Source organism: Mytilus trossulus, chromosome 7, assembly GCF_036588685.1.
Source record: "Mytilus trossulus isolate FHL-02 chromosome 7, PNRI_Mtr1.1.1.hap1, whole genome shotgun sequence".
Classification (NCBI taxonomy): domain Eukaryota; kingdom Metazoa; phylum Mollusca; class Bivalvia; order Mytilida; family Mytilidae; genus Mytilus; species Mytilus trossulus.
The window spans coordinates 15,982,641-16,054,729 of record NC_086379.1 but is presented as its reverse complement, the minus strand read 5'-3'; the positions used below and the strand labels follow the sequence as shown (position 1 = coordinate 16,054,729).

Here is a 72,089-nt window from a genome sequence, read left to right as displayed (position 1 = left end):
TATGTCTAAGAGACAAAAACACGACCAAAGAGCTGATAACAGACGAAGGCCTCCAATGGGTCTTCAACCCAGCGAGTTTATAGTAGCGACCAGTCTTTAATTTTGTATTTGTCAACACTTTTAGAAATTTTTGTAATCAATGCTCTTCATCCTCGTACCTTTTTTGTCTTTTTGATTTTTTTGGGATGCGAGCGCACCTGATGAGTCTTGTTTAGACGAAACGCGTGTCTGGCGTAAATACAAAATTGAATCCTGGTATCTATGATGAGTTTATCAATGACACATTTCTTTATTTCAGGTTAAAGTAACTGTTGATGCATCAATCGTATTTAACGTCAAACTATTGAAGTATGATACTGACTGGCCAAGTTGTGGATTTTTCGATGGTGTCTGTGACCCAAATTTTCAAATCTGCATGAACGGGTAGGTAAATAAAGATGCATACTGTTGATACGAACCAATTTTATTCATTTGAGATGATGTTTTAAATGTGCCTATACACTTAAATCCATCAATTAGAAACACAACTTCCAAATACTGATGGATTCAGTCGAGAATAATGCCAGGCAATTGGCTAAACTCGAAAAAAGAAGACATAGCTTCTCTTTCAGAATGGATTAAGATTGTGAGATTGTTGATACAAACATGACTGAAGAAACTGAATGGGTCTATTAACACATATGCTACACCAATCTTAAAGACTCCAAAGTCCTACGTCAATTGAAAATATATTGTTTTTCCCGCAGATAAAGACACAAACAACCTCGTCTTTATGTGTAAATATTATTTACATAAACTGCTTGATAAATGAATCAGGTACTGACAATTCTCTTGGAAACCCCTACGACACTCACCAAAGAGGAAACCCTGGATTATCATAGATCTGTTCTATGTTCCTTTGGAATTTCAATCCAAGATGAAGGGCTTGATATTCCATTACTGTATTGGATACATAAACAACATAAAAGAGGGACGAAAGATACCAGGGAGACAAGTAAACTCATTGATAGAAAATAGACAAAACCATGGCTAAAAAATAAAAAGACAAACAGACAAATAATAGTACACAAGACACAACATAGAAAACTAAAGACTAAGCAATATGAACCTCTCCAAAAACTGGGGTTGATCTCAGGAACTCCGGAAGGGTAAGCAAATCCTGCTCCATATTTGACATCCGTCGTTTTGCTAATGTTATTATTAACCAGGTTGAATGTCCCTCTTGTACCGTTCGCCCATCTTCATAGTATATAGTGATATTGAAGATTTATAAAAATTAAGTGAACTGTTTATAAATTTGTTTACTATACCGTTCATTGGAAGGTTTCTTATCAAGATTGAACGCTTGGAGAAGATTTAAATTTGAATTCTCTTTGCCTTTTCTAGAGGTGGAGTGAATCAGATGTGGATACTAAAAAAATTCCAAAGACCTTTTAGACTACATACAATCTTACCCTCTTTCATCTTGCAATAGTATTAAAACATTTGACTTTCTACATTTTACACAAGTATTCCACATTCCAAACAAAAAGAAAAACTGAAAGAGTTGGTATTGATTTGTTTCATTAAAAAATAATGGCCAACGTAGATACAAGTATCTTGTCTTAGGGAGGAAAAATCCTACTTTGAAAAGGATCAGTCTGATTCAAACAAAAAATTCTCTGAAATTTACATTATCAAAATGCTTGATTTCTTTATTAACAACATATCTGTTACGTTCGGAGGACATGTTTGTGAACAGACTGTCGGCATTCCAATGGAAACCAATTGCGGCCCTCTTCTTATCGACTTGTTTCTTTGTTATAAAGAGGCTAACTTTATACAGGAACTTCTTAGGACGAAAGATAAGAAGTTAGCATTATCCGTTAACTCTACTTTCCGCTATATCGATGACATTCTTTCACTGAATAATTCAAAAAATGGTGACTATGTTGAACTCAACGATCCCATCGAACTAGAGATAAAGGATACAACAGATACAGTTAAGTCGAACTCATATCTTGACTTACATCTAGAAATTGACAATGAGGGTCGGTTGAAAACAAAACTTTACGACAAAAGGGATGATTTCAGCTTTTCAATTGTGAACTTTCCATTTCTAAGTAGCGACATTCCAGCAGCACCTGTATACGGGGTATATATCTCCCAATTGATACGATATTCCTGTGCCTGCATTTCCTCTCATGATTTTCTTGATGGAGGGTTTCTGCTCACAATGAAGCTATTAAACCAAGAGTTCTAATTGTTGAAGTTGACATCATCCCTTCTTAAATTTTACGGACGCCATCATGAGTTGGTTGACCGTTATGAAATAACCGTTTCACAAATGATATCGGATACGTTCCTTTCGTCGTAACTACAATCCCCTTCCCTTTCAGGAATGTGACGTACAGAATGAGACTATTTACCGGATTTGTTATAAAATAAGCAACACGACGGGTGCCATATGTGGAGCAGGATCTGCTTACCCTTGTGGATCACCTGTGATCACCCCTTGTTTTGGTGGGGTTTGTGTTGCTTATTCTTTAGTTTTCTATGCTGTGTCATGTGAACTGTTGTTTGTTTTTAATTTTGATTTATTTTTGGTTCTTTCTTAAAAATATGAAATTTCTGACATTTCATATTGAAAACAACATCACATGAGATTTGAATATGTTGAAAAGAACCTTCTTGATTAAATGGAGCGCACTCTTTGGAAACACTTGATGGCAAACCACGTTTCTGAAAGATGTAGCTAAAATACCTCTAAAATCCAGTATTAGTATTTAGAGGTCAAAGTCACACGAAGATCCGGCTGATTTGCAATAATTCATCTAAAAGTGACGTACGTTCCTATCATTTATATTCAAAGATTTTAGCGAGTTTTCTATAAGTGGTGCATGAATTTGGAAACATACTCGATTAGATATTTCACGAATGCAACGTATTTTGCTTGATTAGTTTTAGTACTTGCTTTAATAAAATTAAAGTTGTCACGCAATAGTTACATACACATTTTTTACCATATTGATCAGTCGAAACGTAGAAAGAAAAAGAAAGGATTTGAAACGAACGGAAGTGATAAATTGGAGGCTAACATCAACCGCGAAACATATCAACAGATTTCACTTAATGATTATTCAAAATAGAGAAAAGTATGATATATAATCATTCGGAGCAAAAGACTTAATGTAATACAAACTTACACTATGCATGACAGATAGACCCGATCACTTAACGTGAGTGTGCATTTCTTATTTTTTTTTAAACTCCCTATTGCTATTCATGTCATAAACATAATATATCTACTTATATTGAAAATGGGATTGTTATACCGACAATATTTATGTGTCATTTTTCAGGGAAAAAAATAATTGAGACGAATTGACGTACCAAATTACACACACATAGATCATTGTTCTTTCTCCTATAATATCATTTTGACTATTCACATGCTCATTTTGTAACTATATGAACAATAAATTTATGTTTAGGTATGGACTTTCATTATTGCCAAATTCCTCGGCATAACTGTATTGTAAATTATGTGTCTCTTTTCTTTCAGAAATTGTCAGTCGACTAAAACTTTCGGAAATACGAATCATATTGACTTCTCGAATTCGAAACCTATATCAATTAATGTGGCAGATTCTTCCCAAGTAAGTGTAGTTTCAACAATGTGACTGAATCGCAATTATGAAAGCAATTATCTAATGCTATTAAAATTTAAAAACTCATTTGCAAATTGTTTTACTGTTACTCTGAGAAAATTATTGTTAAACAACTATGATGAAAATGTTTTAGCCCCCTCCCCCCCCCCCCCCCAAAAAAAAATTCTTCTTTTCAGTTCAGTTTATTTGACGTAGCTTTTTTTTTTATCTGATCAATAGTTGTGTGAAATGTAAACATAATCTACTGATACAAACTAGTTTTATGAAAGAAGCCGACTATAACTCGCACATTTAATATTCAACAATTTCAATACCAAAAGATAAGGTAAGAAAACTCTGCCACGAGTTAACGACCAGAAATTGACTAATACCACACGCACAGGGCGAACTCTACTGCAACCACACATCATGCGAAACAAACCCTGCAAATTGTTCAAAGTGAATATCCGAAATAGATAAATAGTCCATGCTTTTTTTTTAATGAAATGTAACAATCAATCAATTTGATTGTCAATATTTCATTATTTTTTTTTACCCAAATTGCTGGCGGGAGTATAACAATGTTGTCATGCCGGCATTAAAAGTTTACTACAGTTAGATGTCTATCTGTTTCTGTGTGATGAGTAGGTTTCTATCGAAAGTGGGACAATTGTATCACGTTATCTTCATGCTAAAAATCCTTTTGCGGCAACTTTCCTAGGAGTTCATAGGGTGCCTGTTTACAAGGAAATAGCACTAATCATATCTTTTAGACATATATAACATGATCAATTTGTCAGTTGTAATAGTTACCAAACAAGCTTTCAGAAACTGCGTTTACTCTTCGATCTGTACAATTTGTCTTTTGTTTTGATATTACCTGTGTTTTTGAATTTCCAATTATTGTATACAGTTTGTTCTTATGTCATGCTGTTACATAGCTGTTCAAGGTTACTGGAGAAATGAGCGGTAACAAATATGTTTATTCTGTCTATACCATATGCTTGTACTAAGTCAAGAGTAGCGATCGTTGAATATTTTCACTTACTGTTTTCATAAATCAGGCTCTTTGCAGTTGGTTCTTGATTTGTTTTCACATTACGTTATCATACTTTTATTCAACTGAATGTACTATCCTATTATTTCTAGACTATCCACTAATTTTTTCAGCATACAATTAACTTTGATTTGACAGTTTTCGATGTGACTGGTAAAGGGGAGTTTGCGTTCCATAACAAGTTAATAAATTGGCACAGACAGATCAAGATTACAGATTTTTCCAACTTTCATCAAAATGTGAATTTAACAAAAGAACACAATACAGTGTAAGTAAAACACATCAAAATTAAGGTTTTATGAGTAAAGTTGGAACACTTACTGTTCCTATGAAAGAATTCAATAAAACAAAAGCGACAAATGAATTCACATGCTTTCACTTTTACGTACTTTATTATAATACATAGTTTGAACTGAATGTTTTAAAAGATAATGGAATCAATTAAAGTTTTTAAACATTTCAACAATTTAATATTCATGGTAAAGCTTAGTCCTCAATTTATTAATCGAGTTTTCAAATTGACTTTTTTGTTCTTCTGTTCTGAATATATAAAGTTGACAAAATTGATGATTTTAAAACTATCACCTATTTTAAATTGTCTGTAAAAGGATTCGAAACGGCATATTCATTGGGGTAAAACTGATGACCGTAACTGCATTCACGGTCATCCCAAGATGTCGGATGAAAAATTAGGTCAGAATTTGTATTGTCTGTTTAAGTGTTTCTATATCATTTTCTTTACAAAGCATACATTGATACGATGAAAAATTATAAAAGATTCACACGGAAATCGCAAACGACTACCGAGAAATGTGTATTTAACAGAAAATTGGATTTGAAAAAATCGCTAAGATGACCGTAAATCGCGATTAAAATATTTTCAAGATGACCGTAACATATAACAAGAATGACGGTGATTGGTAAATAGATGACCTTAATTTGTAAAAGGATGACCGTAATTCATAAAAGATGACCGTAACATTTTAACGATGACCATCATTTTTAAGATATATCCGTATTTGTATTACATTTTTTGTATCAAATAGTAAATAGTGTTGGTATAAAACGTATTTATAAGACTGCATTATCCTATAGGTAAAGAAAAAATACATAGTTCACCATATGTAGCCACCAAGTTCACGTCAAATTTATATTTTTTTATTTCTTGGATTCCTATTGATGTCATATAAAAGATACACTTTTAAAAAAATGCCAAAGCATATACACCCATTGACATTATTACGTTTCAACTACCATTGCAAATGTTCTTTGTTTCAGATAAGTTTATGTCATTAAACCTCCCGCAAAATCACGTCATTTAATGTAGACAGCAATTTGATACACGTACACTATAGACAATCATGTTTGTCCACAAACATTTAGTTTTAGAAAGAAAGTTTTGGATGAAAACACTGGTCATTCTGCATATAAGTCTGTACATTTCAGAGTTGAAAAAATAAAACCTAAAATACTATAAGGAAAAGGTTATAAGACAAATTATAATTTAGAAGAAAAAACTATATCAGCAAAAAGATGTTCCTCAAATTTGAAAGTCAGTGGCGATAATGTAGAAGAAGGGTGTCAAAAGGAAATAAAAAAAATAACTTTAGTAGGTCGTTAGTTTTCTCAGTTGAATATTTTTACATTGTTATTAGGGGGCTTTTATAGCTGACACTTCGGTATGGACTTTGCTCATTGTTGAAGACCGTACGTTGAACTATAGTTGTTTATTTCTATGTCATTTTGGTCTCTTTTGGAGAGTTGTCTCATTGGCAATCATACCACATCTTCTTGTTTTATATTTATGAACTATTGCAAATATTGAGACAAAACTAAAAGAGATAGGGCGATACGAAGACTTCATTTCCGTATTGCAATCCATTTTATAATGGAATATTTACTGAACATATTGCTTTTCATTTGTTACTGGATGTCGGAAGGTTTTATTCCCAGTAAACAATATACTCTACAAAATATGTTCCAGAAACGCTGGCGTTCTGGATTACTATTTAGAAACTGTTCAAGGGTAAGAGGGTTATTTTTTTAGATGTTATAAAGCAAAAGGACTTTTAGCTGAAAACATACCAGTAAAACCAACTGAATGCAGAATAAATTTTGCAGTTCCATTGGATCCGGTGTTGTCAAGGGAATGTTGTTTTGTTTTTGGCAGATTTTAAGATTTTATTGTTCTTCCTGGAACCATACACATGGGTTCGATTACTGTATATTCATATGTTAATTAATGGGTTTTTTTCTTCATCTTTTCCTCGTATCGCTGGTAATTTGTATTCAAATTTTAATGTCGTTATCAATAGATATTTAATTATTAGAAACATGCAATGTACTATTATTGTCATAAACTCCGATAAAATACGGCAAATAGTTAAAAGAAAATGATCAAATATATCTATATTCGCTAACCGAACCTCTATTGAGACAAACTCAGGTATGTATATTTCTTAGAATATAGGGTCATCCTTTTAAAGTAACGGTCATCCTTTACAAATTACGGTCATCTTGTAGCCAATTACGGTCACCCTTGTTATGAATCGCTGATCCTGTTACGGTCATATCGATTATAATTTACGGTCATCTTAGCGATTTTTTCATATCCAATTTCCTGTTTAATACACATTTTTCGGTAGTAAAATGTGATTTTCGTGTGAATCTTTTATAAATTTACATCGTACCAATGTATGCTTTGTAACCAAAAATGATGTAGAAACACTTAAACGGACAAACCAAATACTGACCTAATTTTGCATTCGACTTCTTGGGATGACCGTGAATGCAGTTACGGTCATCAGCTTTGCCCCAGTGTTATTACCATCATGTAAGATGAAGTTTAGATGGATCCAGTAAATGTAACTGAGTGTAAGATGAGAGTTTATTATGCAGTTCGTGGTTTTTAAAGCATTATCCTTATACTAGTGCCGATTGAATAATGATAATATCTGTTTGATAAAATTTTAAATCTTATGTTTCAAATGAATTTATCATTATGAACTGATGCATTACACCAATTATCCACAATGTAGTATTCAACACATATTTAGATTGCTTTACATCTTGTATCAATTGTGAAAAATTGAAGAAAAAAAAACATGACAGTTTAAGCTTAAACTTTATGGTTGGATGAATATTAAAATTGATAGAATGAAGTGGTTAAGTTGTTACGGTAATAATTAAATGAAGAATTCGTGGAATATTGTTCCAGCTAAATGCAATGGTCACAGTTGTCATTTAATCAAAGTATGCTTTATTCAAAAGATTAGAAACATGAAAATGTGTTTATTGCAGGTTACAAATACAGATATCAACAAACTGCAGCAAAGGTAATATTTTTTTAAATTTTGTATTAAGGATCAGTATCATACAGTCATGAAATAAAAAGAATGCGTAATGATTAAATAAGGACGTATTAACGTTATTGTTTGAATTATTTTCCTGAAAAAAAACCCTGTAACTTTCATTTATTTTAAAAACTTAACTAAAACATTGTTTACTGCAAATAATCGAGCGTGCACTTGGAAATCTACGCTTCCGGCTTTTGGTATTATAAAGAGATCCATCCATATATTAGTTGAAATTTCGAATGTTATCTGTACACGCACTTTTTTTTTTACAAATATCAATATTAATTATAGTTTGTACGATTGTTTTAGTACACATTATAATTTATACACATCATACACAACAAAATTTGCATTTGTGTTTAACTCATCAGATGATGAAAGCAAAACTCAAGAAAATTATAACCAAATAAACAATAAAACTTCAAACATTTGTACATCTTTTGGTATCTATATTATAAAAATCGCTCATACAGTTACTTGGTAATATTTTTTGAAAAATATCGATTTTAGTTCAAATGATACGACTTTTTTTGACTGGGAACTCACTTTTGTTCTATGACTGTTTATAATAGGGATCATTTTCTCAAAGATTTTTTTTTTAAATTAGCTAATAGACACATTGTTTCCCTGGTATCATATCTTGACTAATTCAACACAGATTTCTACTGTTTATGTTTCAGGATTAACTGGAAAGAATTGTGAAAATTGTTTACCAAATCCTTGTAATAATGGGACTTGTACGAAAACGCCAAGTGGATACATCTGTCACTGTTTAGCAGGATTCACAGGGAAAAACTGTTCAACTAATATCGATGACTGTGCTTCTAATCCTTGTCATTCAGGAACCTGTACTGATTTAGTAAATAAGTTCATATGCACATGTCCGACAGGATTCAATGGTACTCGGTGTGAAAATTCCGTAAGAAATTGCGCACAGAATCCGTGTAATGGTCATGGAAAATGCATCGATTTGGGATCTAACTTTAAATGTACTTGCAATGCAGGATACAGTGGTGACAAATGTAAGACTGATATAAATGAATGTATTTCTAATCCATGTCTTCACGGGTCAACATGTATTGATCAGTCCAACTCTTACAAATGTGCTTGTACCTCGGGTTTCAGCGGAACAAATTGCGAATTAAATATCAACGACTGTTCCTCAAATCCATGCCAAAACTCTGGAACTTGTAAAGATGGTGTAAATAGTTATACATGCATCTGCAAACCAGGTTATACTGGGAAAATGTGTGAAATTAATATAAATGAATGTCAATCGAATCCTTGTAAAAATGGATTATGCCATGATCTTGTAAATGGATATAACTGCACTTGTAATGCAGGTTATACAGGTAGAACATGTTCTGTAAACATTGATGATTGTACACCTCAACCGTGTAAAAATGGAGCCACTTGTATTGATGGTGTACATGACTATTCATGCACATGTTTAAAAGGTTTTACTGGAAAGCAATGCTCGACAGATATTAATGAATGTGCATCAAATCCATGTCAGAATAAAGGAACCTGTATAGATCGAATAGGGGGTTATAAATGTACATGTCCAACAGGATTTAGTGGTCGAAACTGTGAAATAAATGTTGACAATTGTTCTCCAAACCCGTGTAAGAACTCTGGCACGTGTAAAGATGGAGTCAACAATTATACATGTTCCTGCTTAGCTGGCTTCACTGGTCACCACTGTGAAATAGATATCAACAATTGTTCTCCAAACCCGTGTAAGAACTCTGCCACGTGTAACGATAGAGTCAACAATTATACATGTTCCTGCTTAGCTGGCTTCACTGGTCGAAACTGTGAAATAAATATCAACAACTGTTCTCCAAACCCATGCAAAAACTCTGGAACTTGTAAAGATGGTGTTAACAATTATACATGTTCCTGCTTAGCTGGCTTCACTGGTCACCACTGTGAAATAAATATCAACAATTGTTCTCCAAACCCGTGTAAGAACTCTGGCACGTGTAAAGGTAGAGTCAACAATTATACATGTTCCTGCTTAGCTGGCTTCACTGGTCGAAACTGTGAAATAAATATCAACAACTGTTCTCCAAACCCATGCAAAAACTCTGGAACTTGTAAAGATGGTGTCAACAATTATACATGTTCCTGCTTAGCTGGCTTCACTGGTCACAACTGTGAAATAAATATAAACAATTGTTCTCCAAACCCGTGTAAGAACTCTGCCACGTGTAAAGATGGAGTCAACAATTATACATGTTCCTGCTTAGCTGGCTTCACTGGTCGAAACTGTGAAATAGATATCAACAATTGTTCTCCAAACCCGTGTAAGAACTCTGGCACGTGTAAAGATGGAGTCAACAATTATACATGTTCCTGTTTAGCTGGCTTCACTGGTCGAAACTGTGAAATGAATATCAACAACTGTTCTCCAAACCCATGCAAAAACTCTGGAACTTGTAAAGATGGTGTTAACAATTATACATGTTCCTGCTTAGCTGGCTTCACTGGTCACCACTGTGAAATAAATATAAACAATTGTTCTCCAAACCCGTGTAAGAACTCTGCCACGTGTAAAGATGGAGTCAACAATTATACATGTTCCTGCTTAGCTGGCTTCACTGGTCACCACTGTGAAATAAATATCAACAATTGTTCTCCAAACCCGTGTAAGAACTCTGCCACGTGTAAAGATAGAGTCAACAATTATACATGTTCCTGCTTAGCTGGCTTCACTGGTCGAAACTGTGAAATAAATATCAACAACTGTTCTCCAAACCCATGCAAAAACTCTGGAACTTGTAAAGATGGTGTTAACAATTATACATGTTCCTGCTTAGCTGGCTTCACTGGTCACCACTGTGAAATAAATATAAACAATTGTTCTCCAAACCCGTGTAAGAACTCTGGCACGTGTAAAGATGGAGTCAACAATTATACATGTTCCTGCTTAGCTGGCTTCACTGGTCACAACTGTGAAATAAATATAAACAATTGTTCTCCAAACCCGTGTAAGAACTCTGCCACGTGTAAAGATGGAGTCAACAATTATACATGTTCCTGCTTAGCTGGCTTCACTGGTCGAAACTGTGAAATAGATATGAACAATTGTTCTCCAAACCCGTGTAAGAACTCTGGCACGTGTAAAGATGGAGTCAACAATTATACATGTTCCTGTTTAGCTGGCTTCACTGGTCGAAACTGTGAAATAAATATCAACAACTGTTCTCCAAACCCATGCAAAAACTCTGGAACTTGTAAAGATGGTGTAAACAATTATACATGTTCCTGCTTAGCTGGCTTCACTGGTCGAAACTGTGAAATAAATATCAACAATTGTTCTCCAAACCCGTGTAAGAACTCTGGCACGTGTAAAGATGCAGTCAACAATTATACATGTTCCTGCTTAGCTGGCTTCACTGGTCACCACTGTGAAATAAATATAAACAATTGTTCTCCAAACCCGTGTAAGAACTCTGGCTCGTGTAAAGATGGTGTTAACAATTATACCTGTTCCTGCTTAGCTGGCTTCACTGGTCGAAACTGTGAAATAAATGTTGACAATTGTTCCCCAAACCCGTGTAAGAACTCTGGCACGTGTCAAGATGGTGTTAACAAATATACTTGTTTGTGCGTGAAAGGATTCACTGGTAACGATTGTGAAATCAATATTGACGATTGTAAAGATAGTCCGTGCAAACATGGTACATGTGTAGACCAAGTAAATGGATATACTTGTGCCTGTACGTCTGGTTATAGCGGAAAATATTGTCAACAAAATATTGACGAATGTATCAGTAATCCTTGCCACAATGGAACATGCACTGATCAACTGAACGGATATTTGTGTTTATGTGTTCCTGGTTACACTGGAAGAAAATGTGAAACAGATGTTGATGAATGTCAGAGTAACCCTTGCGATCATGGTAACTGTGTTGATTTAGTAAATAGCTATCAGTGTTTATGCAGTCCTGGTTACTCTGGTGTAAACTGTAAAACTGACATAGATGAGTGTTTAAGTAATCCTTGTAACAATGGTGTCTGTAAAAATTTAGAAAATTCATTCCACTGTGATTGTAACCAAGGTTACACTGGTGTTCACTGCGAAATAAACATTGACGAATGTAAAAGTAGTCCATGTCACAATGGAACATGCAAGGATGAAATCAATGGGGTTTCATGTACATGTCAGAAAGGATTTACGGGGAGGTTATGTGAAACTAATATCAATGAATGCGCATCGAATCCTTGTAAATATAATAGCAGTTGTAAGGACAAAACAAATGATTATCAATGTTTGTGTCAAAGTGGATACATAGGAAAGAACTGTGATATTTTGGAACCGACACCAACAACAAAACGTTCTACTCCGTCTACTACAACTCTACCTACAACTAATCCTACAACAACTAAACATACAACTCTACCTACAACAACGAAACATACTACTCCTCATACAACAACGAAAACTACTACTCTACTTACAACAACGAAACCTATTACGCGTTCTACAACAAAGAAACCAACTACTCGTCCTTCAATCACGAAACCTACTACTCGTCCTACAACACCGAAACCTACTTCTCTACCTACAACACCGAAACCTACTTCTCTACCTACAACACCGAAACCTACTTCTCTACCTACAACAATGAAACCTACTTCTCTACCTACAACAATGAAACCTACTACTCATCCTACAAGAGCGAAACCTACTACTCATTTTACAAAAGCGAAACCTACTACTCATTCTACAACAACTAAACATACTACTCATCCTATAACAATCAAACCTACTACTCATTCTACAACAACTAAACATACTACTCATCCTATAACAATCAAACCTACTAATCCGTCTACAACAACTAAACCTACTATTCATCCTACAACAACGAAATCTACTACTCTTCCTACAAAAGCGAAACCTACTACTCATTCTACAACAACTAAACCTACTACTCATTCTACAACAACTAAACATACTACTCATCCTACAACAATGAAACCTAATAGTCCGTCTTCAACAACGAAACCTTCTTCTCCGTCTTCAACAGTGAAACCTACTCATCCGCCTACAACAGTGAAACTTGATACTTTGCCTACAACAGTGAAACTTGATACTTTGCCTACAACAGTAAAACATGCAACACCGCCTACAACTACAAATTCTACTATTTTGTCTACGAATACGATACATTTTACTCCGCTAACAACACTTCAAAGTACTACTCCGCAAACAACGAAGAAAACCTCAACTATAATGACGACGAAAAATGCATCTTTACCAAGATCAATGAATTCCACAACTATTCAACAACAAACGAAGAAAACACCTCTGTCGATAACAACGCCACTTACAATAAATAGAACAAAAGTCACAGTCCCACCAACAACAACGAAACTTACAACATTAATGACGACAACAAAAAACGAAACTTTTGGGAGTACCACTCATAAAGCAATTAAAGTAAAAACGACCTTTAAGTCTTCTGCATCATCAACAATCATTCATTCAGTACCAAAGCCAGATGCATATCTTATCAAAGGTGACGTCACAATATCTGTGAAAAACATCACAGCTACAATGAAAGACTTGATTGAGCATTATTTAAATGATCCAGGTGCAGACATACAAATCACAACGTCAACTGAAATAGTATTAGGAGAAGACAGGTAAGTTTCGATAACTCTTATATTGATAAAGAATGTCAAACAACTTTAAATGTGTTACAATAAAATTGAGAATGGAAATGAGGAACATGCCAAAGAGACAACACTCAAACCAAAAAAAATAGACAAAAGGCATATTTGCTGTTTGTTGTACACCATAACAATAATTTGGCTAAACTGCTTTGTCCTTTAAAAACTAGTACCGTATTCAGCAGTATGTGTTATACCGGTATTCTTATTCATAGTACCTAGATTCCGCAAAATCCTTCCATTAGCATTTGCACAAAATCTCCCCAAATGTGATTGAGTGGATCAAAGATTTTTATAAAACTTATCAAGTATTTATAAGTTAAATTGTATGAAAATCATAAACAAGGAGAAAGGAAAGCCAGTTAGCATTTTTACTGTACATCATCTAACAGAACACAATCTATTATTATTATTATATTGATGTTCTGGGAGGCGACTTTCCTGCTATGGAACTTGCGCCCTTCTACAAATAGAACACAATCTATTTGCGGTAGTCATATTTTATGCTTAAAATTGATATCTTGGATGAAAAATGTAAATTTTCAGTGAGTTGGTTACCAAAGTTACATACACTGTGAAAAGGAACGGCAAAGAACTTAGTAACAAAGAGGTACAGAAGTATTTCAATCAGGCAACAGCAGCTCTTCATCTAAAACAATATAATGGTGAAGTTAAAAAACGACCAATAAAAACTACAGATAAGGTTAGTAATAGTTATAGTTAAGTTATACAAAATTCTTTTCTTTTATTCTAAATCAATATTTAGTTTTGCATTTTTATATTGTGTTTTTTCCTCGTTTTCGTTTTATGCCAGGCATTGTTAGTCTTTCTTATATCTAGGATTTTGAATGCTTCCTTATCATTTCCAACTCTTTTAAATGTTTTTTAAAACTTTCCACATTCCTATGGAAACCAGAACTAACCATATTCTTGTCGACTTGTTCCTTTATTCCAATGATGCATATGTTATATATAAGCTCCGTAGGAAGAATGGTCCTTTTACTTCACGTTCTGCGATGTAAAAAATGTTTTTCAGTGAATGATTAAAAATTTGGTGATCGTTGAACGCATCTTTTTTATCAAACGAAAACTAAAGGACACCACAGACGGTAAAGACTGCACTTATTACTTCAATGCAATTAAATAACTGATACACTATGCATTGATAAAAATATTAATATAAAACATTTGCATTACTCGTACTGCAACTTTTCACTGTAATGTTTATCTAATTTTAAAACAGAACTCGAACAGCCATGGTGGTATGATTGCAGGAATAGTTATTGCAGCATTGGCAGTGGTAGTCATGATTACTGCTTACTTTTATATCACAAAGAAACGGTGAGTTATAAAAATCATAATAAAAGCTTACTTGAATAGCAAAAATCAAATATTTTAAAAGGTAATGAAGCTTATTTTAATAGTGATTACCACAAATCATTATAGAAATATACTCATAAAGCACAAATGAGTACGACAATCACTGTTAAGTTTAACTATGATATATGGCAATTATATAATATATATATCACAAAAAAACAGTGATTATTGGTTATAGGTTAGACAATACTTGGTCATGTTTTATGAAGATTTAAGCCCAAGGCGAAGCCTATTAACTATTATCAAAAACTTACATTTATATCACAAAGACATTGTGAAAATTACAATTGATTATGAAAAACTCAAAATATATATCAAAAAGAAACGGTTAGTACTACAAATGATTATTCTTACTTTTATAACTACGTGGCATTAATGAGTAAAAGGGGACGACTTTTCGAATCGCAGTTAGCAGAATGTGACCTGGTAGGGGACATTAATCCTACGGATTGTTTCATGGTAAACTAGTAAGTAAATAATCCGGCTCAACGTGTCGACCCAATATAAAGCATGGTAATTATTCAAATAGACGAACATGTTCTCGTCATTAATATTCATTTAATTTGCCGTTGGGTGTTACAAAGTCATCTATCATCATAAAAGAACGAAAAGGTAAGTGCAATACATCATTTTTGTAGCACAAACAGCATTTGAGTGTTGTTTAGTCATTGTCCCATTAAATTAGGCACACATTTTGTACACTTTAAAAAGTATTCATAAATAATTACTTATGTCTTACAGAAACAAAGCAAGTAGCAATAAAGTTGCTCGTTATGGTGAAGAAGAAGGGTCACAGAAATATAAAGATGACGTCAATATGGACAATTTTGGATATGATGATGAAGACGCCAACGAAGCTACATTTGTTAATCAGACATATGATACAAAAACAAATATGAAGAACGGGATTAAAGACAGAAATAAAAGTATCAACATATAGTATCCAATTGTGTTAACATTAAAACTGTACTTTAGTGACGTAACAACAATACTCTTCTTGTAATATTGAACGTAAATATACATTATCGCTGAAAATGGTAAAATTATAGCTGGGAAAACGCTTTTATCATTTTGAAACTTTTAACCCACATAGGAAATTGCTGTTTTGTATAATGATTTTATTGCAAAAGGTGAAAATGCATTCATCACAGACATGTTTACAAGAGTCAGTATTTGTGAATTCTGTCTTTTGTACATAACACTAGCAACAAATTTATTTAAAACTACAATTATTCACTTGCATTCCATCCGTTTAAGGATAGTATACATAAACATCCTTAATTTTCTTCAGTTCTCAGTTACTAACACATGTGTGCCTTTACATACATAATAATAATTAACTAGAGAGTATTGAATTTGAAAATATATGAAACTAAATATAAAGAATGATTTTAATACACGAATACCTTTCATATTTATTACAACTTCTATATGTAACGATGATTTATTAATTTTAGTACAAAATAAAATATCAGCTAATTGCATTCTTTCTCAGATAAACATTACCTTTTTTGAGACTCATAGAGTTTAAATTTATACTTTGATTGTTTCCGATGAAGGTAAAATCAAGAAAGATAATCAAACATATGATTCGATACAAGAACATGAATACGGACAGAAATCAAAACCTCAACTTGTAATATTCTATCGTATTAACATCATTGTACTATAGCAACGTAACACACATAAATTTCCATAAGATTGTTTCTCAGAAAATGTCTACCTCAGATTGGTTTATGGTTCAAAGTTTTGGCTTTGAGTGTTTCTGATGAAGGCAAAAACAAGACAGGGCTTCCGATGCACCCGTTATAATGCTAATGATAATGATAAAAGTTATTTATTTTTTATATTATATCTGTATGCTGTTACTTAATCTTGATTAAATTGTATTGGTCACTTAATTTCCTGCCAAACAGAAACACCTGCAGTTTTAATTCTAATTTTATTTTCATGAAGTTTAGAAAAGAATTGCAGTAATTTCAATGCATTTTCATGAAGAAAAAGTACTCCTTTTTGCATTTCATGAAAATGCTTTAGAAATACACTGTACGAGTTTCTATATGCTCGATAAGTTGATTATTAGTAATATGTTTATGATAATGATAATTGTTATTCCTTTTTATGTTATGTTTGTATGCTATTTCTTAATCTTAATAAACTATATTTTGTTACAAATGATTACAAAAACCCAGGAAATGATGGAACAAAGTAAGCAATCACATATAAAAGTATCTTCAAATCTGAATGGACCTTTTTTGTCTGCAATGATAAGATTGTGTTGATAAATCATGCGAATTGGTCAAAGCTTTGGTGTTATAGCAGATCTTTGATAGTTTATGATTTTATTCACAACTCTTCCCACTTAGGGACAATTAAAGTGGGACATATTTTAAAGTCAACTGTCTCCTATTTCCCGTATATCAATGGTGGCTTATCTAAATGTGCAACACCACTAATTCAGGCCCGGCCAGAAAGCACATACCAGAAAGTAGTACATATTTAACACTAAATAGTTCCTACGCATGAGTTTAACTTTCAAAATATGTAGAATATTTAGGTATTTTTGGTATCAAATGAAAGCTGGTGATCACTGTAGAACACTTTTGGACTTTTAATTTTGAATATTAAAAAAAATGCACCAAATTTTACAAAGAGTGTACATTTTGTCTGTTTGTCAGATCTGAAGTACCTGTTTTGGTACATCTGAAGTTCCGGGAACCAGGTCTTTCTTATATGTCATTAAGGGTATGTTGATTTTTTCAGTACAAGACCAGACACAATAAAGTGTTGCTTTGAAATGCAATGATTGCCACTTTATTTGAACTTCAAACAAAAGAAGTATGCCTGAAGTTCCGGTCAAAATATTAAAAAACTTCATAATACAGAAGCTATATACTAGTGATATGTAACAGAGAATTCAATACACTGTGTGGCTAATACAAAATCAAAGTTTCGTTTGCAAAATAATTAAGTGAGTGACTCTCCGGCAGATCTAAAAATTGAAACACGGAACAACTCCGCATGATAAAGTTCCAAACCAAATATCATATCTTTCTAAATAGACAATTGAGTCATTTGGTCTCTTGTTGTGAGTTAATTGTCTCATTCGCCATTATCTGCCATTATACAACCACATTTTATTAGTTTCCTTAGATGAATAATAATTCAAAATTCCTATGCGCTGACATTAAGAATGCAATTAACACTCAAAGTTAAATAAAGACTACCAAAAGATCTGAATATTACTCAAAGGTACTTTTATTAGCATAAAGCTACAGAAGAAATATCAAATCATTATACAGTACGTAGAAGAGTAAAACGGAAGTACGAAGTAGGTGGTAAATAACATGCAATTTGTCACGACTTACTTCGTAATTTGAGGTAAAATATAGTATTGGTTATTCGCATTGTTATCTATTTGTATCTATATGAATATGTTTATGTTTTCCGATGTACCATTTTATGTGTCATCAGTGAAGGAATATTAACTACATACAGCGAAAAATGACAAACATATCAAAAACATCCATTTTTTGTAAAGAACATTTGCTTTCCCGTAACTGAATCCTTCCCACATAAACCAACACTCTTAAGACGTTGGTTTTCACAATTGATATAGTATGGTGTATTTGGTCTATAGGGAAAGCTATTCAAACCATCAGTCTTTCCGATGCAGCTAGGATATCTAAGTTGACAGTAACAATGAGAAGTTCCACACTGTTCTCTTCGGTAATCACCTGGAATTAAAGTGAGAAACTAAAGGGATGAACTATAATTTCAAATCAAAATATATGAACACAATTCATAACTACAGTCAAAACTGGTTTAGGAGACCACTTAAGGGAGAACAAAATAGTGGTATCGTAAGACAGGTGGCTTTTCTACCTCAGGAATAGATAACCATAGCTGTATTTGGCCAAACTTTTAGGAAATTTGGTCCTCAATGCTCTTCAACGTCGTACTTTATTTGGCCATTTTAACATTTTTTTATTTGAGCGTCACTGATGAGTCTTTTGCAGAAGAAACGCGCGTCTGTCGTAAATATAAAACTTCAATCCTGGTATCAAGATGAGTTAAATCAATACAGGTTCAATTTATATGAAATGCACTACAGAGGGATCTTAAATTAGTGATCCTTTAACATATGTGGTCTCTTAAGCAGGTTTGACTTAATGATTAGATGTACAAGAAATAGAGGGGTCGACTGGCTTTCCAAATTAATTGCCTAGTATCTTTGATGAGTTTTTTTCTGAAAAGATATGAACTAATCTGTCTGAAATTGATGATACATATTTTTTTTTATATAATTTATTGAAAATTCAAGATTCTTAAGTTGAAATAAAAAAAAGTTCATAAATAGAGTTGTGATCTGCGATAACTTTAAGTTTAAACATATTTAATTTACTTAAAGTAAATTAGAATCACAATGTTTTTTTTTTTTTTTAACTTTTTTTTCTTTAAATTAGCGATAATTGACAAGAAGTTTTACATCTGTCTTTGTATTCCCTGCGTTCTCCACACTCGACATCTTCAGGCTGTTCACACTTCAGAGATTTCGTTGAGAACAGGAGGGGGTAACGGCATTCCTCTAAATGCTGCTCAAAATATCTTGGAACATTCTCATAGAGCACAGAACAGTCGTAGTAAACTTGACATTCACCAGGGTGTGGAAGTAAGAGGGTTGGATCATTTCGGCATTCCTTTAGCACTAAAAAATAAACAAATATATTTGTCACCATTATAAACATGTAAGCGTGAACTTAACATTTAGGGCGCATGTGTTCAGAAACATAGGTGACAAAAAAAAAAGACCAGCATTCGTTTCCAACCTTTATCACGGCTGGTAATCTACACACGCAGAACATTTGGTTCTGCAATGAAAACCGTGAGAGGATTTTCCGGTTGTGCTTGAGTGGAGCAATTGTCACCGCTTCGAAAGGTATATACATTTCTAAATAGCAATTTTCTTATTCGACTGATCAAAATATTGAAAATCGGATAATGCTATGATGTGGTGAATATTTGAACGAAGAGATACATGTATCATTTACTGTTGTACGTGGAGTTAAACTCCTACAAAATCAGTTGCCGCACGAGAATTTGCCCAAAAAACTTACATTTGAATTTTAAAATGGTTCTTATAACAGACCCTCAAGTTCAAATTTACTTTTTATTCGGTCAATGGGTATGAATGTCGTTTTGGGCGGCGTGTACGCTGTCCGGTGTTGATAGAAATCTTAATAAATCTAAAAACCTCATATTGTCATTATGACATGCGTGAGGAGATCGGTTCTGATTGAGGACATCCTGAATGCGTGAGAGGACGTGAAATCATAATATTATATCCAAACTATGAGTCTTTGAAAGTTGCCTAAATGTGGTCAGATTGTTCATGAAAAACACATTTGAGTGCATGAACAAAATTAATGAGATAGAATTTTGAAATACATTGTGGGAAGATAGGTTTTACGAACAATAAAAGGACAAATTTTGCCAACGATTTGTTTCTAGCTACAAATAAAAGTGGAAATTTTTTATATCAGCCCAGTATATATTTTTTACGAAAAGAGTAAACTCCCCTTGTAATGCGTATTTGGATCGCGGAAACATAAATTTTGATATTTGTTGGAATATTTTGATTTATACAATACATCACAAAGTTTTTTGTATATGAATAAACAGTCTAACCAATAAATTGCAAATATGTCTCCACTAAAGGCAACAGTAGTAAACCGTTGTCGAAATTCATAAATTGATTGAGAAAAAACAGATTCAGACTACAAACTAAAACTGAGGAAAACAAATCAAATATAAGAGAAAAACTACGACACAACAGCAACACAAAATTAAACTTTAACACACACAGAAACGAATTACAATTTAACAATGGCCATTTTCCTGACTTGGCACAGGGCATTTTAAGAAAAATGGTGGGATGAACCCGGTTTTGTGGCATGCCAAACCTCCATATATCATTTGAAGACAACATTACATGACAGGACTACAATACAAATAAATGATAAAACATATAAGACAGAGAAACACTCCAATTATAGCTAACAAAAGGAACCAGGTTTGAAAAACACTTATACGTCAGACCCGTCTTCCGTCCACACAAGGCTTACCAGTGACTCTCAGATGAAAAAAGTCCGAAAGCCAAGACAAGTATATTGAGGACCAAAAGTTTCAAAAATTTGTGCCTAATACGGCTAGGGTTTCTGCCTGGATAAGAACATCCTTGTTATTTCGAATAATTAATAATTTTGCAACCAGTGATGTTTTATAAAATGACTATATAATAGATTTATTAATATGATGTACATGATAAAATCGAAGTGGTGACCAACTACACAATAAAACCAGCACATAAAAATTCACAGCCGAGTTAGCCAAAACCATCAACGCACAAAGTGACGTAATGTATGAAGTTCTTTAACAATATCCCCAAAATAAGATAGACAGAATTCAGGATTAGATTTGTAATACTGATATAACATTTATCAATAACACTGAAAATTACTATATCGATTAATATCAAGTTGTGGTAGTAAACTATAATACCGATTATTTACCCAAATGCACGAATTTGGACACATATTTGGAATTTATTGGTTAGACTTTTATTCATAAAAAGAAAACATGGTCATTTATTGTTATTTCAAAATTCTATCTCATAATTTTTATTTATGCACAGAAATTTGTTTTTTCATAAACAATCTAACCATATTTAGGCATATTCGTGACGTTTTTTTTTCGCGATTTTTGTTTTTTACAAAATTTACATAAAACGACAATTTAAAAAAAAAGAGATTCCAAATAATGATGATAACCTCTTATTAAAAGGTAAAGACAGTGTTTGCCATCAAGTTGTTTTTAAAAATCATACTGTTTCTTCGTTTTTTTGTTAAGCAAAGTTTGTCCCCGCGAGAAATCGTTAAAATGTATACATTATCAACTGATTTACCATAGACAGCATGTGTAAATAGTTATCAAAAGTACCAGGATTATAATTTTATACGCCAGACGCGCGTTTCGTCTTCATAAGACTCATCAGTGACGCTCAGATCAAAATAGTTAAAGAAGCCAAATAAATACAAAGTTGAAGAGCATTGAGGACCCAAAATTCCAAAAAGTTGTGCCAAATACGGCTAAGGTAATCTATTCCTGGGGTAAGAAAATCCTTAGTTTTTCGAAAAATTCAAGTTTCATAAACAGAAAATTTATAAAAATGACCAAATAATTGATATTCATGTCAACACCGAAGTGCTGAATACTGGGCTGGTGATACCCTCGGGGACGAAACGTCCACCAGCAGTGGCATCGACCCAGTGGTGTAAATAGTTATCAAAAGTACCAGGATTATGATTTTATACGCCAGACGCGCGTTTCGTCTACATAAGACTCATCAGTGACGCTCAGATCAAAATAGTTAAAGAAGCCAAATAAATACAAAGTTGAAGAGCATTGAGGACCCACAATTCCAAAAGGTTGTGCCAAATACGGCTAAGGTAATCTATTCCTGGGGTAAGAAAATCCTTAGTTTTTTGAAAAATTCAAAGTGATATTCAAAAAGCGGTAACAATCTTAAAACTTATCCGAAAGGTTCCAAATTTACTGTGTGTTGTTTTCATATCTAAAGCATTGATTTGAGACGAAAATAAAAAAAAATATATTTGCATTTTTTGAGATTTCAAAAAAAACTTTTTTTCCCAAAAATTTGTAAAAACAATATTTCAACCCATTACTTACAACATGAACATAACTTGATTAGCATATACATATTGAATATTTTTAAACAAATTTGAAATTTTATTTAGAACTTAGAAAATTATGTGTCGTTTTTTTATTCAACTTTCCGCAAAACTAATTTGCACCCTACGATCGTTTACACTGAATTTAGATGCTTTCCGACAAGTTTTGATTTTCATTATCACATGTGAATACATGGCAAATGAAAGCTTTTTAAAATAGTGTATCTCATTTTTTTTTTTATATTTAATACTTTTTGATAAATTTATTTCAAAGTCGTTTATCGTTTCTTTTGTTGACTAGTATATATTACATATATGTAATGATAGCTGATAAAGGACAAACGTCAATAAGACAGCAATCTATCAGAACAAATTAGAAATCAATTGCCATCCAGAAGTTGAAAATTAAACATGCATCTTCTTGTTTAATGTGATGGTTGAACCGGTTGCAATCAAGAATTTAAATACTATATTCTATTGTCTTAGAAATCTGAATATGCATGTACTTGTTTAATGTGATAGTAGGACGAGCATTCTAAAATAAAAATACGTTCTCATATTAAGTCACAGACATTATCATTCATTTGTAAGTATTTAAGCCTTGCCTAAAAATCCAAATAGGAATTTATATGTCTACTGATATGCATTTACGATATTTAAGAATATAGCTATTTGAAACCAAATATACGACATAAAAAGTTCTACAAAATACTTTGCAAAGAGGCAAATCGAAAATTCAGCTTCAGGCAAATATAATGACAGCGACTGCACATAATCATCTTTCATTGGAACAGTAATATAAAAAGATATACTTAGTTCAACAATTTACCTTTTAAATTTGAATATAGCAATTAACTTACAAATATCAGGGTCGCATCCTTTATTGTCGCAGGGCTCATCATCCGCTTTCAAAACTATAGCTCCGACTATCATAAAAACAAAAAACGTCAACATTTTGCAAGTGTAAATGCCTTAATAGAGTATGAGAGGGTATCCTCATTCTCTTTTATCATGGCTCATAAAAATTCTAATAGATTTTGCAAAAATTAAAAAAATCTAAATTTTGACAGAATATTCATAAAATTGTCGAGACAGAATATATTTCAAAGGCTATTTCTGATAGTGTCATGCATCATGTTAATAAATCAACTATAAATATGCAACCATCTGTTTCAAGCTTCGTAATCGACGATTTATCATGTATAATTTTTTTATTGTGAAATATTGTTCGCTATGTAAATAATTCTGCGTTGTGAAAATATGAGCAAACAAAAAGATACATGTAATTTGTCTAGTAACAACTCGAGAAATTTTTATACTAGACTACCCCTTCCTCCCCTTTTACAAAAGGAACTCAACATTTATGTTACGCAGAAGATACTTGGTGGTGGAATCGGTTCTTTATGAGGGAACACATCAAACGGAGTAAAAGACGTATCTTGAAGATTTTATGGACAGGAGAAGAAGTATTATACTAAACAACAAAATTATTTTCATAGTTGATGTTTTTCTAAAATTGTTTAACATTTCACAGCGGTTTTATACTTTTACTTTAATCATCCCATATTTACATTGTATCACATATCAAATTTATTCGTTCATTTATGTCACGCAGAAGATACTTGGTGGTGGAATCGGTTCTTTATGAGGGAACACATCAAACGGAGTAAAAGACGTATCTTGAAGATTTTATGGACAGGAGAAGAAGTATTATACTAAACAACAAAATTATTTTTCATAGTTGATGTTTTTCTAAAATTGTTTAACATTTCACAGCAGTTTTATACTTTTACTTTAATCATCCCATATTTACATTGTATCACATATCAAATTTATTCGTTCATTGTGTGTAAATTTGTGTTACTACGTATTTTGATATTTTATAGTGTGTCTTTCTATGTTGTGATGTTATACTATTGTTTCAGAAAAGGGAGAAGGTTTGGTACCATTTAAACGTTTAATCCCGCTGCAATTGTTTGCACCTGTCCTAAGTCAGGAATCTGATGTTCAGTGGTTGTCGTCTGTTTATGTGGTTCATAAATGTTTCTCGTTTCTCGTTTTTCGTTTTTCGTTTTTATATACAGATTAGACAATTGGTTTCTCCATTTGAATAGTTTTACACTTGTTATTTTTGGGGTCCTTAATAGCTTGCTGTTCGATGCGAGTCAAAACTCTTGTGTTGAAGGCCATTCACTGACCTATAATGGTTTACTTTAATAAATTGTGACTTGGATGGAGAGTTGTCTCATTGGCACTCATATCACATCTCCTATATCTATTGCGTTAAAAATTGTAGGTTCAATTGACTTTGAGCCGGATCCAGTGGGTGTGGTGTATTGACCTGAAGTCTGTTTACAGTACCAAAGGTGTGCTGACCGAGGAATACTTGTTTCTGTTACTGCCAATTCTTAAAAAAATAGGTCAAATTTCAGTCTGTTTTTCCGTCACCTATTTTTGATTTTTATATTCGTCTGCACCATCTTCTGAACTAGACATTTTGTGTTATGGCTGTTCTGGTAAAAAAAAAGTGACAACTACGGATCAACCTTGATTGTGACTGAAAGATAAAGCTAGCTTCGGCTATCGATGGATTCTAATTCTTTTTTAATTATTTAAGTTAGGGCTAATTTTTTTTATATCTTTTATTCTAGTTCGCTCATTATTTATTTTATTTCTTTATTTTTATGAACTTCACGTTTTATTCGTATAATGTTTTCGATAACTACCATAAAGTAGAAATTATTTTTTCAATAACAAAAAACGACCGACCGTACAAGACCCTCATTGGTAGTCAAGGTTGTGAACCCCCTCCCCCTTCGTCGTTTTTGTCTTACTTGAAGTTTAACTCCATCTAAATTTTTAAAAAAAGAAAAGAAAATAAAGTTCAAAAGAAGCAAGGAATGTGAGGTTATATTACAATAAAGTATGCGAATAATAAAGAAAGCAATGCATGTCTATAAATACCGCATTGTTTTTATATCTTGTTTTATTTTTAAACTCATATTAGTAGATATGAATTTCCATACAAACATTGTTTACAGGAAGTACAAGTATAAATTGTATAGATTTCACTGGAAAAAAATGAAAAAGATCTGGAGATAAATACATACAATAAAATTTAAAATAATTTAAGTAGAGGAAATCAAATAAACTATCCAATCGATCAATTCTCATATGTTTATCATAGTAACAATGTGAAATATCAGCTGCTTGACACAATATGAAGCCTTTTTTATACATTGATTGCGTGGAGAAATACGACTAGCTAAGTAAATTCTTATGCATTGCATTTGCGCAACTTTTTAGCAGTATTTCATTTGCGTCTTTATAGGGTTGCATTTCATTGCAATGTAATGTAACTTAATGTGTTTTTCTGTATACCTTTGTTCAACGTACAGGTGATACCTGAATAAAATTATGTAACTTAATTTGCACTACAGGCTTGTATTGCATTTGAATCAATAGTCATTTTGCTTTTGCACCAATTTACTGGTAAAAAAATACAGAAACGTTTGATAAGGTGCTATTGGACCGGCTGTCAAATTTAGCCTATGTCGTAAATGTATATGGGAAACTAATATTAAAAAGAACTCAAGGTTTGGTCGAGGAAGGACGAAAGTAATGCCAATTTCAGTTTACCTAGCTAAGTAGACATTTGCATATTGAAATCAGTTATTATTATAACAAATACTGAAGACCTATTGTATCAAGCATGTGAATTTAGAACCACCAAACTTATTACGACCTATCAATAATACATAAAACATTTTTTTTTCAGACGAATCATTTGCGACTTATATGTACACCTTACAATCAATTCAAAAAATATATTTGGTCTTCTATGAGATTTATAAAAAGAAACAAAACTTAGGAAAAAAAAGTGTTGACACATACAATTGAGTTCCAGTTTAAATATTCTCTTCCATATTCGAGCCAGCTAACAATAAAGAGCAAGTATGAACTTAAAGATGTAAATGCCAGATTCACAGCAATAATTATTCAAACCCTCATTGAAAATATATTATTTTCCTTGCATGATAAATATCAGAAGAATTAAACTCAGTTAAAAAGCATATTTAACTGTAACATTCTGTTATAAAAAACATTTGATTACACAAAAAATAAAAACATTGATAAAAATCATGTAAAGCATAACAATAGAATCATATTGTTTGTGTAGCTCGTATGTGTAAATGTAGATGTTATCAAGAGGAAGTTACAGGGACTTTGCTGAGAAAAAAAAGTATAATATTTTCCGGGTAAAGTTCTAATCCTTAAGTGATGGAATTTCCGTTTCATTTATACATTTATATCTACCATAACATTTCATGGATGACAAGTGATAATGGTTAAAACAAAACTGTTTATCATATTTTGTTGGTTCCAATATCTAGCTCATGCTAATAAGGGTAAGTGATACAAGTAGTCATATCTATCCTGTAGTATGAATATCAATGCTGATGATGATAATTATGATGATGAATGGCTAGTTAACCTTATATGGCAAATTAATTGCATATTCACGAGAAGAACTTATTAATGAAATATAATTGTATAATTGGTGTTTTAACGTCACTTTCAACACTATTCTGCTATTTCTTTGTGGTAAGTTTTATTGGTAGAGGAAACTAGAGTTCCCTCAGAGAATCATCAATCCTAGCCAATTATAATTTGAGTCGAGCACACCTGTAAAGTGCTGAAATAGGACTCACAAACTGCGTATTGACAGGCTTGTGAAAACAGTAGTTTGACTACTTAGATCACTCGACCACCGGGGATCCTTAATAGTATATGAATATTAACACTACTTTGTACTACGAAAACAAACGAAGCCGAATATCAGCGTGTCTTGTTGCTTTGATAACAAAAGGGAAGAGATCCCAAGCCTTGTCCTCGATTACCCTATTTTGCATTGTTAAAAAATAACTACAATTTCGAAAAAAAATACTCATCTTTTAGTATTAAATGTGCAAATATGTAGTACATTCAAAAACAAAATATATTTCCTCGTTAAAAATGCCGCCATATATTTCCTAAGACATATTTCAGAGGGAATCCAAAACACAATCTATCACAATTTTCATGACTTAAAAATAGGTATACAAAACTGCAAATAAATCATATTCATAAAAAGATAAATGTATACCTAAGAATAGGAACTATCGGCAATGAAACATCTTGACGTAGATATGAACGACTAAATGACAGCTTACCGTTTTCAACTATAATCTTAACCAACACTGCATGGCGGGATATAAATTCTGAGATGACGAAATGTTAAACAGTTCAAACGAGAAAAATCTAATGCCTGATTTTTTAACAAATAAACAAACGGGAATTTCTCGTTACATTGAAGACCTGTTGGTGACCTTCTGCTGTTGTTTTTTCTATGGTATGGTTGTTGTCTCTTTGATACATTCCCCATTTCCATTCTCAATTTTAAATATGATATACAGCATCAAACGACAACCACTGAATTGCATGCTACTGACTTGGGTCAAACTCTTACAGAATGCAGCGGGGTTAACCTTTTTTTTGCTTAAATCTCTTCTAACTTGGGACCACAGTATAACAGTACAACATAAAAAACCAAATTGTACACATCAATTAAAAGGGGTTTACTCATCAGATCGACACAAAGCACTTCATAAAACAACAAAAGAGACTCAAGACATAAGTACTGATATAAGAGTATTTGCAAGTGCTGAAAACAATTTGCAAGTTCTGAAAAACAAGTTGCAAGTGTCGAAAAACAAAAAGTGTAACACCAATATAAAATATGTACCCAAAAAATAATGTCAATGAGCACACATCAAATGGATTAATAGTGTACAGTCTGAGAATAAAAAAAAAATGTGTATTGTGCAATGCCAAAGTACCAGTAAATACCGGATGTACCACCGCCAGTGTTGTATAAAAGGAAAACAATCACTGGTATGTATATCGATTTTACCGCGGGTTAACCCTTTATACTAAAAATATCACGAACGATAGCAATAGAGAAAGTATTCGATAGATTTTATTTTAATAAAAGAGTGTCCTATTTTCTTTTTTCTTTCGAATTTTGAGTATTGATGATACACAAAAATGTGGAGTGAACATCGATCAAAACAATATTATACTTCCGTCCATTTTATAATTAAAAAGGATTGCATAAAGCTTATAACATCTTATATATTTACACTCTTCTACATGCTAAATTGGAATTGAATTATCATTTGGTTTCATAAATAAAAAGTTCCTTGTTTATGAATTATGTTCAATGATAATTTAATTTATTATATTAGGTACACAACACTCAACAAAACTTTAAAAGCATATTCAACTCTAATCCGTAGTTTCCTGGTTGTTGACAATTTTAAATACGTTAGTGTTATAAAAAAATGAAAAAAAGACATGAAGATTTAATTCATACTAAATTTCAAAACATTGATTATAAAAGTTTTTTTTTTCTTTATAAAAAAACTTAAAAAAGATTTAGGATCTTATCTAAATACATATAATTTTCAGATAAGTGATCACTCCCTCTTGATTGAAAAGGGGAGATATTTTTAAATCACAAGAGAGGAACGACTTTGCCATAAATGTAAAATACTAGAGGATGAGAAACATTTTTTACTCTATTGTGAGAATGATAAAACTCTAAGAAATGACTTCTTTCATCACATTGGTGTAGGACTCGGAGATGTGATGGGGACGCCGAAGTGCGATGGTCACGCTGAAGTACGATGGTACACGCCGAAGTACGATGGTCCGTACGCTTAAGTGCGATGGTTTTTGTGTATGACGTTTGAATGATGTTACGTTTTCAAAATACAACATGGATTCGCAGACCGGAAAATAGGGTTTTGTAGGTGAAGGTTTCTCGCTAACAAGGAAAAAAAAGAGTAACGAATGATTCAAGTCCCAAACAGTGTTAAGCATTACATACATGTTGAGGTAACAAAAACATGTTAAAACATTTTAGGCAGCAAAGCGGCTGAAAGATGAACTTGGTCACCAAATGGGCTAATCAGTATTCTTAATTATGCCGCAGACTTTTTGAATGATAAATAGTGTACAATATAAAAATTTGAATATTAACCTTAATTTATCTTTACGTAGGCGTCACATGATTTTATGTGGGCAATTCAATAGAATGAATGCTAGTATTAGCAATTGTTTCAATGTTTTTGCTATATCAAGTTCATATAATATTGTTTCATTCCTGAGATATTCTAAGCAATTAATAAGTTTTCTCTAATTCTATGGAAATTTATCCCTCTCCGAACCCATTGTATAATTTTTTTTAATCAACGTGTGGTTGCTGGTGATCTCAAAAGATCATTGGATGATTTTAAGGGTCATAACCTTTTTAGCTAACTGGATGAATCAAAATTTTATAACAGGTGTTAATGAAATTGACAACTTCGTGCAATGTGAAAGGCACTCGAAGGGGACTTCGGTTAAAAGTTAAAAAAAAAATGTCCTTTTAATCATTAGAGAAACAGATTCTTACATATTTACTCGTGGATTATCGGATTTATCCAATCTCGATAGTTAAATTATAAATTTTAAAGTCCTCGCCGACGCGGCTCGGACTTTAAAATTGATAATTTAACTATCTCGATTGGATAAATCCGATAATCCACTTGTATCAATGTAAGAATCTATATTTATCATAATACTTAAGTAAATGAGATGGACACTTCTTGGTACTATTATAAAGACCTACACGCTGATTTTGTTTTATTTCTCCCTTGAACACCTTATTTCATACTCTTGCGTGCTACAAGCAGAATGGGAGACTTGGAAAATTAGATTACAACAAAAATCAAAGTCTTTGGTATGATCTAAACAGAAGTTAACATCTTCCAAATAAGAGGCTAGCAGCTACTTTTGTCAAATCTTAATGGTGCTATTTCTTAACACAGCTCACGGTATATTTTGCTTTTACTCAAAGTCTTAGGTTGGCCATCGTACTACAGCGTAACCACCATCGTACTTCAGCGTATCTTTATCAACAAGTTAACGTCACAATGTCACCATCGCACTGTGCAGCGTAGACCATCGCATTTCAGCGTGACCATCGCGGTTCGGAGTACCATCGCGGTTCCAAGTCCTACATATGTACGGAAAACAATAACATTAATAATTTAAATAAAGAAGAAAAAAAAACTTTATTTACTAAATCCATCATCGCCTTTACAAACCAATAAGTACGGATCCATCTTGAAAAAATTGAGGGCAGGGGACTCTTAAGAGCTTGTTTTGTTGTTGTTTGACGCTGTTGTTATTGTGTATGTTTAATACGTATGTATATATCTATAATACTAAAATTACGAGGTCCAATTTGTCAGCCGTCATCACGTAAAAACGACGAATCAAAGAATTCGACTTTATATATAACTAATATAGTACAAAGGTGTAGATTAAAAATTACACCACTCCAGGCCGTTTTGTTTTCCACGTAATTAATATTGCCAATAATTAAGAAGTTCCGGATCGAGTCCAATACCGATACCTATAGTATATTCACCTGTTACCGATTACCTTATTTGTACGTTCCGCATCTGACAGGCGCACCACCAAACGGTGTATTCAGGATTAATATGCTATATACACGGGTCTTTCCACAGGGTTGAAACTACTAATTTGTCAAATTTTATTCAGTTTAGACTTTCTGAGATAACAATACGAATACTGAAATCTGGACTAAAAAAGGCGTATAGGTACAGTTTTCAATTTGTTAGCCGTCATGACGTAGAACAGCGAATCAAAGAATTCAACTTTATTTAGAACTAATATATGACAATGCTGTTGATTAAAAAATACTCCATTCCAGGACCTTTTGTTTATATTACCAATAATTGATAAGTTCCAGTTCGACGGGTTCAAACAGAAAGATTTGAAAGCAGAGAAAACTATGATCGTTTAATCGGCATAACTTTATCAGATAAAAATACTAATACTAAAATAAGGCTTGCGCATAGTTATATATTTTAATTCAGTCAAGGACCCGCGATACCACGGGTGTGTTCTAGTGTTTATTGTGTTTACTGTGTTAATATATGTTGGTCACATCCTGTAAAGTCTATATGACAATAAAATATTTGATTTGATTGATTAACTGCCTGTTTTGTGTATTGTCCCTGTTATAGATTCAATTTTAGCTATATTGTGGACCCGAGATTCGAAGAGGTGAGGACCAATACAGCTGATCGAAGATATTTAACAGGACCAATACAGTTTATAACACTTTTATTAAATTTTAGTTCTTTTATTAAACTTACGTTGAAGTTGTCTTTTCGCATTTACGATGGATTTTTCAAAATTGTCAGATGTAATATCTAATTTCTTGTCCCAAGTACTTTATCTAATACTATTGCAATTCGTATTATCTATCAAATATAAAGTAGCTGGAAAGTTTAACTATTCTTACACTGGAATCGTCTGGGTTCTGATGATTCATCAACAGAAATGAAACAGTAAAAATAATCGAAAATCGTACTCGAAAAGGCTGAGAAATTTTTCCGTTTCAAAACGTTACAAATCACTGAAAATCATTTAAACTATTTTATGATATTAAGCTAGAATATATGAATACAAATGTATTTTATGCATAACAATACGTCCAAAGTTACTGGCAAGTAAGTTCAGGCGAAAGCAAAATGAAAGCGGAAGCGAACGTCCCGAATTAGCCCATTGGTCAATACGGGGATCAACACGGCTAAGATATACCGTATTGTGACAAGTCCCTGTCCGAAATCCAATAATAACTCCGGATTTGTATTGACAGGACAACGCCACTGATATTGCACATGCTGATTTATCCGTATTAGGGCTGCCGGATTTGCTCATATCTTTAAGTAGCAGCATTCCAGCAGCACCTGCATACGGGGTATATATCTCCCAATTGATACGATATTCCCGTGCTTGCATTCCCTATCGTGATTTTCTTGATAGAGGGTTACTGCTCACAAGGAAGCTATTAAACCTAGAGTTCCAAATGGTGAAGTTGAAATCATCCCTTCGTAAATTTTACGGACGCCATCACAAGTTGGTTGACCGTTATGGAATAACCGTTTCACAAATGATATCGGATATGTTCCTTACGTCGTAACTGCAATCCCCTTCCCTTTCACGAATGTGACCTACCGAATTAGACTATTTACCGGATTTGTTATCACATAAGCAACACGACGGGTGCCACATGTGGAGCAGGATATGCTTACCCTACCGGAGCACCTGAGATCACCCCTAGTTTTTGGTGGGGTTCGTGTTGTTTATTCTTTAGTTTTCTATGTTGTGTCATGTGAACTATTGTTTTTCTGTTTGTCTTTTTTTATTTTTAGCCATGGCGTTGTCAGTTTGTTTTAGATTTATGAGTTTGACTGTCCCTTTGGTATCTTTCGTACCTCTTTTAATACAGCCACGAACATACAACTTCTAATTAGTTTGAACGTATTAGTATTGAATATAGAATCACTGCATTAGTATTTCAAAGCACACAAATATTATTTATAAAATCAATTGTAGCAATGAACAATGATGTAAAAGGTTTTGATGGATTGATCAAGTGTCTTTGTAACAATAACGATGCTGCAATTAAAGATTTAGCGGAACATTGTACCACAGAAAAAGAAATGAATGGTAAGTTAACGAAGTGTATTAGTGGGTTTTTGAAATGGGAACTATATGGAATGATGAGTTTAAAGAATGGTGCATATATATGGTGAGTGTATTGAACGTATAAAGTGGATAGAAGGGTTAGAATATGAAATGACGAGGGCATGGATAGTAATAACATAAACTGATGGGTGTATAGACCGTGAGTGTATCGATTGGTGAGTGTATGATCTAATGAATGAATCGAACGATAGGTGTATACAAAGGAAAGGTAAAGTCATGGAATGGTGATGTATGGTATGGCGAAAACACGGGATTGTGAATGTACAGAATGGTGAGTGTATTGAATTGTGGATGCATGTAATGATTAGTGTATATTATAGGGAATGTTTAGTCGGGTGAATGCTCGTAATGGTGAGTGTATGATATGGTACGTGTATTTAGTGGGTAATGTATGGTATGGTGAGTGTATGGAATGGCGAATGTATTGAATAGGAAATGAATGGAATTGTCACTGTATGGAATGGTTAGGGTATTGAATGAAAAGTGAATAGAATGGGGAGTGCTAAGTAAAGGCAACAGTAGTATACCGCTGTTCAAAACTCATAAATCCATGGACAAAAATCAAAATGGGGGCAACAAACCAAAACCGAGCGCAACGCATTAAATATAAGAGGAGAACAACGACACAACACCGAAACCGACACACACAGAAACAGACCAATCATCAGACAAAACACCACGAGAATAACAAATGTAACATGAAAACCAAATACATGAATTTGGGATAGACAAGTACCGTGCCACGTCCCATCTCAATATCTTAAAAATAAGAGAAAACACAAACTACTCAACGTTAAAATGCAACACAAAGAGAATCGAAAAATATTATAACAATGACCATCTTCCTGACTTGGTACAGGACACTTTTAAAGGGGAATAAAACTGGTGGGTTGAACCTGGTTTTAAGGCATGCCAAACCTCGCACTTTAATGGCAAAGTTAAATATAACATTGAAATGACAACATAATATTACAGGACTACAATACAAATAAATAGGAGAACATATTAGACACAGAAAAACATGATTAATAGATAACAAAAAGCATCAGGTTTAAAATTCAATACGCCAAAAACGCGCCTTGTCCACACAAGACTCACCAGTGACGCCCAGATATAAAAGATGGAAAGTGAAAAATGTACAAAGTTGAACAGCACTGAAGATCAAAAGTTGAAAAGGTTTCGCAAAATACGGCATTGTTTTTATGCCCGGGATAAGAACATTCTTATTATATAGAACAATTCATGCTATTGCAAACAGTAAATTTTATCAAATGAATATGAAAGAGATATACACAAAGAAACTAAAGTATTAACTAATTACAGAATAGTCAGTGTACGGTATGAATTTTGCTAAGAGTTATATATAATAAATAAATTGAACATGTTATTTACAGGTCATTGCTTGTGTAATTTAACTGGAACAGAACCAAAAGACAGTATCTTTAAAAATTGTTTGTCTCTAAAAAAGACGTTTTGTTCAGGTTACAAAATGATAAACCAGGGAGGACATTGCAACACATCATTGTGTATGGCTGCACTGTTGAAATGCAAGGGTAAATATTGAAACGTAGCTACATAGTGGTAACCTGTTGAATAAAACAACAAGAGTTGGAATTGAACCAAACGTTGTCGAGTTGAACTCAATTATTAATAAATATTGAACGTGAAAATAATACAGACTAGACAGAGACATATAAGTTTAAATCATAAGACTGATAATAGTTGATAGTGTATAACGAAACTAAAAAAGCAGAAGTAAATTAAAAGTCTTTGATATTGTTTTTGTGATGAATAAAGTTAGTTATTACAAATATCCCGGGAATCGATTGTCTCTTATTTTTTCAAATGTTTAACATTGGCTCCTTTTTCATTTATTTAGATAATATGAAAAAGTAAGGAGGAGTAGCATAAATGGCTTTTTAAACTATATGAAACAAAATTATGAAAAGAACCAATTAAAGATAACTTACGAGTGCATACATTTATACAATGATGTCATTTGATCACCTCAAGTTTAAAGGTCAAATTTGTGTAGCAATCAATTGAAGATTGATAACGCCACGTTCAGCCTTATTGACACGTTCGCGGGGATCGGGTTATATAAGCGGAGGACGCAGGAATGGCCTAAAAATAAAAATAGAAATAAAAAATAAAGATGTATATGTGGCAATTTTGTATGTATTCTTTTTTTATACCAGGATACTTGCACACATTTATTTATAATTCCCCAAACGTAATGGTTTCCCATTTAGGGTTAAAACCTACAACTTTCAATTCTTATTTGCCATGGTTTTGTCCAGTATTGTCCTGTTAAGATTATTCTTCATGTGACCTTGTTTTGAAATATAAGTATTTAAAAAATTTGATGGTAATGATTTTCTCTAGATTTTTCATATATTTAACATTGCCACGTTTTTTTCTTGAACTATACAAAATTTTCAAATACTATATGTTCAAAAACGAAACAGAAAGAAAGTATTGCTTGACAGGCAAACGTTTAAATGGCCTCATATAAAACAAGCGGATTTCGAACACCTGACAAAAAGCTAAAATAAAGGCAAACGAACATCTTTAATTGCTGTGCCGACCGCATTTTCATTAATTTTTCTCAGTTGCTTGACATTAATCCACTTTTCCCTCATGCTATTTAAATAGAAGTTGCCGAAACTATAATTAGTTACTCATGACGACCTCTTCAACCTGTCTTTGTTTCCCATGTAAATTACCAAACATGGAACAACCTAAACTTATTTCTTTCATAATTATTTGAAACACATATTTCACTTGTTAATATTAGTTGTTAAAAACCTACAAATCATTATGTTTTAACATGTTTAAGCTTATTGGTGAAATTTTAGTTCATACTCAAACGTAGTAGTTCACCATCGGATTAGTTTCAACAGATCACATTTTATTGTGTTACTATAACATCAGCCCAACAATGTTAGATCTGTAAATTTACTTTCGCAAATTTTTGGTTCTTCCCTATATATATATATTGCAAAATTTGCGAAAGCAAATTTACAGATCTAACATTGTTGGGTTGATGTTAAGACGAGTTGTATATACATTATGTACACAGCCATGTATCACCATCATTGATGGAGATCCAATGGCTAAATCTGTTGTAGAGTAGTCACTGACTCAGACGTACTATAATTATTTTCTGTGACTGTATCTTACATTAATTTGTAGGATCCTTTACTAAAGATAATTGAGTACGTCTGAGTCTGTGACAACTCTACAACAGATGTTAGATCTGTAAATTTGCTTTCGCAAATGTTTGCTTCTTCCCTCGCCTTGATTCGAACCCATGATACTGTGATATCGTGACACCAAATCGCCTGCACTGCAGCCGTCCCGCTAGACCACACGACCAGGCGAGAGAAGAACCAAAAATTTGCGAAAGCAAATTTACAGATCTAACATTATTAGGTTGATATTTAGACGAGTTGTATATATATATTATGCAACCTGAATCATAATAATCATGTGGGATAGAAGTTTATCTGTTAGTTAAAGATAAACGAATACAGAAAGTTTTCTATGTTGTGTTTCGTATACTGCTGTTTTTCTTGTGGTCGTACTTTTACAAAGGTGAATCGAAAATGAATACTTATCTTATCATAAAGAATTAAAACAAAAGACAAAACTACAGACAACAACCTGAGAATCTAACTCCTTAAAAATAGTATACAAGGTTTGATGAATGTGACCTACCGATCGAATTAAACTATTTACCGGGTTTTTAATATCATGAGCCACATGACGGGTGCCATACGCGGGGCGGAATCTACTTACCCTTGCAGAGCACTTGAGATCACCTCAAATTTTGAGGGTTTTTATTGCTTAGTCTTTAGTTGTCTATTTTGTGTCTTGTGTACTATTATTTATCCGTTTGTCTTTTTTCATTTTTATCCATGGCGTCCATTTTAGATCTGTTAGTTTGACCTATTTTCCGCCCCACTTTAGAAAAAACGACGAACAGTATGCATAATCTCAGATATTTTAAAAGGCAATTCGTCCAAAGTCATATAAGTATATTCGTTATTGAAATTGTAATGTATTTGTTTTCTTCTAGAAAATAGTTTTAAATTGCTTCTCTACAATTAACATTTTGAATGGTTAACATTTTTTGGAACACTATGTGTTTTTATACTTCACGTTAAAATGCCAGATTTTGATTGGCTAATACGAGGGAGACAATCTACTCTATCCCATAGCTGAGCGGTAGACATTTTTTTGAGTGTCACCCTTTCGTGCAGACTAATCAAAAATCGAAAAATTAAAGGACAATAACTGAATTTACAGAAAATATTTAAAGACAATGCTCAAATTCCACGTTTTGCAACAGAAACGTTTTCATAGATTCAACACGAAAATATAAAAAAAACACATTGCTTCACTTATGTTGATTTCTGTAACGTTGCTCTGTACGTGACGTCATTGTAAAATACTTTAAATTTTCAATTCAACAGTAAAAGACAATAATGATTGGACATTCAGTACAATACATTACATAACACAAAGTCGAGAGGGTGATAGAGCAGATTAGTATCCATCGAAAAAACATTGTCAACCTGGGATTCGCCTCGGTTGACATCGTTTTCTCGGGTTTTTTTTATCTGCTGCTGTATGCTATGTATATGGTCGAGAATGTGATAAATCTCTCTTGGTTGTTCCAGATTCTGAAAATTCCGGTACAACTACAAATTATGATCAGACTACAACCGATGAATACAGAGACAGTAAAAACATACAAGAATGTAAGCTAAAGAAATTAATTCTAATGAATAATAAAATTTACCATTCAAAAGGTAAAAGACAACGAGACGGCAACCCAATACCACAATCAACATATCATAGGAAAAAGTGAGATTTTTTTTATCGATCTCATAGGAAAACTTTAATCGGAAGTAGCTCATCAAATGGCAAAATCAAAAGCTCAAATACATCAAACGGTTTGAAAACAACGGCCATATTCCTTTCTCATTACAAGTTACAGGCATTTCCTTATATAGCTAGGTAAACATCTCATTGGTATAATGTTCGCATTGAATTTCATTATATTGACAACAATGTTTGAGTAACTACTATCTAACATGATAGGTATAAAAATCGGGAGACAGCAGCCAAACTGTGTTACAATCTAAGAAACTATAAAAAATAACTTATACCTTTTAGTAAAAAAATATCAGCCGATATTTTATAAACTATTCTCTTTGCAGCCAACACGAACAAAAATTGATACAAAACACTTCACTGTTCGATCTTCAATAATAAAAAAATGTAAAAAAAAAATTGTTCACATGAATTTCTCATAAAAAATTACAGAATATTAACCTCAAACGAGTGTATACATGAAACTCATGTGATTTTTTTATGAGGATTACACGAGAATTGAAATGTACATGAACTTCAGTTGACCTTAACAAACCCAAAACTATCGAGTTTGTCAGGATTTCAAACTTATTTGAAAATTCAGATGTTATTTTAGTAATCTTATCAAAATTCACACCAATTTCACTAAAGACAATTTAGGTCATTTCAAATGAGATTCACATGAAACTGAATTGAACTGATTGCACGTGAGTTTCACGTATAAACTCGTTTGAGGTGAAATTCATGAGAGTCAAATTTTCCTGTGTACCGAATAGCAAGCCATAATGGGACATACTAACACAGACAAACATCGCTAAATCAAATTTATAAATAGGTATATATATCATGTAGGCATTTTCCTATATTTCAGTCACCAGTCTAAAATTCTTATAATCACCATAGACATTATTGAACAGACTTATATACAACTATCTATCAACAAACTATCATAACACTTATGTCTTATTTCAATATTAACAAAGTCTGAAGAAATTATCAATTTTATTTATGCAATGAATAAGGATAAACATTTTCATCAAAGGCAAAGTTGAAAACCACTATTTAAATTTTCAATAAAAATAATGTGATAAATTGTATTCGAAACTCATCAGTAATTAATGACTAATTTCAGATCTTTGTCAAGGAGAAACCTTGAATATATCATGTCAAAACAACTTTGTTATAGTGTTTGAGGATGCAAACTTTGGTCGTGAAAAGTCAGACAGGAACAGATGTAGACAATGGACAGGCACCGAAATGTTACCTTGTGACCATCACAAGCAAACACTTAAATTCTTAAATAAGAAATGTAAAGGGCAAAAATGCTTTCTTCCCGTGAACAAAGATACATTTGGAACTCCATGCCGCGGTATTACAAAGTACCTATATGTAGAATATTACTGTAAAAGAAACGTTAATCATGGTATGTATAGATTTATCTCAAAACATTGGTTTCAAATTAAATTTTGGCGTTATCAGTGTCATTGTCTTTCATGCCGAGGTAGAATATTTGTAGCGCATTCATGTCTGTATTACGTCACACAGACTTTGCCAGCCAATTCTGTTTCCATTAAATTCAGTTCTTCTGAGTTGAAACTGAACAAAACCCTTGTGAGAAGCACATACAGACACTTAAAGTCCTTATTGTTAACTGTCATTTGCTTCAACATTGTATTTTGTTCGTGGACAAAAATGCATTTGAAAATCTTTGCACCTTTATCACAAATGACTGTGATTCTGCCGACGTCCATTTGTAGCTGTTAGTAGATATGGTATAGTTTAATCCTTTGTAAATATTTGTATATGCTGTGTAGACTATACAGCTTTTGCAACACAATCTCTTTGTAAAAATGTTATTGCAGGTGGTATAATCCGTATTATTGCCTAGTCATAACTTTTAAGCATATACAAATGTTAAAATGTTAACATTCGACCAGAATCTTCGGAAATTTACTTCCGTTCTTTTTCTAGCTTTTATTTTCATTACTGTGACATTTTAAAAATGAGTTTTTTTGTATATCATATACGTTATATTAGTTTAATGAATATGTCTTTTTATTAAGGGATATTCATTTCCTCCTTGCAATCCATTTTTAATGACTTTTTGTCAGACATTGGCAAATAACAATCAGAAAGAAAAACAGTCTGGTCACGTATAACAAATAGAAAGGTTAACGCGTGGTTAACAAATTCAACTAGGAAAAGTAATTGCTCTGCAAAAAATGAACAATGAGAAAGATGAACCTTTGCTAACAAACAACATTCTTATAAGTGTTCAGAAATTCAAATATCTATCTGTTCTTTCAGGTTCAAAAAATACAACATACGATGGAAGAGAGAATGACGGACGGGATAACCGAAAAGGAAGCCGGGACAGAAAAGACAGAAAAAACAGAAAAAAAAGTAATATACAGAAATAATGTGTATAGGAATTAGGAAATACATCCTTTCAAAGATAAAATTCAATGGGATAGAAATTCAACAACACAAAATAGTTTATCTATTTCTTGAAATTAATACTTGAATGCCTACATCATGTACATACTTGTTCTTTATGAACATTGAAAGTATATGTCTTGATAACTGCACCGAAATTGAAAATTTCCTATTCAGGGCCCCTTGCCTTATTTTTATTTTTTCCCCCAGAGAATTGGATTTCACTAATTTAGATTTTCAGTTATAGTATCACCTAAATTAAAATAGCTAAATGTTCCAAAATTTCTATCGCTGCTAGGACTACATAGCTGAAGCATGTTGCTGCTCTATTTGCATTAACAACACTTATTAGTTCGTTTTTTTTTTATTCGGAACGATTATTTTGAGTATATGTTATCTACCTATAAACATAACTCTATACTTAATTGACTGAAAAGGTACTCAAAAATACTGAAATTATCTCAGTGGATCAATCTTAAAATGGTTTTAAAAACTGATAATGACTAAAGGATTTATTACTCAGACTTCTTTCTAGATAATACCATTAACATTGAAATTCATTTACTAGTGAAAGTACACATATTAAATAAAGACAACAGAAGAATACCGCTGATCAAAATGCATAAATCGACAGAGAAAAACAAATCCGGGTTACAAACTAAAACTGAGGGAAATGTAGCAAATATAGGAGAACTACGACACAACAGAAACACAACATTAAAACCATTAGTATTGCCTAGTCATGACATTTAGACATATGCAAGTGTCAGAAATTTTCCATCTATAATTACCGCCGTAGATGTTTACTTCGTACAAGGAGACTTCGATTTTGATAAAATTTACACAACGAAGTTCATCATCTGTAAAATTTGAAATTAGAGTTAGTAAAAAGTTATATCCGTTTAAAGAATTTGTCTTTCATTAAGGAAGAAAATGTTTTAATTGCTTTTTACTCCTTACAAAAAACATTGCAAACAGTTAACATTTTGCAGCAATTTATGGTGTTCGAAAATGCAGTGAATCTCTATTTGTTCTTGTAGATTCCAGAAATTCTAATACTACCACAGATTCCGATCAAACTGCTGTAGACGAAAACAGATTGGACAAAAAAGACCGCAGAAAAAAAAGTAATATAAACATATCATGTGTATATAAATAAAGAAATATATATCATTTGAAAGTTAAATCCAAAAATACACGCACTGAACACCACAATACACCTTTCAAATAAAGACTTCACAAGGTAATTATTACGGTTTTCAAAAACATGCAAGTCTTTATTGCAGGAATTTTGTTTTGACTGACTTTTGACCTTTCGGTACTTAATTGTCAGTGGATTTCGTCATTAAATAAAATAAAATAAATATGTATGTATTCAGTTAATATACTAGGGATATTCTAGTTTTTATGCCTCTTGTAAATAATAAACTGTACCAAAAAAGACCAAACAAATCAGCAATCTTTGTTTAAAATATTTATATCGAAAATTTCGGTCATCAAATCTTTAGTTTGTCTGTAAGATCTTTTAGCTTCATTTGTCTATTCGTCACAAAATCACTATTCTTCACAACTTTTTTGTTTGGTAAAACATGGTACGTCTCTTTTCTCAGGATCGTTGCTGCTTTAGTATTTCCCGTAACGTCGTGATAAAAAAGCCTATAGGAGGTTCAAAAAACTTAGAGGAAGAAACAAAAAACAAATGGGAAGGGAAAGCCAGTGCACTGTCAATCCCCTGCATTTGTCTACAAAGCCACAAAAAAATGTCGGGTGGCAAAAACAAGCAAAATTCAAAATTAAATATAAAATATAAAAACAAAACGAAAAACAAACGTGTAGTTTCCCTGTGTCTGGTCGCCTACATAGATTGACCTATATTCAGATTTACCAGAGACAAACATGTGAAATTTCAATACGCATGAAATTATTTGAAGCTAATTAAATATTTAGTTGACAATTTATCAAAATGTTTTAAATCATAGTTATATTAAAATATTTTCGCTTGGACCATTGTGGACGATTGGTACATCGCAAAGTCCAACGTCAATGGTTTAACGTCACCGAAAAGTAAATATAATTATTCAAATGTCAGGATTTTATGCAATATATTATAATGCTTTCTAAGGTTTTTGGTCTTGACGTGTACTGAATTTTCTCCCATTTTGAAAACATCTGTTAGCTCAGATCACTTTTCCAATTCAAAATTTGGTGACTATGTGGAACGCATCTATCCCATCGAACTGGAGATAAAGGATACTACAGATACTGTTAAGTCGGCTTCATATCTTGACTTACATCTAGAAATTGACAATGAGGGTTGGTTGAAAACAAAACTTTACGACAAAAGAGATGATTTCAGCTTTCCAATTGTGAACTTTCGATTTCTAAGTAGCAACATTCCAGCGGCACCTGCATACGGGGTATATATCTCCCAATTGATACGATATTCCCGTGCTTGCATTTCCTATCATGATTTTCTTGATAGAGGGTTACTGCTCACAAGGAAGCTTTTCAAACAAGAATTCCAATTGGTGAAGTTGAAATCATCCCTTCGTAAATTTTACGGACGCCATCACGAGTTGGTTAACCTTACGTCGTAACTACAATCCCCTTCGGTTTCATGAATGTGACTAATCGAATTATACTATTTACCGGATTTGTAATCACATAAGCTACACAACGGGTGCAACATGTGGACCAGGATCTACTTACCCTTCCGGAGCACCTGAGATCACCCCTAGTTTTTGGTGGGGTTTGTGTTCTTTATTTTTTGGGTTTCTATGTTGTGTCATGTGTACTATCTTTTTTCTGTTTGTCTTTTTCATTTTAAGCCATGGCGTTGTCAGTTTGTTTTAGATTAATGAGTTTGACTGTCCCTTTTGTATCTTTCGTCCCTCTTTTTTCCCCACAATTTGCGGTTAAATTAGTAAGTTAAAACCATATCATGCTCATTCTTGTAATGTTAATTTCCTTGATTCAAAATTTGATTTACAGACATGCATATACACCTGCAAGCATCAATGTAATTTATGAATGGTTTTTACCTTTTACAGAAGCTTTTCAAATGGGAGCAATAGTTGGTATTTCAGTTGGAGTTACATGCACACTCGTATTGTTTCTAATCATACTGGCTATATACGTATGCAGACGAAGGTACGTTTATTTTCGTTTGTAACATCACATGTAAATATATACAAGTGAAAAATTCTTGTTTGAAAAGAGAGGTGAATGATGTCAAAGGAATATAAAAAAAGATAAAACGCCGAATAAACAAACAGCATCTACAAAACAAACATAGAAATCTGTAGAATGAGCAACATGAACTCCACCAAAAAGTGAGGAGGAGGGGGAGGGGGGTGGTTGTTCGCAGATACGCTTTTATTTTCGAGAGACGTTCCATAAGGAAGCCCGTTTCTTCTGAATATTAGAACAATTCGTGACGGAGAGAAGCACATTCGGTTGTGCTATAAAACATTCGCTGTTCGAGAAAACTGCACAATTAAGTTTGAAACTTTCATAATTGGTTGATATTCGAACTATAAAATATCAGTTGTAAGTCACAATATGAAGCTTTTTGTCGAATACGGGGAGCAAATGACTTCAGAAGGCCTTACTATTTGTGAATACAATCATATTTTACAATTTCAATTTAATAAAAATCTATAGTTGTAAAAAATAAATGTGAGTTAAATCAAGTTTTTTTTCATACCAACACATTTACTTTCCGTATGAAGGTTGAACGACGCCTCCGAATGCGGGAGTTTCTCGCTGCACTGAAGACCTATTGGTGACCTCCTGCTGTTGTCTGTTCTATGGTCGGGTTGTTGTCTCTTTGACACATTCCCTATTTCAATTCTAAATTTTATTTCCGGTCAAATTTATGAATGTATGGTTAGGTTTAGCTACTGACGTGTGACAAGAGTGGAGCCACGTTGTCCAGTCTAATGAGAAACTTATTAACTGATAAATAATCGTTCCAGTAAACCGAAAGAAATATTTCGAATGGAAATGGGGAGTGCGTCAACAGGAGAAAATAACCTGACCAAAGAACAAAAAGCAGCCGAAAACAATGGTCTCTAATACAGTGAGAAATCCCGCACTTTGAGGTGTGCTTCATCAGTTCCATAAACAAAAATGTCTACTAGTTTATGAAACAGTTAACTTCGAATGTTATTTATTGTTGAAATTAACATGTAATACATAGAACAAAAGAATGAGAATGACAGTGGTACACATTTTATTGTTAAAAATTATACAATCATATATATATATATATATATTGAACAGAGCAAAGAAAAACAAAAGAAAACAACAGACAAGACTACAGGCTGTCGACCAAAGATTTGAGATGGCACATCTTGAAAGTGGTCCATCCTGTTCCAACAAGGAACAATACAATATTCCATTTACGAACAAACCTTTAAACACTGACGAGGCACAAGGCGAGTACTTTGTTCTCGATCCCTCCTTTACGAAATACGACAAAGACTTGAGCAACCGGAAATTACCAGAAATTAAAAGATGTAGTGGTGCGGATGGTGACGATAATGTTTACTACGAAATTGATGAAGATAACATAAAATCATCGTCAGATATGGATGGTGTTCACCAGAAGAAAGTAGAAGTTAGGGATCATGATTCTCACCCTAGTGATTTGACCATAAATCAAACACAGATAGGGTATGTCAAATTATATACTCGCGTTTGGATTTTTTTAAGTTTTGCTTTGTCGGGGTCCTTTACAGCTTGTTACCCTGTTGTAGTTTTGACGAAGAGCATACGTTAACCGATAGTGGCAAACATCTTTTTTTTTTCTTTTTTTTTTTTCTAGTCGAATTAACATTTTTTATTTATCCAAAAAGATATGGTTTTAAACGTTTTTTTTTTTTTTTTAAATTGATACTTGTTTATTCCAAATATTTCCTGTTTACAATTTCCTCAGTTGCCCAGGATGCAAACTGTGGATTCCCGTTTACATTTAAGCCAACTGTCCGGGAAGCAGGAGGTTGAAAAATGTGCACTATATTATCCGAAAAAAATAGTATACATGTAATAATACTTATATTCTTTTATATGACAATGAGTGAAAAAGGAATATCTTTATAGAATGTACTACTAGTGGTAAATAATATAACATTATAAAAACATAAACGAGTGCACCTATACACCAGATTCACATAATATTTTAACATAATCGAGTGCATCTTAAAACCATGGATTACCGTAATCAATATAGAATAAAGAGATATAAAAAAAACCCAGACAACATGACTGCTATCTCCTGCAAGGTATGTACTTATAGTATGAAATTAATTAATGTGCTTATTTTCTCTTTGTCTAATGTATTAATTGATAAGTAACAGGGTACAGATTTCAGATGTGTTACCATGTATGATTTCCAAAGATTTAAAATATATGTAGAGGACATTTTTATCCCATCATATTTAATTTTGTTTCTAATTTCCACAAGGACCATTTTGTCAAAATAAAAAATAGATTTACAAGTAAATTTTGGTTCGAGTGACCACTGCTATCTCCCAAAAGCATAAACTGTTTTAAATTATCATCATCTAATTGAATATTCCATAATGTAAAAATATCTTTGATTTTACTAATGATTAATTTTGTTGTATTGCAATCAAAAAATAAATGTTGAAGATTTTCAGTATTATTTACAGTTTGGCAAATATGACATTTTCCGTTTGACAATTGCATTTTTTTAAGTCTACTTTCCGTATATATGATATTGTGAATGCATTTCCATTGAAATTCTTTCATTTTATTGGTGATTTTATCTTTTTTCAAATTGCCCCATACTATTTTCCAATTAATTTCGTGGCCATAAAATTCTTGCCATTTAAGTTGACATTTTGGATATATATTCTTATTAATCATGTCTCGAATATATTTTAGTTTTAATTCTTTTGGTTTGATTGTTTTCCCAAATCTGTCTGATATAACCATTTCATTAGAAAGTTTCAATTCTATGTTTGGTTTCTTATTAATTTCATTATCAATTTCTAACATTTGTAAGAAGTCAATTGGTATTGCACTTTTAATTCTTGAAAATTCCGATATGCAGTTTCTTTTATCTACAAGTTTTTAAAGTGGCAAACATCTTGGTCACTGGAGTCATTTGACATGTTTGTTTTATTGCTATCAAAACACATGATTTAATAGCATATTCATTTTGCGTTGAGCAGCAAATATTTATCAATACTAATATGACAGAATCATGATAATTGATTTATCGGAACAATTTTTTTTATTGTTCGTGATGGAAACATTTTTTTGTTGTTTTTCCAGCAAATAAGAAATGATCATTAAGGCCCCGGAGATCAATTCTAAAAATAAGCAAAATAAGAAATTAAGAAACCTTTTAAAATGTTACAAATTATTACATTTTATTTTACAGATCAACGGAAAAGAACACGGAACAACTAACAAGACAACAGTCTGTTGACCAAGAATATGAGATGTCAAATTTTGAAATTAGTCACTCAAGTGCAAACCAGGAAGGAAACACAATTCTTTCTGAGAACAATTTTGTAAAACCTGACGAGGCACAGGGCGAGTACTTTGTTCTCGATCCATCCGTGACGAAATATGATAAAGACATGGTAATACCAGAGGTTAATATAACCAGTGTTGCACAAGAGGCCGAGACAGTGTACAATGAAATTGATGAAGATCCAATCGAATCCTCGACAGTTATAAAGGTAGATCTCCAGAAGCAAATGAAAGAAGCAAGTGATATAGCTATTTACCATAGTGATCTGACCAACCATGAATCCAAATTAGGGTTTGATAATGCAACTTACAATGTGACATCAGAGGTAGACGATATAATCTTTTAGCCCACAAGAAAAGGCGGAATATATATTGCTGTTCATATGTATCATACAACAACATTGTTTACGTTATCATTTAGTCTATGTAAAGTCTAAGATTCTTTGACATTGTTTGCTATTAATTATGACAACCAATGCAAGGACTATTTAACATAGATTTGTTTAAGAAGAAGCAATTTTGTTTTGGCCACATCATCATAATTGTTATTATTGTCAGGCAAAAATTTTGAAAGAAAACATTCCTTTTATCTATTTTGACTTGTAAGTAAGATTACTTAAACTTTATTGCCAATTATCCTAATTTGTTTTTATGACAATCTGTTATAAAGTTTATACCTGATTCAACTTTTATATTACTTTTATATTCAGTCCATGAATATACAACCAAAAAGGGCTAAAGCTAAAATGATACAGAATTTACTCAAAACTTGAAACGCATCTAAAAAAAACCCATTATTTGGAATATTGTTAACATTATAATTTTTAATAAAAGGATTTTTTAAATCTTGTTCGTTAGTTTCGGATTCCTTTTCACATTATTTAAAAACGTTCTATTGATTTACCAATATTTACCAAAACCATGTGTGATCTTTTACAATGTATGGTTTATAGCAACGATGTCACAATATTTGGAATCATTTTAGAAATAAAGATGGTACTATTTTGAACGCTGTGATGATCATACACTTTAAAAAAATTTACGGACGCCATCTTCACGAGTTGGTTGACCGTTATGGAAAAACCGTTTCACAAATTATATCGGATATGTTACTTACGTCGTAACTACAATCCCCTTCCCTTTCATGAAAGTGATCTACCGAATTAGACTATTTATCGGATTTGTTATCAGATAAGCAACACGACGGGTGCCACCTGTGGAGCAGCATCTGCGTACCCTTCCGGAACACCTGAGATCACCCCTAGTTTTTTTAAGCTCACCTGGCCCAAAAGGGCCAACTGAGCTTTTCTCATCACTTGGCGTCGGTCGTCCGTCGTCGTCCGTCGTCGTCTGTCGTCGTCCGTCGTCGTTAACTTTACAAAAATCTTTTCCTCTGAGACTACTGGACAAAATTTAACCAAACTTCGCCACAATCATCATTGGGGTATCTAGTTAAAAAAATGTGTCCGATGACCCGTCAAACCAACCAAGATTGCCGCCATGGCTAAAAATAGAACAGAGGGGTAAAATGTATATTTTGGCTTATAACTCTGAAACCAAAGCATTAAGAGCAAATCTGAAATGGGGTAATCTTGATTATCAAGTCAAGATCTATCTGCCCTGAAATTTCAGATGAATTGGACAATCTGTTGTAGGGTTGCTGCCCCTGAATTGAAAAGGAAATTTTTCCGTTTTCGGTTATTATCTTGAATATTATTATAGATATAGATAAACTGTAAACAACAATAATGTTAACGTTCAACAAGTAAGATCTACAACTAAGTCAACATGATCAAAATGGTCATTTGACCCATTAAGGAGTTATTGCCCTTTATAGTCTTTTTTTTACCAATTTTTCGTAAATTTTTGTAATCTTTTACAAAAATCTTCTCCTCTGAAACTACTGGACCAAATTTAACCAACCTTAGCCACAATTATTATTAGAATATCTTTTTAAAAAAATATGTGCGGTGACCAAACCAACCAACCAAGATGGCGTCATAGTAAAATGTAGATTTTGGCCTATAACTCTGAAACCAAAGCATTTTAAGCAAATCTTACATTGGGTTAACTTGTTTATCAAGTAAATATCTATCTGCCCTGACACTTTCAGATGAATTGAACAACAGGTTGTTGGGTTGCTGCCCCTGAATTGGTAATTTTTAAGGAAATTTGTCGTTTTTGGTTATTATCTTGAATACTGTTATAGAGAGAGAACTGTAAACAGCAATAATGTTCAGCAAAATAAGATCTACAAATAAGTCAACATGACCAAAATGGTCAGTTGACCCCTGAAGAATTTCTTGTGCTTTATAGCCTTTAAAACTGAATAGGTAACCGATATCCGTTACTGCTTAAGTGTATTGTTCTGACAAATGCTCCTACTTTCATTTAGATTCAACAAAGTTCGAATAAAATGATAATATTGTAAATAGTGTTTTTCATGATAATAGAGAATAGCTTTTGTAAGTATGCATTTACCTATATGTAAAGAATGGCACTGCATCTGAATTTGTATAAGAACTTGAAGGGTAAGAATCTAAGACATACAAAAAACACAAACACCAAATATAAACTATAGGACAAGGCTATCTCTATGTGTGATTTGGGTTTTGACAATTGCAGCAATATATACTACAGGAGATAACCAAAACTTTTGGACAAAGCATAACCATACACAACAACTTCAAGCATTTTCTTATTGTCATCCTGTCTTGGGCATAGTTATTTTCATCACTTCTAATCAGGTCAGGATGATAAAAAAACAATTTTGAATGATCTCCCTTTATATATACTTCAATAAAAGAAACAAAGTATCTTACAAATTAATTTTATTCAGATACTGACAAAATAGAGTTGTTTTGGTGATAAATTAAAATAAAATGTCAAAATGTTTGTTATACAGTTTTACTATCAACAAATAAAAAAAACTATTTTTGTTTAAATAAGTACAGTTTTACATCAAAGAACCTCATCAAATTCAAACTAATCAAATAAAATAATGGTAAGTGACAAATCAACATGTTTACTTGTATAGATGGTTTAAGAATCATAAGAATAGGGTTTTAACAAATAGCAAACATATGCACCTTTTAATTTCAAGTTTGGCATCATAAAATATTAATGAATAATCTCCCTTGCTAGCATTATTTGTCAAGTTAAAAAACTTTAACAAGCAAAAAACAAAAAACATAACATTATTTACATGATTAACATAATTGCTAAATTCAAAAACAATCCTGCTGCTCAAACATTAATTAAAATGTTATGGGATGTCATTCCAAATGCTGTATGCAAGAATAAAAATAATAAGGTGTAATGTAATATTTCAAATATGTACAATTGAATAAAATAGCACACATCAACAAAATTATGTTATGTCAAGCAAAAAAATATCAATATTGAATGTACTTGGACAATTGAAGAAAATAATAAGTGTATAGGTATAAAAATATATTTGGTGTATTTACGGTCTCCTGATTAGATAAAAGTTTAATTTTTCCCAATACATGATTGCCCATAATCTGCACTAGTTACTGTACGAAATGTTGATGATGCAAATAAGTCGATGCAAGACGTTTCAACCAAAATTCCACTAGTATTTAGGCCATAGTTGTTTCGTACAAAGTAATTTTGGCCATTCTAGCAGTTCGGTCATATTTGGTAACGTCGTTTTGGCCATGCATTGTTTGTATTGCATACTTAAACTTCACAAAATTCCGTACAAACAAAGATACATTGCCTGCTCATCTGCATGTTCGACGAAAGAATTGTCCATTAGATTGACAAAAATGCTGTCCACAGTGAAAGAGGTTCTTCAGAAATACTGTGAAACTGTTTACTCGCGTAGTGGTATTAACCATATTTGGATTCTTAAAAACTCAAAAAAAACTCTAGATAATTTTAAATCTCGATCTTTCTCTGAAATTAGTTCCATCAAAACTTTTGATGTTTCAACCCTGTATACCACCATTCCCAATGTGAAATTAAAAAATCGTCTAAATGAAAAATCCACAATGCTTTTCAACATAAAAAGGCTATAAATTTATTACTTTGGGATACCATACGGCATATTTTGTTAATAGTGAACAAAAAAGTAAAAGATGCTACACAGAGGAACAAGTGATCAGTATGCTGGAGTTCTTATTGATAACATATTTGTTGAATTTTCAACAAATGTTCGGCGTTCCTATGGGAACGAACTGTGCGCCTCTCCTTGCCGACCTTTTTTTATTTTCATATGAGTCGGAGTTCCTCTTGACACTTGTCAAAAAGAAGATCAAAGAAGCCATTCATTTAATTTCTCATTCAGATATATTGATGATGTTCTTTCCATTAACAATCCAAACTTTTCTGATTGGGTTCAATTAATATATCCTCCGGCTTCCTCTGTCTCATTTTTAGACTTGTACCTCGAATTTGACATAAGCAGTCACCTCAGTACCAGAATCTACAAAACGAGACGATTTTATTTTTGAAATTATCAATTTCCCCCACCTTAGCAGAAATATACCAACTTCATCTGCATATTGGATATACATTTCCCAACTCATTAGGTATTCAAGAGCTGCTACTCAGACTCAGATACCAAGTCCTTATCGATAAAACTTCACAAATAATACAGGATCTTCTTGAAGTATAGATTCTAGGTACTGATGTTGTTTATCATCTTAATGACGTGTTAAAACTGTTATAGTAAATATTCTTTTATTTGTCTTTGTAAATTATTACTTTTGCTGTTTAGTCTATTTTTGATAATATCCGTTTAACGTGGCTCGATACTTGTACATCCCGTCATTGTGTTATTGTGCTATGGTAATGTCTTTCGTTTTTGCTAATGTGCTTTGTCTATATGCCTTTTTGTTTTTCTTTGTTGAAATATTTATTTGGTTTTATATTGATTAAGATTATAACACAATGTTGACTGCTGTACCTCTATTTTTGACATTTTTACCTATTATGTCTGTTTGTTTTATTTACACATCGTTGTCAATATAATGAAATCGTATGCGACTGTCAAAAAAGTGAGAGGTTTAGTTAGCTATAAAATCAGGTTTAATCCACCATTTTCTGCATAAGAAAAAGCCTGTACCAAGTCAGGAATATCACAGTTGTTATCCATTCTTTTGATGTGTTTGAGCTTTGATTTTGACATTTGATTAGCGTCTTAATTTCTGTTTTGAATTTTCCTCGGAGGTCGGTATTTTTGTTATTTTACTTTTTGTTATAAATATTGTAAATACATAGGGGCATGAACAAATGGAAAATACATCAATCATGCAATTGTCCGTTTCAGAATCTAAAGCATCATGGGTAATTTCATTGTTCGTACCCCAAAGTGAAAATAACGTTACGTCATTGGTTGAATTTCCATTGTTTATAACGTTTTAAACCCATCAAAACGCTTTGGTGTACGCTTTTGAATATATTACCCAGGATGCATTAGATTAAAAAACGGCGAATTAATATTCCCGATTAGGAATTTGTTATAAAATATCAACCAGGAACATATAAAAATAGTTTTATAAGTCATGTATCAATCATAGTATAGAGGCTTTCTATCTTAGAATATCTTGTGCTCCCTTCGTGAACAAAAGTAATAATAAACAAATATATACAAAAGACTGTTATGATTTACGTATCAATTCTTATAAAATCAGGCAAAATAGACTGAAGAGACTGACAGATCATTCTTGTATGGTGCTGTCTGCATCTGAACAATTTGTAATGATTTAATTCCATTATAAGCTTCGAACGCCTTCTTGTACGTTCCTTTGGCATGCTTTTTACAAAATAACAGTCAATAATCCTACAGATAACACGGCAATCAGACGCACAGTGCAACAATTTTCTACGAAAGTGAGCGTACAGTGACATAAAATTACAATCATTGACTATTTTTATCATGCAACCATATGTGCAAAAGAAAATTTATTAATTGACTTGTGCACAAATCATTCCTTCACAGTTCTTACCTTGGACGAAATAGATTCCGACCACGAGACCGTAAAACAGAAACATCCGACAGTTTGCACGTAAGTAATTATTTCAGAATAACACAGACACCTATACGGTGTCAGAATGTAAAAAAATATTTGTAAAAGGTGGAAATATTTTTTAATATACCGAACAAGATATGATATTTACACGTTCTTAAAATACCCTTATTATAACGACCCCGATGATCATTTGATAATTGCTAAATATATGATTTCGTAGGTAAAATTATTAGTTATGCTTTTTTTTCGAGTAATGGTTAAAAACAATACCAAAAGCATGGTCGTTGTTAAACAACAGACAAACAGCTGAGTTTAAGCAGATACAAATAAATTTTTCATAGATACCAGGATTTATATTTTGTTTTGATGCTTGTGTAACAAATTTACCGAAGCATTTAAACAATTTTCCAAACAAATAAAAGTAAAATTTTAGAGACCAAAAATCTATGACCATTTGGTCAAATTTGCTATTTTAAGTTGATCTGTGATAGTAACAGCAAACTGTTTAACTTAACTTTCTGGTCTAAAACCAAGATAATGTTTTAGCTTAAACGTTGGAATTTTTCTATAGTGTATCTTACATTCACTAAAGAACATCACGGACAAGGAATTTATATACATGTAGTATATTACTTCGCAAATCCTGGTCATGAGTAAATATAGTTATAACTACCAATCAAAATGACGATAAAGTTAATGTCCATTAATTTTTACTGTTATGCGATGACATAATGCTTAAAGCATGCCAATTAATGGTCCGGATCATGTTGTTCGGGTCTTTTTTGTTGTTTTTTTCTCCATATATTATATAATATGTTTACGTAATAACATGAATAAGAATATTTATTCACATCAATCACCAAGAAAAGGTTTCAATTTTAAACTTCTAGGAAATTCCTGTTCGAGGATATCGTTTTGAATTCTAGGAAAACGCGGTGCATTTTTACAGGACAGGTTTGACCTAATGATAATAACATTACTCTAATTTTATATTAATGTAAACTAGAAAACTGTCCAACATCGTCCTGTTAATAACATATAAAAGGAGCACGATAAAAGGTAAGGCACAATCTATTTCTATTTCAGGAGAAAATAGTTCAAATAACATACAAGGTATGATCTGTTATTTATAATTTATATCAACTTCTTTTTCGGTTTCTTTTAAACCTCATTCTGTAATTATTCCTGTATTGTTTTTTAATTTAATACCGTAAAGCAATAACAGAGACAAACAAAAATGACAAAAACGACTATGATATCAGATGCAATTTCAAAATATGGACAAATGAAACCAAATAAGTACTCCATGGTGTAATCATTCACACGATTCAAACATGGTCAAGCGAATAATTTCTCTAAATAGTTTGACCAAAAAGCGTTATGTGTGTGTAGCAGTAATTAATTTTGAATTTTAATCTAGGATCTGTTGTTCGAAGCGAATTAAATTTAAACTATAAACATTAAAAATGTACATCGACTGTCGTGTCGTAGAGGATGATTTAACATCCAGTAAACCAATAACATATATATCAGGCTGAAACATGTTTAATGTGGCATCACTATGTTATTAGCTCCACCGACATGCCGGATTTGTATACATGAGATTTATTTTTAAAATAACCCTAAATCACAATTTAATTTTCCGATAATTGTTTTGTTTTTAAAGCTTACATTTTAGAAAATGTATTTTCGAACAGGTTGTTTGTAAAGATTGTAAAGATGCATTTTCGATAAATCTATTAATTTGTGAAATTCAAAAGTTTTACACAAATATTGGATATTAATCAATCAATCAATCAATCAAAACAGTTAATACATATTACGGAGAATTGTTGTCTTAGATGGATTATGATAAAATAAAACGCAGAAGCCAAAAGTGTTCCAATGTCTTTGAAAGTATTATCAAGAGGAGATGCCATACTAATATTTAATCACAACACCAGCCATTAACAACGCCCCTAAGTAAACACCGTACAGAATGAATAATGCACTATTGTGAGTTTGCCGAATATCTGCCGGGAACATTTTTAAAGAAATGTCCTTTTCATGAAATATTTTGAATTCTAGAAAAAAAGATGCCTTTCAATAGCATAGGTTTGACCATATAATGAACCCTAGTTACAAACATAATACAAACATAATAAAACATTGTAAAAGGTTAGGTGCAAACATTTTCTAGTTCAAGAGAAAACAGTTCGAATAATCTGCAAGGCACGATTTATTATTGAATATTAGAAAACCAAAGCGCTTAATATTGTACTTCTTTATTAGTTATCTTCAAACCTGAATCCTCTTATTGCTTTGGTACAGTAAATATATATATAAAAATACTACTGTAATGAAAATTAAAAGTAATTACAGTCTGAGACAGGAAAGGCAAATTGGCTATGACATTATAAATATTCAAAATATGGACAAATAGACCAAATTGTTTCTCCATTTTTCAATCATTGATACTAGCCAAACATGTTCAGAAGGATAGTTCATCTAAAACGTTGGTATAAAAGTATTTCACAAATGTGTAGCAGTAAACTTTTTCATGTTTCATAAATTTTATTTGGGATCTGTTGTCTGCATCGAATTTACTGTGAACTTTTCTAACGAAAAATATATAAAAAGACTGATAATAGTATGCATAGATGATGCAGATGAATCGGTGTTTTAAGTCCAGTGGCCAAAATGTTCTGCATATTAGGCCATGTTGATTTGATATGAATATACGTTGTGCTAGAGCAGAACGTCTAGCCGAATTTGAAAGATCTTGTTCACATGGTTAAGTAGCAGTCCGTAGAAAGACATGTTACTCTAAATAGACACATTATTGTGACTCCAAATCGACAAGTCATTGTTCTAACTGATAATTAAGGCGTTTTTAGTTGAGAAGTATCAAATAACAATTATCCATTCTCAATGTGAGTCATCAGTTAAAATATGGTCAATCAGATTAAATTTAATCACTAACTTATTAGGTTTATAAATAATGTTGCCGTTAAACGATTGGTGTTGTATAACACTTTTAATCTAATTTCTGCCATTGACATTATACTTCAAACAATAATTCCATCTATTTTCAATTTCATTTAGTAAACGTTTTAACCAAATTGTGATATCTATATCCTGCTGTAAAAGTTTTTCAGAAATAAAAACTATCATTGAAATATGAGTCCTTGTATATAGGCGGGAACCGAAACAAAGAGAGGTGCAAATTTCATAAGAAGGAGCTATCGTATCATCACCACCAGGAAGAAGGGTAGAAAATGTCGCCCAGTTTGTCATTAAATTTGGTATGAAGATTGTGAGATTCAAACATGAATGTTTAAAATAGACAACGGTCCCTATTGACTTTGAATGTAGTTAGATTTAGTTGAGATGAATTAATTTCATTTGGATATTTAGATAATTAAAAAAATACAGGGAAACATCTCCCTAATGCAAAACTCTGATTCCTTGCCCGGCTTCGGCTACATATTTTGTCTTGGTCAGCTCTTAAATATTTTTACAAGTTATGAATTTTAATATATTTTGGTCTCGAGAATCACTTAAGAAATGTGCATCTGGTGCAGTTAAATTGGTTCCGGTTTGTTTACAGAATACATATAGTTAAAATCTCAGCAGTTATATTGTTAGATATATCTTAAATAAAGGCAACAGTAGTATACCGCTGTTCAAAACTCATAAATCCATGGACAAAAAACAAAATCGGGGTAACAAACTAAAACAGAGGGAAACGCATTAAATATAAGATGTTTTATTGTGTCCTTTTACTATTCATAACAGCAAAGGAATAAATATACAAGAAGAAGATCACATTTAGTTTCTATAGGACTAGCCAATCACTTGCTGGTTTATATCTTAAAGAATCATAAATCCTATCAAGTAAAAACCGAATGGAAAAAATATGACATAAATACCGAGCTCCAAGGTAAATTCAAAAAGAGAAAGTCCATAATAACAGGCAAATCAAGCATTATTAACCAACGGAACAAGTGGAAAGCATCTGTCATATTCCTGACTTGGTTCAGAGCATTGTGTGTTAAACTTGGTCTTATAGCTAGCTAAACCTCCCATTTCTATGTCTGTTGTTTATAATTACGGAATGATTTATTTTTGTGCATGTCCATTTAGTATATTTTTTGTAAGTTTCAAAACTGAAAAAAGGAATTGGAAACGACTTTCATAGGTAAACAAAAAGGACGATTAATCAAATAGGTAAATGTCTGTTTTATATTTTTTTTGTAGTGAAATAGAAAATAGTAATCCTAACTAATTATGGATACAAAACGAACTTCGAAGGACAGTTGAAGCTTATCCAAGTCTTAATAAAAGTTTGCACCGTTATTAAAATATTAGGTCTGTGTAGTTAGCATTTACCGGATTTTGTATTTTTGGAATGAAATTCAGTATTTAGATATAAGAAGATGTGGTATGAGTGCCAATTAGACAACTCTCCATCAAAGTCACAATTAGTAAAAAGTAAACCATAATAGGTCAAAGTACAGTCTTCAACACGGCGCATTGTCTAACGCCGAACAGCAAACTATAAATGACCCCAAAAATGACTAGTGTAAAACCATTCGCAGTTTACCTGTTAATTGTGCTTTAAAAAAAAGAAAGAAGCAATATTTCAGTTATTTGCTTTGCTGTTAAATTAAAATCAATTTTCTTATACTTTGACATTTCATCCGTGTGCCTTTTATTTCATATTATATTGCATACATTTTTAATCCATAAAATCAAGTGCTGCACAAAACATAAAAACTATATATAATTGATCAACTGCTCTGTGTAAGATACCCGATTTCTTCTATCGAAAGCTAGATAGTTTGTTTTCATTAAGGCAGTGGATATTTTGCCGGCTCCGGCAAAATAGCGATTTATATAGTGTTATGCTATTTTGCCAGTCTTAATTAAGATTAAAATAGAAGTATAGAAATTAAGAAAAGAAAAAATATAGAAACATACACTTCAATAAGAAATCGCTCTACAACTATGTATTATTTAAACATTTATAACAAACGTGCAAATTAAAATTGATATTCTTTAGTCTCTTAAAATATGTCTTTTTTAAAAAGTAAAATATTGAAATTGATACTAGTACTTTTTATCTTAAATAGGAGGTATACAAAAAATTCTTTATAAAAATATATAATACGCATAAGCAAAGCATACGGACCCATATAAAAAAATCGACATTCTGATTAAAACTAAAAAAAAATAATATATAAGATTTGAAACAAAAAGTAACATCCAACAATCTCATATAAAAAAAGAAGATGTGGTATGAATGCCAATGATACAACTCTTCACAAGAGACCAAAATGGCACATCAATTAACAACTATAGGTCACCGTACGGCCTTCAACAATGAACAAAGCCCATACCGCATAGTCAGCTATAAAAGGCCCGGAAATGACAATGTAAAACAATTCAAACGAGAAAATTAACGGCCTTATTTATGTACGAAAAATGTATATCAATGTTATAGCGGGATCCACACCTCTCCCCCTAATCTGGGACAGTGGTATAACAGTACAACATAAGAACGAACTATAAAAATCAGTTGAAAAAGGCTTAACATACATCTAACAAAAACACAGTAGATGTAATTAAATGGGTGCAGTTAACTAAAATTGAATGACTAGGAACACAAGGCGAACAAAAAGGTTACTAGTATTGACATCTAGCCACATATATCATTTGTGCATAAATAGTTTCCTTAAAAAAAAAATTTCATATAGTCTTGATTAAAAATCTGAAATAAGACCGGAAAAATAGCAAAACTCTATATAAATTGCTATTTTGCCGGAGCCGGCAAAAAAGCAACTGCCTTTATTAAATATCCTTCTGTAATAAATGCGATGGAAAGATGGACAGATGTTTAACGTAAAGTGGCTTATTTGGAACGACATCATGCAAATGTAATAGAATATAACAATATTTTATTTACCTATTCTTATACTCTGATCATTATTACAAGTGAGGATGGGGTGGTGAGGTCAGCAGGGCGGGTAGGGGTAAGTAGTATAGGCATGTCACATGTTCTTATGACGGTCTGTCCAAAACCAAGAGTATCGTCTATGTTTGGCTTTAGTTATAAATGGTAGACCTTTTATAGTTTTTTTTAAATTAATCTCAATTTCTTTCTAATTCGTGGACATTTTGAGATTTCGAGTGTAATGTTTTGTTTGTATGTTAATGTCTGAAGTCAGACTCGGATGGATATTTTGCGAAGGTCTCAAAAGGCACTCACAATTATCATATAATATTATCGGGGCTGTCGATAAATCATTTTTAATGTTTGAAAACGTTTCAAACGTTAACTACAAACGTAGAACTACTATTATACCAAACAAATGAATTCATTTTTTATAGTTCTTAGGCATTACTAAGAAAGAAGCCTCTGTATCATTTTTAACGAAATTAATACTGTATTTGTAATTCATGTTTCTATCTTATTAAAAAGACATAGTTTTTTACATATGATGTAAAACATGTAAAATAATCTATCAATAACGCAGGTTCTTTAATTTGGGAAAATGACAGAAATGGATAATTCTCATGCAAGAACAACTTTAACATTCATCCAAAAAAAGGAAAAACACGTTAGACAGTATCACGCTCGATGGAACTACTTTAACCATACCAGAAGTCCTTGCAGTCAGCATTGAGCCAAGCATGAAAGTAAAAATTGCTGAGATATCAATGGAAGAGTTAACAGCAAATGCAGTGTATCTAAAAAAGAAGTTAGAAAAAGGACTTGTTTTGTATGGGATAAACACAGGCTTCGGTGGAAGTTCCGACGTTCGTTCGTGTAAATTTGAAGATGTGCAGATGGCGTTGATCCGTCTTGTAAATGTTGGAATGGGTCGAATGTTTCCTTTAGAAATGATTAGGGCTGCAATGGTAACGAGGGCAAATTGTCTTGCAAAAGCCTATTCTGGAGTACGTGCTGAAGTGGTCACAACTCTGACTGATCTTATCAATAATGATATTGTGCCCGAGGTTCCACTGCGTGGATCTGTTAGTGCTAGCGGAGATCTGATGTCTCTATGTTATATTGTGCCCGAAGTTCCACTGCGTGGATCTGTTAGTGCTAGCGGAGATCTGATGCCTCTAGGTTATATTGTGCCCGAAGTTCCACTGCGTGGATCTGTTAGTGCTAGCGGAGATCTGATGCCTCTAGGTTATATTGCAGCAACCATGATAGGAAGAGAAGATATGAAAGTGTTTAAAGAAGGGAAAATAATGTCTTGTCCGCAAGCTCTTGCAGAGGCTGGTATATCACCGATTGTATTTGGCCCAAAGGAAGGCTTAGGGGTAATAAATTCATGTTCATTCACTGCCGGGTTCTCGGCTCCAACACTTTATGACGCAAATTTGCTTCTTCTTCTTACCCAAGTATGTACCGGACTGTCAATTGAAGCAGTGAAAGGAAGAACAGAGAGCTTCCATCCTTTTATCCACAACTGTCTTCCTCATAAAGGTTAGAAAGAAATAGCAAGGAATATGTTGTCAATTCTAGAAGGTAGTAAGTTAGCTATCACGACATTAGACATGCACCTGCCAGACAAATGTGGAGTTCTTAAGGAAGATCGTTATAGTGTGCGGAGTTCACCACAATGGCTTGGACCAGCTGTTGAAACACTTAACGAAGCATGCAGAAGAATAACAATTGAACTTAACAGCGCAAATGATAATCCACTAATTGACCATCGCACAGATACAGTTTTACATAACGCTAATTTCCAGGGAGAAACTATGTCTATCGCAATGGACCAAACACGACAAGCGCTTGGAATTTGCGGGAAGCTACAATTTGCTCTATTCGAAGAGGTTGTAAATGATAAGCTGAATTTCGGATTGCCACCGAATCTAAGTGGATGTGACATCAATGTTGATTTCGGATTCAAAGACTGTGATATAGCAATGGCCTCTTACATGTCTGAACTCGATCATTTTGTCAACCCTATGAGTAATCATATATTGAGTGCAGAATGCCACAACAGGCAATCAATTCAATGGCTTTAGTCTCCGCGCGATTCACCTTAGAGGCAGTGGAAATTGTACAAATGATGACAGCAAACCTACTTCTTCTGACTGCACAGGCCATCGATCTACGTCACCTTCGAAATCTTGTCCTTAAAGAAATTGACTTACTTGCGCAAGAATATCCCGACATTACGTCGACTTTAAAGGAGATAGAATGGTATGACTTGCTGTTTTTATCTAAACAAAAGGTATCTAAGGAGACAAATTTCCTATCAGGAAAAGAACACACAGAAGCTGGGGAACGTCTCTCAAATAGAATGTGTACCCTTTACAAAAATGCATGTAATGGAAATATAGATGCCGCCAAACACATGGGAAAAGGTAGATTATAAACATTTATATTGTCTTATATAAAATCATAACGATGGGGAGATAAAAGCCTCTCTATTATCAAAAATGATAAACTAAAATTAATGGTGAAATTCACATGAATAGACAGCATTAATATGATAAAAAGTAGATATGGGATAAGCGTCAATTATGGAACAGCAACCAAGCGACAAAAATAAGCCAAATACATTAAAAGCGAACATGCAGTCTCCAACAATCACAGGTGTCTTTTTTATTTGTAACACTCTAGATCGTACCGAGTCTTAAAAAGTTAAAAATTAATTAAACCAAAACATTAGTATACTGCCATCAAAACCCATATATCTAAAACACGGAAAAAAAAATAAAATATGACATACGACAAATACTGACGAGAATGGAAAAGGCACGTGAAAATGTGGCGGTGTCAAAAAGGTTGTTGTTATCAATTTATTTAAACATTTTAATTATTTTCCAGTCAAATTTGATATTTTTCTAAATTTTTTAATACTAAGGTAACTTTTTGAAGACTTACCCAGAAGTGGGCTAAACATTAGAATTATTACTCAAATTTAATTGTTACACATTATCGTTCAAATTCTATTTAAATGATCTAGGTCTGTCGTAAAATTTCAATATGTTCGATATGATATTGCGACAGAAATAGTCATCTCATACATTCTTCGATACATTCTCTTAAATATTGTACTATTTTATTCCAGGCACAATGAAAATGTACAACTTTATACGAAAATACCTCAATATTCCCTTTTATTGTGGACAACATGGCATCGATTCCTGGCTAAGAAAGATCCTACAGTCCATACAGAGCAGAGAGATAGAAAATGTTCTCGAGGAGATATTTACACCAATCTTGAACATTGATGACATGTTAATTGAAAGACCAAATTTAAAAATCGAACAACATATGCCATACACAGTCTTGCAACTAGAGTATAATGTTATTTAAAAGTTTTGTTTTTGAAAATTGTGGACTGATTGCAAAAGGTCTAAGACATATCAAACGAGTACCTCAATTCAAAAAAATTGCAGACGTTTAAGAAATTTGTTTAAAATACCGAAGTTAATTTTAGGCATTAACACCCGTTGAAAATAATATCACATGTTGCTATGGTTGGGTGGTGCGTATGAAGGGTTAGTGAAACTTAACAAATAGCACGTGTCCAATGAAATGAATGGATAATATAAGAAAATTGCATATAGTAAAATAAATATTATTAGCACCTTCCCGTTTAAGCAAAAGAAAGTTGTCGTGAATTTAAAACAGTTGAGCAAGTTTAGCTAGTTGAAAATTATTAAGTCAAAACAAATCTTAAAAAAAAACCATGTATCTTTTTGTACACTTTTTTTGTGTTTGTTGATTCGATAAATTTGCATTTTAATCAACGTTTTAAAGTTATTTGATATAAGTACGTAAATAATTCGTGGGAATGTCGACATTGGGTAATACGATCTCTAGCATCTAAATGTATATTGTTGAATTGCAAAAGGTGGAAAATCCTATTACACAAGTCCTGGATCAATCATTCAATGTGGTTCTTATTAAAACATAAGTGCAGATTATAATGATGTGAAACATGTGAACATTTTTTGAAACAAGTTAAATATGTATTATAAGTCGTCTATTTGAGAAACATAGTCACTAATGAAAACTTGTCTGTACTAAAGAACTTAACAATGAATGTCTAGATGTCAGACGAAACGGGAATTCATACACTTAATAAGGATAATCATTGTAACAATTTTATGTGGTTGTGGTTCTGCCTGGAATTAAATTTTAGATAATTATATATGATAAAGAACAATATTTAGGTTCATAACTATATGAACATTTAATATTTCATATCAATGTTAACATTTAAAAAAATAACTTAAAGTGTATTGTTTTGTGTGTATAACTTTTATTTTTATTTTTATTCATATTATATGTGTTATGTACATACAAACTAAATATAATACATTCATTTAACATGTTTAATATATAAATAAATTGATATGTTTGAAAATATATCAGTATTTAGAAAATAAATGGACATATGACAGCTTGCTATGGATTAATCAATTGACAATTGACATACATTAATTTGTTTTGTACTTTTGTTATACTAAAATGCAATTATTGATGAGTGGATTGATCGTTCAGACTAAAACTTTAGTTTTTTTTTGTTGTTGTTGTTGTTGCTGTCTCGTTATATCTTTAATATATTTCATTCGCACTGTTACTATTAAAAGAACACTATGCAGAATTTGATTAGGATCTACAATTATATGATAGCGATAGTAAAAATTTACATAATTGTGCTAGAAGAATGGCCAGATACAATTTTCCGTGGTGACACTGAGTATAACGTATTAGTTTACCACTTTGACTGCAGAGAGATCAACGTTAACTACCCTTCCGGAGCACCTGAGATCACCCCTAAGTTTTGGTGGGGTTCGTGTTGTTTATTCTTTAGTTTTCTATGTTGTGTCGTGTGTACTATTGTTTTTCTGTTTTTCTTTTTAATTTTTAGCCTTGGCGTTGTCAGTTTGTTTTAGATTTATGAGTTTGACTGTCCCTTTGGTATATTCGTCTGTCTTTTTTTAACGGTCATTTATTTGAAGCAAATATTACAAACAAATTACTTAAATTGTTTCGTACAAAGGCTGAAAAATATCGAATGAGAAATGTAAAATTACACCTGTCTGGGGAGTCACATCCCCGTTGAAACACCAAGAACGAAAATGTTATAATACGAAATTTAAACATCAAGAACACACACAACAACATGGGTTTTATGGTAATGCGACTGTTTTAACAAACAAATCTTTCGAAAAAACTAATACAAAAAGTCATGAGCCTTATTGTATAAATAGAATCATATTCAAAACAGTATGGTCCTGGCCATTGATTGACGACCTAAATTATCCCATTGACTGGGACAGATTAGGTGAACGTTTGTCTGTAACGACCATTGCTCACTTTTTACTTATTATAGAATTTAAACTGTGGGGTCACCAAAGGTTCTTACCGCCTTTAATAATAAAATAATTCGAAAAAAGATTCAGGAATAACCTTTATGTTTTGATTTATATTATTAATATAAATCAACACATAGTATTATTCCGGATTCGTTTTTCGAATTGCTTTATTTAGGTGTTGAGAACCTTTGGTGACCCCACAGATTCAGTGTCTTTAACAAGTACATAGTGAGCAGTGATTGTTACCGACAAACGTTCACCTAATCTGTCCCAGTCAATGTGATAATTTATTTCGTCAATCAATGGCCAGGACCACACTGTTTTGAATATGATTCTAGGTTTATAGTTCATATATTTTCATATGTAAATACATCACACAACTGATTCATAAGGCAGGGACGAGAAAATGTTTTACTCATATGCGTGAATCCACGATCCTGCCTTGTAAACAAGTTACAAATTTTAAATAATACTAGAAATTTAACTTGTTAACAAAAGCAAAGAAACATAAAAATCAAAGGTAATTTGAATCGCATCTAATATTTCATACATATTTCAATAATGAATGGTGTTGGAAGATTCATCAGTGACACTCAAAACATAAAGCACACAAGCAAATACGATAGACAAGAACATTACGAATGACCAAATTGGCAGGATGCATAAAATGATAAAAACCATATAATACCGCTTGACAGGTTCCCTATTCAGGTTATCATTGAAAACACTGAAAACTTGAAACCAATTATAAGTTAACGAATAAAAGTTCTGTTAATAGTGAAAATAAAATTAAATTCAGAAAGGGAAAAATAAAACTTCCATTTAATGTTCTCATTTACTATAAATAACAAACGACGAGCTTGGTACAAAATTGGTGTAAAATATTGCTATGCGAAAATAATCCTGGAGTACCAACTTCAAAATATTTTTTCTACTCTCTGTATACTTCTCTAGAACTTGCAAATTATCAGTACATGTATGCAGCTAGATTAGAGATTTAATACTTTTGAAGTGAATATATCAATGAAATTAAAACGGTCCTTATCCTTATGTAAACATTGCATGGAAATTGATAGAGAAGACCGCAAATATATGTACAAAAAAAAACCAAGACGACTTTCGTTTAAAATTTTGACGGATAACCTATTTAATGAAAATATTCATTTCTATTTTGTTTAACCTGCAATGACAGACTTTTAAACTGTATTATTCACGGAAAACCAATATTTCTATATTGAACGTTCACCCGACAAACTGGTGAACTCGAACACTTAGATGTGAAAGAGGTACATTTTGTGAAAATTGTAACATGCAATGTACTTTGTGGAAAACTCCGAAAATTGTTGAACGGAAAGATCTTTAGATGTTGTTTAGACATGATTTTCTAAAGAAACAGTTTGATAAATTATTTCTTTTAAATGTACGAAATTCAATGCTGTTTAGAAATAACTTTTAGCCTCTATCATCACCAGCATTACTGATTTGATTTTCACGACTTTTTCATAAGAGTTAAATGTTCTATTGTTCTCGGTCAATAGATTTTCCATTGCTCCTTGTACATTCTAAAACACGAGAACAGCTGAATATAGTTATACATGCTAAAACAACTTTCAGAGTGATGTCCAAACCTTTTGAAAAGAAAGATGAAGATAACGATGCAAATCACGACGTACAAGCTCCTGATGGAGGTTGGGGATGGATTCGGTGTTGACATGAATATCAATAATGTGGTAATTTTTATAAATTTCCTGTTTACAAAACTTTTAATTTGTCGGAAAAATTAGGTTTTTCTTATCCCAGTCATAGACTTCCTTTAATAGCCGTATTTGGCACAACGTTTTGGAATTTTGGATCCTCAATGCTCTTCAACTTTGTGCTTGTTTGGTTTTATAAATATTTTGATTTGAGCGTCACTGGTGAGTCTTATGTAGACGAAACGCGCGTTTGGCGTACTAAATTATAATCCTGGTACCTTTGATAACTATTTCGACTTCTGAATCACCGGATGTAGCATCATCGGAGTTTGATGAACCTACAAACAAAATAGAGATTACCACAATCTTTGGCGCAGAGATGTTAACCGTTCCGTTTAATACTTCGTAACACTACATTCTATATCACCTCTGCCATGTGTCATATTAAGAGCAGTATTGCGGAGCATGTATGGAACGAATATGAACTCTGCGCCGGAGATTGGATTCACAACACATTCCAAAGCAGCTGCAGTTCATGTATAAATATTGTAAGCAATGAACCATTTATTCAAACATTAGAATCATAAAACCTGAATTGTTAAGTAACCAACTTTAGGATAAAGGACATTCTCGTCGTGAAATTATATTGCTGTAATTCACTGCAATAGCGGGTGAAACAATATTCAAGATGAATTGGAAGCGAAAATACCCTTGTGAAATCTACAGTATTTTTATATGAAGGATTTTTTGTTACAAAGTATGCGTAAATAACGGGAATTCTTTACAATGTTGTTGTTAAATTATATTTTGCATTTTTCAAAGAATACAATGTATTCAATTTGAATAAAGGGGTTTGTTTGTAACATATATGCTTCATATTTAAATTTGGAAGGACAAGTTAAATTCATGACGGTCCTCTTATCGTAATATCGGTCTCCTTTCGAAATATGTAACAAGTAATTTCAAAAGATGAATCCTTCAACAGATATACCTTTATTCTTGTAATTTTTCATTAATAAATACTGTTTAAACTAAGAAGATTATGATATCTTCAATCAAACAGCTACACAAAGCCACTGCACTACAGACTCCCGACTTAGGACAAGTAGGTGTGTAAAGGGGTAAATTATGGTTGTGAGCACTGTCAATTAACCCTAGCACTTACAGTGACAGTTTTGTAACAGCACAATACTAGACAGAAGTGGATAAAACGAGTTTAAACATTATTGACCTATGATATCGGTGATAAGTACAAACAAATTGAAATATCGGTGATAAGTACAAACAAATTGAAATGTAGTTAAAAGTACAATTTCAACACTAGAAAGTAATGTTTTCCCCAATACTTTATAGTTAGTCAGTACAAGTGTAAAGCTCCTTTAAAATATATTATATAATCCTTTGCATGCCTAAACTAATGAAATATGTTTTATTTGTATGAGTCCTTGTGTTAATATAAATTATTTTTCCATTATTTTTAATTTGAATTCATTGTTGGTACTTTGTCACCGTCTTACCTATATCATTAGCGCTCCGCTTATGCCGATTCTGTAATTCTTCTGCAATTAAAAAAATAAAATTGTTTGGATATAGTAAAAATGGACAGTAAAAATGTTAGGATAAATGAGGAAAATTCTTTTGATTTAATTGATAATGGAATCAATTAAACAGTTATGAGCAGCAAACATCTGAAAATTGACATGCAACACGAACCATCAATACTATTTTTTATTTTCATTTTTTTTTAAATTCCCAGAAAGTGTGAAAAAGGGGGGGGGGGTAATTTTCCCTTGCAAGAATACATTATTAGTATTATTTTTGTCAATTCGTATACATTGACATTATGTTATCAATTGATAAACTTGCAATATTGATGTTAGTGGATCATGTTTCTATGATACACCAAGAATGGTCGTAGTACAATGGATGGTTACAGTAGAAACGACGATACAATGTTTATTTACTGTTACATATTGAAATAGAAGGGAATTATTTGCTTAACTATGAAAACAGACAATAATTCTCTGCAATCCTTAATCGTGCAGCTGTTGTCTCCAGCGCATTTTGTACATGGAAGTTTTGACTGCTCCACCAAACAGCCCTTAGTTATATTCTTATGCATGGCTGTATATTAAGAATTTGTATTAAATTATTAATTGATTGATATATATGACTCATGTAATGAAATATCTTTAACGACACGAGATGTTTGCATAACGTTTATCAATAATTTCTTTTTATTTCAAATATTTTTAACTTAAACATGAATAATTAGAAGCAAAATATAACAGCCCAAACGTCGATCAACAACATTTTTTCATGGTAGATGCGGACCATCTGAATCAAGAGGGACTATAAAAAAAATCAGACTTAAAAACACTTCGTAAATTGTATGCTTTCGAAGCACTTTTGGGGAAACATTTTAAAGATAGAAGATAAAAACAAATAATCAAATACCTCAAAGATGAAATTAACCTTAGATACTTCAACCAAAAGTTTCTAAATATTTTATTATATATTAAACGTATTTTTCAAATATTGTCAGTTAAGGATCACTGACTATTGAACAATAAATGGAAGTTTTCAACGACCTAGACTAGTCATATATTTCACCTTTGAAATAAGTAGATCGTATATAAGTATTGATAAAAAAAAGATGTCAAACGAAATAATGTATTCCTTATTAAATTTTGGTTATGTTCTATATGTTGTGGTGTTTCGTGAATTCGGGATTTTTTCCTAGTTCGGAACAGTCGATTCTTAGTGAATTGTGTGGACTTTTGTTATTCATGTTTTGCTTATAAAATATGATAGTAGTATAAAGGTAGTTGTCTTAATGCAGAGATAGGTCTGGTTACGTTCAATTTAATTGATTAAATTGCAATTACTTTGAACTGTAGTGTACAGTTAAATTAAATAACTGATTGCATAATTTCTCAAAGTAACGGATTAAGGAGGTTCGCTACCTTGTTTAAAAATAACAAGCTTTTTTAAAGACTGTTATAAAATGATAGTATATAAATAAAGAAAATAAAACAGCAGAAAAACTGGTGTGCTTGTTTTCGGGATATAAGCCATTGAAATTTTGGCGGGAAGAAATCTTTATAGATTGTTCTTACATTTAACATTGGCACCTTTTTTGTTTAAAAAAATTATGAAAAAATTACAAGGATTTATAAGATTTTGAAATACGGTCTTTTCAATTATATGTGATAAAATTGTAAAAAGAAAAGTAGTGGTTAATGGGCATTTTTTTTTTATTAATGTTCATACATGGATAAAAACAGAGGATTCCGGAAATCTGGCAAAAATCAAAAAATGGAGGAGCAAACATTCTTAAATTGATGGTTAAACTACAAGTACTCATGATAACATCTGATTACAAAGAATGTCAAAAATTACCCATTTAAATGATGAAAAAAAGAAGGATTAATATTTGTAATATAACTGTAAATTTTTTGTTAGAAGGGATTTTATTTGATAGTTTATAAAATAATAACTTCTTTGATTTAATGAACCACGAACATTTAAAACATACACTATAAACATGCACAGTATGTCACTGATTATGACCCGTTAATACTTTGCAATCATTAATATAGGAATTAGTTAGACTTTGGTTGAATACAGGTTTGTAAAGAAGTTTCTTTTTTGTCTGAAATCTCTGAAATCTTCTAGACTATATGTATTTCAGGATGCAGTCTCGAGAAGTTAAAACATAGATGAAAGAGTTAAATCAGTTAAAACTATATTTAAAATTATAATGGAATTGTTTTAAAAAAATTCTAAACAAAATGTATGTTTTAACACATGTTCAATTTTACATGTCCATATTTTTTTTTTATTTCAAACAACAGTTTTCACACTTTTGTTTGTGCTAGCTAGATGAATTTTCACACTGCTAATTTTTTGTCATATTTATTGCCTTACAAAATTGGAATTACACCGCCGTTAAAATGTTCTTCTACCTATCAATGCAAATATGACAATAATCCCAATATTAACAAAGGATTTTAATTCAGGAGTAACAGAATATAACTTGAATATTACATTTATTATTGAATATACATGCTTAAATCAAATGTATGTACAATACCTTTTAGTTAGGCTAATGTTGGCTTTCAATACTGTTATTTGTTTTTTACTAAAGTATTAAATAAATCAACTAATATGCTTACAGTATACGAAACTGTTTTAACAAGTTCAGTATTTATTTTTCATTAAATATTGTCACCAATTTTGAATTATTTGGTGAGAGAACATCATCTTTATAGTGGAAATTAAAGTTAAAGGATATTGCAAACTTCCTATCTTTCTTCCTTAGAAGTACCTGTATGAAGTCAGGCTCATTATAATGAGGGAACAGGTCGGCAAGAAGAAGGGCACACTTGGTTCTCATTGGAGTACAAGCAGTCTGTTCAAAAACACGTCCTCCAAAAGTAACAAATATGTTGTCAATCAAGACTTCAAGAATCTTGATAATGTCAGTTTCGGCGATTTTTTTGTTTGAAACAAAGTGATTCTTTACAAAGTAGGATGTATCCCTCCCTAAAACAAGATACTTGTTTCTACGTTGGCGATTCTTATTTATGAAATAAGACAAGACCAACACTTTCAATTTGGCTTTAGTTTGGATTTGGTTATACTTTTTGAACCTGTTGGATTATAGCTCTTCATCTTTTATATAAGCTTGGGATTTCAAATATTTTGGCCACGAGCATCACTGAAGAGACATGTATTGTCGAAATGCGCATCTGGTGCAAGAAAATTGGTACCGTTAATTTTATTTGGACAAATGATGGAATGGGGAATATTTGTGTAAAGTTTAGAAAAGTTAAATGTTTTAATACTGTGGATTCACATATTTTCGTGGGTACTTTTTGGAATTTTTTAGTATCACATCTGATTCACGCCACCTTTAAAATGGGCAGTTTCGTAATAAATTTGGAGCCAGTCTTTGGTTGCTGGTATAATAGCTGTTGATAATATAGAGCACTGGGAAGACCCAGCAATATACCATTGTCTATGCGTCAATAATATATTTTGAAGAAATGTTTTATTACCAGATGGGTTTTTTTTGGCAAAGAAAGATAGGCTTAACCATTAACAAAAAAATATCGGAAGTTTGCTCGAGAATATTACCATCCAAGAAGCCAGTACTTCGATAATTTGCTGTTCCAAAATATTTGAAATTATTTGAAATAATTCGTTATCTCTCTCTAGCAAAATTCTTATTGTTTTTGCTTTTCTCGTTGCCCGAATTTGTTTCGTAGCACTTCATTATTAAATAAAAGTTTTGACTGGAAAATCACTGAAAAGACATTTATCGAAAAAACATTATTAAATCTAAAACGCAATACAAATATTGAAGAACAAATTAAACATAAAAGGACATTTAAAAAAAGGAGACAGTAGTCAACTGATGTTCTATGAAATATAATCTGAGGTAATAGCAAATGATTCATATGTATTGTAAGAGGTTTAGTTAGCTATAAAACCAGATTAAAACCACCGTTTTCTACATAAGAAAATTCCTGTACCAAGTCAGAAATATGACAGTTGTTGTCCATTCGTTTGATCTTTTGATTTTGCCATTTGATTAGGGACGTTCCGTTTTGAATTTTCCTCGGAGGTTATTGTAATTTTCTTTTTATATTCAAAATACTCTAAGTTGTAAAATCTACTTAACCCTTTGAGTTGAAA

General features: G+C 32.3%; 4 protein-coding genes and 1 long non-coding RNA gene across 5 annotated transcripts in view; 3 read left to right on the top strand and 2 right to left on the bottom strand.

Annotated features, from left to right (window-relative positions):
* Positions 1-7,464: 7,464 nt before the first annotated feature.
* LOC134726203 (neurogenic locus Notch protein-like) lies at positions 7,465-17,200 on the top strand. Its single transcript, XM_063590603.1, has 6 exons — positions 7,465-7,544; positions 7,987-8,021; positions 8,723-13,700; positions 14,274-14,430; positions 14,971-15,068; positions 15,849-17,200. The coding sequence occupies exons 1-6, from the start codon at positions 7,465-7,467 to the stop codon at positions 16,045-16,047; spliced, it is 5,547 nt and encodes a 1,848-aa protein (XP_063446673.1). The 3' UTR covers positions 16,048-17,200.
* Positions 17,201-18,426: 1,226 nt separating this feature from the next.
* On the bottom strand, positions 18,427-23,821 carry LOC134726857 (uncharacterized). Its single transcript, XM_063591256.1, has 3 exons — positions 23,719-23,821; positions 19,597-19,815; positions 18,427-18,844 (listed from the first exon to the last, which is right to left on the bottom strand). The coding sequence occupies exons 1-3, from the start codon at positions 23,810-23,812 to the stop codon at positions 18,624-18,626; spliced, it is 534 nt and encodes a 177-aa protein (XP_063447326.1). The 5' UTR covers positions 23,813-23,821; the 3' UTR covers positions 18,427-18,623.
* Positions 23,822-27,181: 3,360 nt separating this feature from the next.
* On the top strand, positions 27,182-47,943 carry LOC134726856 (uncharacterized). The gene is made up of 10 exons (XM_063591255.1): positions 27,182-27,267; positions 33,377-33,490; positions 34,924-35,082; positions 38,215-38,295; positions 39,543-39,833; positions 40,718-40,813; positions 41,887-41,973; positions 43,897-43,996; positions 45,131-45,523; positions 47,259-47,943. Exons 1-10 carry the CDS (start codon positions 27,204-27,206, stop codon positions 47,698-47,700), a joined length of 1,827 nt encoding a protein of 608 aa, XP_063447325.1. The 5' UTR covers positions 27,182-27,203; the 3' UTR covers positions 47,701-47,943.
* A 12,915-nt stretch (positions 47,944-60,858) lies between these two features.
* On the top strand, positions 60,859-62,595 carry LOC134726202 (uncharacterized). Its single transcript, XM_063590602.1, has 2 exons — positions 60,859-61,358; positions 62,433-62,595. The coding sequence occupies exons 1-2, from the start codon at positions 60,859-60,861 to the stop codon at positions 62,593-62,595; spliced, it is 663 nt and encodes a 220-aa protein (XP_063446672.1).
* A 5,794-nt stretch (positions 62,596-68,389) lies between these two features.
* Positions 68,390-72,089, bottom strand: part of LOC134726855 (uncharacterized) — a 5,872-nt gene continuing 2,172 nt past the window's right edge. The window contains exon 3 of the long non-coding RNA XR_010108658.1: positions 68,390-68,510. This is a non-coding gene — a long non-coding RNA (uncharacterized LOC134726855). The remainder of the gene's footprint in view (positions 68,511-72,089) is intronic.

Coding starts and splice junctions, on each gene's coding strand:
- LOC134726203 (XM_063590603.1), top strand. CDS start 7,465: ATGACCGTGAATGCAGTTACGGTCATCAGCTTTGCCCCAGTGTTATTA. Junction 13,701..14,273: donor ATAGTATTAGGAGAAGACAG/GTAAGTTTCGAT, acceptor GTAAATTTTCAG/TGAGTTGGTTACCAAAGTTA. Junction 15,069..15,848: donor TTTTATATCACAAAGAAACG/GTGAGTTATAAA, acceptor TATGTCTTACAG/AAACAAAGCAAGTAGCAATA.
- LOC134726857 (XM_063591256.1), bottom strand. CDS start 23,812: ATGTTGACGTTTTTTGTTTTTATGATAGTCGGAGCTATAGTTTTGAAA. Junction 19,816..23,718: donor AGGATGCGACCCTGATATTT/GTAAGTTAATTG, acceptor TTTATTTTTTAG/TGCTAAAGGAATGCCGAAAT. Junction 18,845..19,596: donor CAGGGAATACAAAGACAGAT/GTAAAACTTCTT, acceptor CTTTAATTCCAG/GTGATTACCGAAGAGAACAG.
- LOC134726202 (XM_063590602.1), top strand. CDS start 60,859: ATGTTGTCAATTCTAGAAGGTAGTAAGTTAGCTATCACGACATTAGAC. Junction 61,359..62,432: donor AGTGCAGAATGCCACAACAG/GCAATCAATTCA, acceptor ATTTTATTCCAG/GCACAATGAAAATGTACAAC.
- LOC134726856 (XM_063591255.1), top strand. CDS start 27,204: ATGGTTAAAACAAAACTGTTTATCATATTTTGTTGGTTCCAATATCTA. Junction 27,268..33,376: donor TCTAGCTCATGCTAATAAGG/GTAAGTGATACA, acceptor AATCAATTGTAG/CAATGAACAATGATGTAAAA. Junction 40,814..41,886: donor CAGAAAAAACAGAAAAAAAA/GTAATATACAGA, acceptor TTGTTCTTGTAG/ATTCCAGAAATTCTAATACT.